Source organism: Glycine soja, chromosome 9 (assembly GCF_004193775.1).
Source record: "Glycine soja cultivar W05 chromosome 9, ASM419377v2, whole genome shotgun sequence".
NCBI classification, from domain to species: domain Eukaryota; kingdom Viridiplantae; phylum Streptophyta; class Magnoliopsida; order Fabales; family Fabaceae; genus Glycine; species Glycine soja.
This window is the reverse complement of record NC_041010.1, coordinates 10,276,113-10,348,201: the sequence shown is the minus strand read 5'-3', so window position 1 is coordinate 10,348,201 and position 72,089 is coordinate 10,276,113. Positions and strand designations below refer to the sequence as shown.

At 34.9% G+C, this 72,089-nt stretch overlaps 2 protein-coding genes and 1 long non-coding RNA gene across 5 annotated transcripts; all 3 read right to left on the bottom strand.

Annotated features, from left to right (window-relative positions):
- Positions 1-19,659: 19,659 nt before the first annotated feature.
- LOC114367804 (cation-chloride cotransporter 1-like) lies at positions 19,660-52,887 on the bottom strand. Its single transcript, XM_028325003.1, has 13 exons — positions 52,459-52,887; positions 52,034-52,180; positions 51,487-51,565; positions 50,016-50,107; positions 42,161-42,275; positions 41,313-41,413; positions 41,053-41,114; positions 40,161-40,388; positions 38,407-38,521; positions 25,243-25,437; positions 24,238-24,638; positions 22,498-22,659; positions 19,660-21,016 (listed from the first exon to the last, which is right to left on the bottom strand). Exons 1-13 carry the CDS (start codon positions 52,647-52,649, stop codon positions 19,920-19,922), a joined length of 2,985 nt encoding a protein of 994 aa, XP_028180804.1. The 5' UTR covers positions 52,650-52,887; the 3' UTR covers positions 19,660-19,919.
- An 8,924-nt stretch (positions 52,888-61,811) lies between these two features.
- Positions 61,812-63,643, bottom strand: LOC114425824. 2 transcript variants are annotated; one of them, XR_003669300.1, is made up of 5 exons: positions 63,462-63,643; positions 63,211-63,269; positions 62,947-63,005; positions 62,726-62,784; positions 61,812-62,522 (listed from the first exon to the last, which is right to left on the bottom strand). It is a non-coding gene; the product is annotated as an uncharacterized LOC114425824 (long non-coding RNA). The 2 variants fall into 2 exon arrangements; XR_003669299.1 differs by having other exon boundaries at positions 62,726-63,005.
- Positions 63,644-65,013: 1,370 nt separating this feature from the next.
- Positions 65,014-69,793, bottom strand: LOC114367803 (BTB/POZ domain-containing protein At1g30440-like). 2 transcript variants are annotated; one of them, XM_028325002.1, is made up of 5 exons: positions 68,933-69,793; positions 67,951-68,020; positions 67,367-67,463; positions 66,240-67,270; positions 65,014-65,878 (listed from the first exon to the last, which is right to left on the bottom strand). In XM_028325002.1, the coding sequence occupies exons 1-5, from the start codon at positions 68,989-68,991 to the stop codon at positions 65,300-65,302; spliced, it is 1,836 nt and encodes a 611-aa protein (XP_028180803.1). In that variant the 5' UTR covers positions 68,992-69,793; the 3' UTR covers positions 65,014-65,299. The 2 variants fall into 2 exon arrangements, with proteins under 2 accessions (XP_028180803.1, XP_028180802.1); XM_028325001.1 differs by having other exon boundaries at positions 66,240-67,463; positions 68,933-69,788.
- Between the last annotated feature and the right edge of the window lie 2,296 nt (positions 69,794-72,089).

Below are 72,089 nucleotides of genomic sequence, written 5' to 3'. Positions count from 1 at the left end.
CTTTTTTTAAAAAAAAATAGCTAATTTAAGGTACAAATTGACTTTTATAATTGACTTAGTTTCTACATTTTTTTAGGTTGACTTGATTTGTACTTGAAACCATATGGCAATAAACGACTCCTCGTTTCGTCCTCAAACCTCTTGATAATGTATAAATAGCAGGATGCTTCATTACACTAATCATTGTATAATATCCTACTCTTGATAGTGTGTAAAAATATAAATTCCTCCTTTTGTCCCTAAATTAAACCTCTTGATTTATACTCCTTTTGTTCAACAAACTTTGCATCAACACCGCCATGGCTCATTATACACATCATTTTATCCTACTCTTTCTAGCCACCATCAGTTTTTTTTCATTTACTTTTTCTAAAGATGCTCCCTCTATCAATGTGCTTAGCTTTGGGGCTAAACCCAACGGCAACTTCGACTCTACCACATCCTTTGTTAAGGCATGGTCTTCGGCATGCAAATCAAAAGAACCAGCCACGTTTTACGTACCAAAAGGATTTTTTTTGTTAAAACAAGTGATAATTGAGGGTCCTTGCTCGAGCAATATCAAATTTCGAATTGCTGGCACTATTGTTGCCCCTTCAGATTATAGTTCCCTTGGTAATAGATCATTAGCAATTCTACTTTATTTTATATATAAAAAAAAACAGAATTCTGGGGTGAAGATAAGCAAAGTATCATATGAACATATAAGAGGAACTTCAGCATGCCCACAAGCAATAAATTTCGATTGCAGCAAAAGCAACCCATGTGAGGGCATCAAACTGCAAGACATAGACCTCGTTTATGACAATGGATCATCAACATCAACTTGTAAGAATGCTGATGGGATTACCCGCGGAGAAGTCATCCCAAAGAGTTGTCTTTGAATATTACATTCGTTAAACGAAAAATAACAATTAATCATGATAGAAAAAGGTTTTTTTTTTTTGTTACAAATAGAAACTAAAAGGTTATAGTACTTAACGTTTATTTTGATTGTTGTAAACAACTTGATGAGTTGTATGTTTTATTGAGCTATTTTAGTCTTAAATATCATGTCCAACCATCTCTCTCTGTTTTTTTATTTATTTATCTATCATTACATTATGATCACCTAGAATTTTCATCTGCAATAAATTCAAACTTTATTTTATGAAATATTTTAATACATTAAAACTAATTTGACACAAGGCTAGCTCCTTTAATGAGAAAATATTAATATAGAAATGAGTATATGTGTGAGACAAACATAAAGATCAAATAAAGAAATTGATACAAATATTTTTAATGGTTAAGTAAGATTTTGATATGGACAATTTCAAATTTTGATGTCGTCTTCTTAAAAATTTTAACCATTTTCAGTCTCTTGTTTATTTATTATTGTTCAAAATTAGTTCCTTAGCAACTTGTTGCCGTTACATGAAAACTTGGAACTAACTCAAGCAAAAGATTTTATTTTAGTTCATTTAAAATTCTTCAATTAATTTTATTATGAAAATACTTGTAAACTTTTCACATTTGAAAGGTCCAATGGCTAAATCGCACAACTCCAAAATAAAACATCACATGATGCCTCCAAGGAAAGGATTGCATCTTCATGTCCAAGGATGTCCATTCATATGCCTCCAAAGAAAGGATCCACCTCTTAACCATTTGCTCCCACGAACACAAAGTTCGAAATCATTATAATCAGAACCACATGTGTCATATGCAAGGGCAAGCTTACCAAAACTAAGCATACAAACAATTTAAAAACCTCAACAATTAACAATATATAAACTCTCATCTTTAAATCATGGTATTTGACGGTAAATAAAACTAATAACATTCAACTAACATTAGCAGGTCATCTCATACTCAACCATCATGAAACAATTCAAGAATCACCATCATACATCAACTATCAAGCATTATCATCATGAGTTCATCAATCATCTTCACCATGTACACCAATCATAAACACCAAGACAGGCTTTACTCCATGGAGATTTACACTACATGAGCGATTAACCCAAGTACATCTCTTAATATAGTTACACATTGACCATACGGAGAGACTCAAATTAACCCTACAGAGGAAATATGATTTTATTCAAAATGGATGAGTGTAGGTAATGACTTACCTCAATAAGGCTTACAAAGACCTTAACCTATCTAGGAATTCACCCATTCATCCATTCTATAGGCCCATTTTCATTAGCCACCACCGATAACCTACATCACTAGCTTGAAAGCCTACCAAGCACCCTCAAGCTACGTGCCTACTCACATCAACAACTACACTTAGATTCCTTGAGAGTTTTAGGTTTGACACATCTGAACCCACCATCTCACTAGTTGATCTCAAGTATCCAAGTTTGACCATCAACAACAATTCATCCCAAACACACTAAAAATATCACTAATTCTCTTGGGAAGTAGTTCTCAACACTCTGACATGTCATTCAGAGTTAAAACATAGTGTGATACTCAAGAAGATATCCTACTAGGCGAGACCCTCGGATCGTTTTAGTGAGACAGAGTTCTGACATGAAACTCACCATCTCAAGTATACCATTTTTCAACAACAATAAAATCTTCCCAAAGAATATAGTTAACTCATTTTCACACATATGGATGGTTCTCAAAAAAAGATTATCATTCACAACAATCATATGTTATCACAAATTTATTCCTCAATCTCAACACCATAAGAAGTTATCATATCAGAGATTCATCATTCATACATTCATCACAATCATGAACCTACATATAGTTCAATAAACCTAGCAACATGTTCCAACACCTTGAATTCTTGCAAAATCTCACCCCATACAAATGTGAATCTCATTATCTCTACATAAAGTTAACTTTAATACAAAACAACATCATCTCAACCACATCTCATATCATCATAAATTCATTAAGATCTCAAAATATTTAATTTAGCAAGGAAAACAAACATAAATCACATCAACAACAAAACTAGTTATTGGACTCAAAACTAGTAATTGGGCTCAAAATGGTTAGTGGACACAACAGTACTCATTGGACACGACATTCATTGTTGGACGCAAAATGAGTGTTTTTTTAGTGTGGTTCATATTCATGAGGGTTTGTGAGGGGTTAATGACTCTCTCACTTCCTTCTAATCATAGCCTTTCACTTCCTAAACTCACTACCTCATCCCTATTAGTTAAGGCCCTCTCATCTAGGCCCAAACACTCTAAAAACCAAATGCTCACACATACAACATGGTTTAAGCATAAAGTAAATATAAACAACACAAACCATCATTTTATAATTAATTAATTACAAACACTTAAATTAAATTAAATTACTCTTGCAATCTTATTAGAACACACACTCCATCATTATGAAAATCACAGTTTTATAATATTCCCCAACAAGAAAATTTTGTCCTCAAAATTTGATTGTGAAGAGAATATCATAAGCATCGACCAAGCACACAACTACTTCATTTTTTGAGGTCTTGATCTTTTCTCTATGATCTCTTCTTTGATCAAGTCACCTCTTTCATCTAGTAATTCACCCAAATTCCCCAACCTCAATCTTTCCTAGATAGAATGTTTGTAACAAACTTTCCATCTTGCTAGCAATGTGTAACATTTTGCATAGAACCTGATCTTTACCAAAAAAAAAATTCTTTTCCAAAACATGAATCAAACAACTTCATGAAGATGAAAACTCATTTTGTCATAAAGCATGCAAAACCATTTGTTTTTAAAAAGAAATCATTCAAAACACGAAAGGGTTGAACTTAAATTTTCAACAAGTTTAAAAACATAAATCACATTTTTGATCCATTTTCCAAAGAGTTTTCAAATCACATGAAAACATAGATAAATCAGAACTTTAAACATGATCTATAACATCAATGCTCTTTTACAACAAGTTTTTCAAATAACACACCCATAAGATGTCTAACAAATATCTCAACACATTTTTTTCAAAATTATAGGAAGGTTTCGGGTCACTATTAGGATGTAACAGGCTTTTCTCCAGGTCCATAACTCTACTCACTCTAATCATCACTAGGTTACTCATACTTTAAGGTCTTACCTCAAAATACTATTCTCACTCTTCTAATCATAATCTTTACTAAGGTATCCATCCTCACATCAAATTATTATACCAACTCATACTAAGGTACAAGATCTTAGCTTAAGAAACTATCGAGCTCTAATCATCACTCAAAGCTCTTACTCCTTTTACCACTAGCTACTAAGGAAGGTCAACATGCTTTCTCTCAAGACTACTCCATTAATAGAATCATCCTATGATTGACTTCAAAATATAGTACTAGAGGTTATGGATCAAAGTCCTACAAGTTTCTAACTTGACTTAGTCGAAACAAGGGCTTGACATCATCTCATAACTTTGTGTGTATGTTCTCAAAAAAAAATATCTCATACTCCCTAATTAACATAACCACATCATACTAATATACTAATGGATGGATCCCCTAAGATAAGGGTTATCTGGAAAACAACAAAGAAGGATCATGCATAAAACTTTATCAAAGACAAAAACAAGAAGATACAACTATGGAATGAAAACATGTAAAGGTTTATTAAAAGGAAGCTCATGCAATAACAAGGATGATCAATTTAAAATGATACCATGAAATTTTTTCAGACCTTTCAACATCCATGCTATAACCAAAGAAGTAATGGCAAAACACATTTTGATCAAGGGTAAAGGTCTAACAAAGACAATAATACTACTTTCGAGAAACCAAGACCAAAGGGACAAACTTTTGTCTCTTAAGAACAACTTTGAAATCAAACTCGTATTTTAGAAAACAAAATCCCAAAGCTAAAGAAACATATGCAAAAGATTAAACCTTTCAAAACTGATTTCCACCAATTAGGAAATAGTGAAACTTCCTATCAGAAATAAAGAAATAACTAAAATACGTCCCACCTTTAGAATTTAGTTCTAAAAGATTTTATAGAAAAACACCATAAAACGATTTCAGAACATATAGGGTTATAAAACACAATCATGTATCAAAAGAGGCAATTTGATTTGCATAAAAGGGATAAGAAAACCAAGTAGAATACATTGTAATTGAAACACTAAAACCAACCGAGATTGAAAACAAAAGGCTACCTTTGAGAGAAAACGTAACAACATAAATAGACCATAAGTTTAAACACCAAAACCTTGACAACATAATTTGGGTAAATAAGCTTTAAAAAACCATCTTCATTCCAAAGAAGAAACCACTTTAAAAAAACGTCAAACAAGTTAAAACATGTTAACAAGAGGAGGCACAACAACATAAATAGAAAATGAGACTTATAAATCCAAAACCCTTATAAAACCACTTTGGGGGAAAAGGTAAAGCATCATCTTCATTTTCAAAAGAAAACCAATTTCAAAACACATTAAACATTTAAAACACGTAAGAAAACAAAGAGAAATAACAATGAAAACATCATAAATGCATCGCAGGTTATATAAAAAGGATAGATTTTTCTCCTCGAGAGAGGGATTCCACTCAAGAATGTGTTTTCTCACTTTTAACTAAGGTCATTACAAGTTATAGAGCTCAATACAGAAGTGAGTGACTCTCACAGATCGGGTTGAAGCTAGAACACAGATTTCTCACATGGAGATTTTGTTCAAGATATTGCAGAAATGAAGTTTTTCAACTTACTTCTTCATAGCCTACAAAAGTAATTTAAAAAACTTCAAAATAGACCGTTGGAGTGGGCTCCACACAGCTATCATACTTTTGGAACAAGTCGAATCACTTTCCAACTATAATGGCGTGACAATTGTCAAAACCATTTTGAGGAACCATTCTGAAGAACCTTTCTGATGGTCATTCTAAAGAACCATCAAAATAGTCATTTTGATGTTTTACTAGAAGGAACCAATGCTTTATGTATTCCTTTGATGAAGTTCAAATAGATGTTTTATTCTGATGTATTATGACTTCATCACTTTTAACACTTCTTCACAGCTTTAAGCATTCTGAAGAGACTTCCTCAAAAAGGCTTAGTGATATTCAATTGCAGGAATGTTAGTGTTAAGTCCAAGGTCAGACTAAGTAGCTTCCTTCAGTCTTTCAATATAATGCTTCCCATTAGTGCCTCTCATGGACATCTTCATCATTTAACAATCCTGCATCTTCTTATGCAAGCATGTCTTCCTTTCTGATGTGCCTTCAATGTTTATGAAAACAAATGAAATGTGAAAAATTGTGAGACTTCAATCTGCTTATATTGTTTAGGAGATGCATTTTGAGTTTTTCTAAACTACTATGATATAAGGAACTCAAAGTCTCTATGTTTATCATTCTGATGTTGACTCTAAATACCTTCATTTTGACCATGATTTTCTTCATGTATTCTTAGATGATTCTTCTTTGTAATGTCATGTTGTTCAGTATTTTCCCAAAAGCTAAGTAATCAAAGTGAAGCAGATTTCACCATTTTGATGGGCTTCAAGAATTCTTCTGATTTCTCAACTCTAATAGTAATTCTTTGAACCTTTTTAAGCATCATTTTGAGTACCTCAGAATGAAAAACATTTATATTTCTCAAAGTAATAACCATTGAAACACTTAAGTAGAATGTTAGCCAACACTTAATTTCATCATCCTTTCAATTTTCATTGCTAATGGTTTGTCAAAATTAAAACCAAGGATATGGATTCAACAATCTCCCTCTTTTTATGATGAGACCCTTTAGGAACAAATTCAAAAGGTGACAATACCTTTCTGAGTTTTTCATTTACTAGCTCCCCCTAGGAGTATGCACAGTCTTGTTTCATTTTATTTTAAAGGGAGGCTCCCCCTCAAATCTTGCATTTATAAGTTATTAATAAATTCGTAAGATTATGAAAAAATAGATGAGAAAACGCATAATAATCAACCAACCAGATCAGTTTTTATTCATACCAGGATTATTCAAAAAGATGTTTACATGAAAATATAGATAAAGCATAAAACATACTTATGATTCGAAAAATTGATCTTCCTACACAAAATATCTCTGCTAAACTCCTCAAACTTCTTCTCTATCCAGCAAAAAACGAAGAAGAGGAAGATGACATAGTTGTAGTTCTAAGACGTGGTGGAGGCTCATGTTGTACTAGAAGAACTTCAGGAATCAAGGCAAGCCTTAATTTTTAAGAGATTCATTCCTCAAGCCTAAGAAATCTTCCAAAGAAATTGTTCATAGTCCTCTAAATTTGATCCATGTTGGAGAAGATAAACTTTTAGTCAGATCGAAATTTCCTGACTTGTTTCTCCATAGAAGTGAGTTTATTTTCCAAAGACTTGTTGATATAGGTGAAGGAGTAGGGATATGAGAATGGGGAATATTTTCAAAAACCTTAACCCTATGTTTGGATGGAGGATTTGAAAATTTTTGAGAAATTCAAATACACAATATTTTAATTGCCTTGATTTAAATTCCTTTCATTTTGTAAATATTTGTTTTGGATGAAACAATTCAATTTCTTGTATTTAAATTTTCCTTTTTGGATAAAGTAACTCAATTTCAATAAAATCCAATTTTCATTTTACTTCTTATGCCAGTGGACCCTTTGTCGTTGGCGTAGATTCCTCCATCATCTTCCTTAACACCGCCAATGCCACTGATAATCCAACCGCCACCACATCTTCCTTTTTCCGCCACCGCAGACTAAGCTCATTCACATCTTCTCCAAATCGATTCAACATAGACATCCTTTCAACCTCACCTCTTCATTAAATACATCCAACAACCCATTACGAACCGCAGATTACCATGAAGAAATCTGCGTCACAAATCTTTCATCACATTGCAAAATTAGAACCTTCGTTTCTCTTTACTGTCCTAGAATCCGAACAACAAATATGCAAACATCATATTGCTTCTTCTTTTAAGATATGTGCTCAAAAATCTATTTCCTCTCCCTCCGATGAGGTCGAGGTCTATGTCGCTTTACAATGTCTCGTGCCGCTACGACTATGGTGCCTTGCATCATTACTGTGTGGCCAAGGTGGTCATGGCGGAAACGGGAGAAGTCAACAGAGAAGATGTGAGATGCATGGAGTGCAGATCTGTATAGAACGAGTCACAAAAATGGAGGATTCGTGACAAAGACAGAGCAACGACAATGGCGGACTCCGCGTTGCTCAAGGCTTGGCGCCATCGATCTCTAGATTTTTTCCATCTTTGTTCTTACTAGTTTGATTTAATGAAAAGCCTCGTATTTAAGCAAAATCTGAACCACAACGACATAAGTTTCATTGAATCTTTGTTGCAAAGTTTGGGACACGTGCCACCACTGCCGAAGCTGAAGGATTTTCTCGGCGACTCCTCCACCGTGATGTGCTACTCCAACCACCACCACCACCACTTAGGTGTGAGAGAACAAAGGGGCCTACGTGAGCGTATAGAATTTGAAATTTTTACCATTTAGGTGAAATTTCAATTCCTACCATTTTAGTCTATTAAAATTATTTTAAAAATTGATGTCATTTAAATTATTTGAAATTCAATATCCAAACAACTGAATTATGACAGTGATATTTCAAATTCATTAAAAAAAATGAATTGCCTTATTTAAATACCTCATCCAAACATAGAGTAAGAGGTTCTGAGTTTACAAGTTTAGTAAGGAGTGAAGGAAATGCAATAGAGGTAGATGACCACGTGCAACTTTGATAGAGGTGTCAAAAATTGGAAAGTTGAGATTTTGCATGTTTATTGTGTTAAACACGGAATCCTTCACGGATCCCACAAGGATCTTCTCTCCAGCTTTGGCCACTAGTGTTTTCTTAGTATCAGTAGCATCTTCTTCAGTCTTCCTAGGAGATTCTTGTTTCCTTTTTTTTTTTGCTTTATTTTTCCAAATTGGATTCAACAGTCCTTAGTTTGATCGAGACATTTGTAATGTCCTCAACATTGAGGTCATCTTGAGCAGGTTCAGTAGCCATAGGGCTCTAAATAACTACAACCTCTATGTCTTTATCTGCATTTTGATCATCAAAGTTTTTAGAATTAGCTTTCTAACCTTCTTTTTCTTCATTTTGAGTAGTCTAGTCCCCTACATCAACTATCAATACCTCATTTTGAGGCTTAGAATGAGCTTTTTCCTCCTTCTTTTCTTCCTCAAAAAGGTGTTATGAGGCATTATGGTCTTCTTCCATAAAAGATACTAGCTTTGGCTCATCCCCTTTATGAAGAAGGGATTCTTCTTTGAGTCTCATTCTGAGCATCCTTAAAATGGCCTTTAGTTGTCCTTCCTAAGGTTTGAGTTCCCTTAGAGCTTTCTTTTCTAGCAGTCTTCTCAATTTGCTTAGAAATTTCATTTTCTAAAGCAAATGCTTCAACAACAGCTTCTTGAATAATTCTCTCGGACAGAGGGCATCTATCAACCCTAGATTTCATTGTTTTCTTACTCCTGACAAGTTCAGTAAGAGGTGAAACCTTGTCTTTCTTCTCCTTCTACTGAGTCTTCTTGTTCTAAGCCTCCTCCTCATCAAAACATGTGTAGGCTTTCTCCATACCAAGCTATGAAGACAACTTTAGAGCAGCAACATTCTTGGCACCCTAAGATAAGACATCACCATTAACACGTTCACCATCCAGAGAAACTCCAAAATGCTTAAAAACCAAAGTAAGTAGCATTCCATAAGGAACATTGCAAGTGAATTTGATGGGTTCGATTGCCTTGATCATGTGATTAATGATCAAATGAGGCAAACTGAGGGAATCTTCTTCCATAGACAGTAAATGACTAGAAGATCATAGTCATTTACTTCTTGAAAAGTTCCAACTTTGGGCAGGACAAAGTGCATGTTGATGCATAAAATATGTTTGCACAAGAGCAAGTGTCCCTACGCAATAGTAACAGTGGACTAAAACTTTAAATATTGAATCCTAGAGATCAGACGTGTTCTCAAAGAATCAAAATTATTAAACTAAACAGTTGGAGTAAACTAAGAAGAGATTGAATTATTATTTTTATTTTAATTTCAAAAGAGAGCAAGTAAAATAAGATAAAGGAGAATTTATAGTGATATTTTCCCCAACCCTATTCCCAAGAAATTCCTACCCAAGTTATCAATGACACTTTTCTATTCCTAATATCAGGTTTCAATGAAAGGTAAATTAAAAAAAATATTTTTTATTCAAATTGATACAATTAAATGTGATTAATTATAACTTTCCTAATTAGCGTGAATTATTTTTTTCTTCTTATATTTGAAATCAGAGAAAGTATAAATATAATATGTTGAATTATAATATATTGCTATATACTATAATCATTATATATTTAATATATATATATATATATATATATTACTATATTTATTATATAAATATTATATATGTATATAATTATATAATAACATATAAAATTATATAGTATGTGTATACTATAATAAATACAATATTATATACTTTTGGTATAAAAAATATATATAATTTAGTTATATATATAATAGTTATTATAATATTTAATATATTACATGATATATTGAGTAACATAATCATAATTATGTCCTATTAGCGCGATAAACAACAAATTATAACAGGATAATTTTCTATCCTATTTTGTCTTATTTTAGCCACCAAATAGATCCTAAATGTGCTATGGAAGAATTCCATAACACCTTATGGATGATGTTGTTCTTCTAGAGCACCTATTCCATAAGCAAAGCATTATCTTTCTAAATGCCCATTTCGTAATATTAAAAATAATTACAAAAGAGATATTTCAGAACACATCACAAATAGTTGTAGTTCTTTTAAAACACCTATTCTATAATAATGGGAAAAAATAAATAGACTTTGAAATTTTCTTCTAATTTTAGAATGATGATTTACTTATTTTTGTTCGAGAGGCCATAGTTTTGATTTCAAGATAGAGCTTTTAATGCAAATTATAATTATGAGGTTGCATAAAAATGACAAAAAGGATATGAGAAGCAAATTCAACGTACCTTAATCAATGTTTTATTCAAGAATTATAATGCTTGTAAATCAAGCTACAACAAATGGCATCAAGGTTCAAATCCCTTTGTTGTACATTTAAGAACAAAATATCACTGAAGAAATGGGATTTAATGGAAATTGATGATCCCAAACATATTTGAACTTGATAACATTCTTATAGATAGGTTGACCAGCATTAAGAAGACATAAATCACTTGAGACCGTCAAAAGTGAAGGATTTATGCGTTCAATGGAGTTAAATCCTTTACAATTCAAGATCACATTCTTTTGAGGACATGGACATTTGTTGGTTATAATCACACTCCATTCTTGTTTTCCCTCCACAATAACTCCTGTTTTAGATTGTCTTACGGAGATATCACTTACAAAGCATTGGCTATAGCCTGACATCATGATGCATGGAAGAAGTTATGAATAACAATATATAAACATATTATTTATACATTGGAAGGAAACATTACCTTGAGAAATGAGGACAAGGAAGAAAACTATGCCAAAAACCTTGATGGTTGAATCTGCCATTTTAAACAACACAAATGCAAGCTTTGATTCTTAAATTTCGTTTTGGCAAAGTACAATATTGGTATGTTGCATTATTATTTATAGATGAGTTATGTAGATAAATTACGTTGCTATGCACTAAATGACATTTTATTTAATGCAATTTATAGATAAGTTATCGTAGATAAGTTACTATGCATTATTAATAAATGAGTTATTATAGACAAATTATGTTGCTTGCAATTATTCAATTAAAACATTCGACACTTTTCCTCTTATATTAGTAATACTATATGAAATAATTAAATACTTTTATGAGTGACGTGAAAAATAATTCTTCTCATTTCTCATTTCTCATTATATATATATATATATATATATATATATATATATATATATATATATATAATTATTTCATGTTTTCTCTATCTATCTCTCTATATACATAACTTGAATTTAAGTGTGAGGAAATTTCACTCACATGACTCTCTATATTCATGTTTCAGCTTACAATTTATAGAGTACAAGGCATAAGAGAGAGAAAGGGGGAAAAGACAGCCTAGCCTAGTCTATGTGACAGCCTAGTCTAGTCTATGTCTGCTAACTTCTAAAACAAGGAAAAAATATTTAGTAATGATGCATACAAATCTAATTTAGAAACCCCAAAAGATATTCAACACTCCCCCTCAAGCTGGAGCATATAGATCATATGCACCAAGCTTGGAACAAATAGACTGAATCCTAGGTCCTCGCAATGACTTAGTCAAAATATCTGTTGGCTGATCATTAGAGCTAATGAACTCAGTGATAATTTCTTTGGACAATAGCTTCTCCCGAATGAAATGACATTCAATTTCTATGTGTTTGGTTCTCTCATGAAAGACAGGATTTGAAGCAATATGGAGAGCGGCTTGGTTATCACAATATAACTTCATCTGCCCAACTTCACAGAATCTCAATTCTTGAAGTAGTTGTTTGATCCACATAAGTTCACATGTAGCCATGGCCATAGATCTATATTCAGCCTCTGTACTGGACCGGGCAACAACAGTTTGCTTCTTGCTCTTCCAAGAGATAGCATTCCCTCCAATGGAAACACAATATCTGGATGTGGATCTCCTATCCATAGGACAACCAGCCCAATCTGCATCACAATACCCAGATACTTGTGTATTACCTTTGTCTTCATAAAGTAATCCTTGTCCTGGAGCTTTCTTAATGTATCTAAGAATACGCATAACAACATTCCAATGATCAACACAAGGATTTTGCATAAATTGGCTCACCACTCCAACAGCAAAGGCAATATCAGGTCTTGTAATGGTAAGATAAATGAGTTTTCCCACAAGTCTTTTATATCTCTCGGGATCAGGACACATTTCACTCTGATCTGCCAGGAGCTTCAGATTTGGATCCATAGGGCTATCAACAGGTCTACAATTCTGCAAGCCTGTTTCCTCCAAAATGTCAAGGGCATACTTCCTCTGAGAGATCACAACACTATCTCCTGACTGAGCCACCTCAATACCAAGGAAGTACTTCAAATATCCCAGGTCTTTGGTCTGGAAATGACTGAATAAGTGCTCCTTTAGCTTAACAATCTTAGTAGCATCATTCCATGTAATCATTATATCATCAACGTATACTATCAAATAAACACATTTCCCAGGGGATGAATGACAATAAAAAAACAGAATGATTAGCCTCACTTCGTTTCAACCCAAAAAGTTGAACAATATGACTGAATTTACCAAACCAAGCCCGAGGGGATTGCTTCAACCCATAGAGAAATCGACGCAGCTTACAAACAAGACCATACTCCCCCTGAGCAACAAACCCAGGAGGTTGCTCCATATAAATCTCCTCCTCAAGATCACCATGGAGGAAAACATTCTTAATGTCAAGCTGATGAAGAGCCCAATGACGCATGGCTGCCATAGCAAGAAACAGACGAACAGTGGTGATTTTAGCCACAGGAGAAAAGGTGTCACAATAATCAAGGCCATAAATCTGAGTATAGCCTTTAGCTACCAATCGAGCCTTAAGCCGATCAACCTCACCATCAGGCCCAACTTTAACTGCATAGACCCATCTACAACCCACAGTCTTCTTGCCAGGTGGAAGAGGAACAAGTTCCCAAGTACCATTATTTTCAAGGGCCTGCATTTCATCAATCATAGCCTGTCGCCATCCAGGATGACTAAGTGCCTCATGAACATTAGAAGGAACATGATGTGAGGATAAAGAGAAAACAAAGGAAGAATATGAAGGAGACAAGCGATGGTAACTCAAAAAATTATAAATAGGATGAGGGTTGCGAGTGAATCGAGTACCTTTTCGGATGGCAATGGGCCAGGCTGACTCAGAGTGATGAGAGACAGGTGAGGAAGCAGGATCCATGGTTGGAGGACTAGTTGGAGAAGGATGAGAATCACGAGGGGAGGCTTCAGGTACTGTAGAATCAGTTGATCGTGTCCTGTGATGATATGTAAGCAGAGGTGGAGAGACAACTTCAATTGAATTTGGTAGAGAAGATGGAACTTCATTGACATTTTGGTCGGAGTTACCTAGAGGACAAGGAAATGGCAGTACTTCCTGGAGAGAAGAAGAATGATCTACAGAGGATGAGAAGAAAGGTGTGTCTTCAAAGAAGGTTACATCTGCAGACATATAATATCGTCTTGTGATTGGAGAGTAGCATTTGTAACCCTTTTGAAGACGCGAATAACCCAAAAAGACACATTTTACTGACTTAGCTGAAAGTTTGTCTAAACCAGGGGAAAGATCATGGACAAAACAAGTACAACCAAATACTCTAGGAGAGACATGAAACAATGGGTCATGAGAAAAGATAATTGAGTGAGGAATTCCGTTTTCAAGAGAAGAAGAAGGCATCCGATTAATTAAGAAGCACGCAGTAAGCACTGCGTCTCCCTAGTGATGTGTAGGAACATTCGAATTTAACATTAGGGAACGAGCAGTTTCAAGAAGGTGACAATTTTTCCTTTCAACTATGCCATTTTGTTGAGGTGTATGAGGACATGTGGACTGGTGTAGGATACCTTTTGAGGATAAAAAAGAGGAAAGATCATGAGAGAAATATTCTTTTGCATTATCACTTCTGAAAATCTTGATTGTTTTTCCAAATTGATTTTCAATCTCATTGCAAAACGACTTAAATATGGGCAAAAGTTCAGATCTATCTTTCATTAAATAAACCCAAGTACATCTGGAGAATTCATCAATGAAGGTTACAAAATATCGAAAACCAAAAGATGTAACACGACTTGGTCCCCAAATATCAGAATGAATGGTAGAAAAAGCTGAATCACATCTTTGTACAGTTTGAGGAAATGATGACCTAACATGTTTTCCTAGTTGACAAGACTCACAGTCTAAGACTTGAAGGTTTTTAAGACTAGGAACCATTATTTTCAGCTTGGATAAACTTGGGTGACCCAGACGATCATGCAAAAGTTTGGGTTTTGAGGATGCAAAACAGGATATCGGAGAGCTGGATTCTAAATAATACAGTCCTCGTGATTCACGTCCTTCTCCAATCAGTCGACCCGTCCCATGTTCCTAAATAACAAAGGAATTAGCGGTAAAGGTTACTGAACAATTTAATGAGTGAGTCAACTGACTTAATGAGATTAGATTATATGGACACTGAGGAACAAATAATACAGAATTTAATTTCAATGAAGGACATAATGATACTTGACCACTTCCTTGAGACGCAACTTTGGACCCATTGGCTACAGTAACAAGGTGAGGAATCTTTGGAAAGAAAATAGATGAAAAGGAGGACTTTTTACCAGAGATATGATCAGAGGCACCTGAGTCAAGTATCCAAGGGCTAGGACTTCCGATTGATTGAGAAACACATGCTGTTGAGAAACATGGTACTAATGAAGATGATGCTTGATTGCTGGATTTCTCGGACTTGAGCTTCAAATACTCTTGGTATTCCTCATCAGAAAACTTAGACTCAGATTTTTCTGACTTGGATACCTGTGCCACTTTGTCAGGGAAGCCATGCAAAGAGTAACAATTTTCTTGAGTGTGGCCCATCCTCTTACAATATGTGCATTGCGGACGTCCACTTCTTCCATTGCGGCCTCCTCTACTGTTACAGCCTCCCCCTCTCCCACGAGTTGCCACCATGGCTGATGTTTCCACAGCATCAGTGAGATTTTCATCCTTCAACGCATGAGGTACACGGAGAAGCCTAGTAATAAGAGAATTCATCGATGGGACTTGATCTCCAGCTACGACCTGATCACGTACATGATCAAAATCTGAGTGTAGACTCCTCAAGATAAGGACCATGTAGAACTTGTCCAGTTTCCTATTCACCTCTTCCAACGAATCAGCCACAAGAAACCTTCTCAGCTCTTCTACTGCTGCCTGAGCTTTACCCATATGTGCAATCATGTCATGGTTAGATTGCTTGAGAGCTGTAACTTTCACAATCGCATCAAATAGTCTTTGAAAATCGTTGGCGAAGATCTCTTGGGCCTTCTTCCAAAAAAGATGGCATGTTTTAAAAGATCTGAGAATTTCCAAAACATCTGACTCGACCGATTGCCATAGAACAACACATAGTTGATAATCTACCTTCTCCCATTCAGGTTTCTTGTCATTTGGAACAGCATTGACATTTTTCTCTAGGTGGTCATGGTACCCTTGACCAAGAAACCACAACTCAACTGAAGCAGACCACGACAAATAATTTTTCTAGTTGAGCTTGGCAATTGCAATGGTTGGGGTTCCAGAAAATGAAAAAACAGGACCAAAAGTAGCCATTTTGACCCCAAAAAAAAATTCCGGCGAGATTCCGGGGGCCGGAGTGCGGCGGTCGGCAGTGGCAGACGGTGGCCAGAGGTGGCGGCAGACGGTGATGGCCGGAACCCGCTCTGATACCAACTTGAATTTAAGTGTGAGGAAATTTCACTCACATGACTCTCTATATTCATGTTTTAGCTTACAATTTATAGAGTACAAGGCATAAGAGAGAGAAATGGGGAAAAGACAGCCTAGCCTAGTCTATGTGACAGCCTAGTCTAGTCTATGTTTGCTGACTTCTAAAACAAGGAAAAAATATTTAGTAATGATGCATACAAATCTAATTTAGAAACCCCAAAAGATATTCAACAACATATTTAGAAGCAAAGCTTCCAAGAGTATTATGATGATGTCAAAAATTATTAAAGATTCATTCAAACAAGATTAAAGAATCAAGAAGATTCAAGTGAAGATTCAAGAGAAGATTCAAGATATGCAAAAACCTCAAGAAAAGCATTAAGGTAAGTTAAAAAGAATTTTTCAAAGAAAAGATTGAACAACACAAAATTGTCCAAGAGAATTTTTCAAGAAATATCTTTTACCAGAGTTTTTACTCTTTGGTCATCGATTACCATAAGGTAGTAATCGATTACCAAAAGCCCAAAACAGTTTTATAACTGATTTACAAAGTAGTAATCGATTACCATGGGCATGTAATCGATTGTCATTGTCCTGTAACGTTCAAAAATATTTTTAAAATAGTGTAATCGATTACACAATATTTGTAATCCATTACAAGTGATTCTGAACGTTGGATTTCAAACCTCAACATGCAGAGTCACAACCTTTGATAAAATAAACTGTGTAATCGATTACCAGTGACTAATTTTGAAGAAATTTTCAAGAGTCATAACTTTTAAAGTGACTGGTTTTGAAGAAATTGTCAAGAGTCACAACTTTTTAAAATGATTGGTTTTGAAGAGATTGTCAATAGTCACAACTTTTAACATGGCTTCTTCAAGAGCCATCAAATGGCTATAAATATGTGATCATGGCACGAATTTCAAATAATCAATTTCTCAAAATATTTCTAAGAGTTTTTGTTCAACATTTGTTTTGTCAAGAAAAGTTTATTGGGCAAAAACTTGTGCAATTCTATTTTCTTCCTCTCCTCCATTCTTACAAAAAGTTTTTCAAGAGATCGACTCTTGGTTGTAAAAGTTTTCAAGAGACGGTCTACTTGATTGAATCACTGGACACAAAGGAGTAACGTCCTTTGGGGTTCATTGTAAGAAGTGAAATTTGCTTTTTGGTGTAATCACTGGACACAAAGGAGTAACGTCCTTTGGGGTTAATGGCAAGAGGTGGGATTGCCTCTTGGTGTAAACACTGAACACAAAGGAGGGAAGTCCTTTGTGGTTCATTGCTTGTAAAAGAATTTTACAAGGTTAGTGAAAACGCTAAAGTGAAATTTGTTTGAGGACTGAACATAGGCATGGGTTGTGGCCAAATCAGTATAAATTCGGTTTTGCATTCTCTCTTCCCTTAATCTCTTTTACTTTTTGTTGTGTTTATATTTCTTTAAAGTTACTTCTCCTTGTTTATTATTCGAGTAACTTATAATTAAAGAAATAATTGAATCTAGGGAATATCTAAGTAAGGGAAATTTTGAATTAAGAATAGTCAACGAAATCTTAATTCAACTCCCCCTTCTTAAAATTTCTGAGATCACTTGTCCAACAATATGTATATGTATATGTAGGTATGTAAAAGTAAAATAAAATTAAACAAAAGTAATTAAAGTAGTATTTAATTGATTTTATTAATACAATAATTTTTATGATATTTTTATAATATTTCAAATAAATTGAAGTATTCTTATATATTATTAATTATTATATTTATTAACTATATATTATATAATTAATTTTAATATTATTTCTATATATTATATTTATTAAAGTTAACATATTTATTGAATTTAATAGATAAATTGCTAACATATCATATATGTATATTGAATGTACAAATTTTTAAATGAATCTATTTATATTAAAAACCTATTATTAAATAAAATATAACTGTTGCAAATTTAATTTATTATATACAAATTAACACACACACACACACACACACATATATATATATATATATATATATATATATATATATATATATATTATAAACTTTTGTTTTTAATTATTTTCTTTAAATATCTAGTAAGTGAATGTTAGTTTAGTAAATTAAAAATATTGTACCATACATTTTAATTGAAATCTTATGATAAGTATTATTTAGCTATATTAAACTAAATAAACTAAATTGTATATTTTAATCAAGGAAAGATAATGTAATTTACTAGATATTTTAACATAGGAATGGGGACACTTAACAATATTAAGTTAAATGAACTAAACAACATAAGAGGGGGGAAGTCGGAAGACACGAGATGTATTCTGCAACTCAGCCGTTAACTTACTCCTTCACTCCGTTTTATCCTATTATTGTATTTTTTATTTTAATAATCTCAGATTAAATGTTAATCTATTATACAACAAACACGTCTAACCAAATATTGAGGCGCAGGATGATTTAATAAAGGATAAATACTTAAATTTGAAAGAGTAAATAGTTAATAAATTTATTCTTAAAAGATTAAAAGTTTAAATTTAATCTATAAATATGTAAAAATTAAAAAATACAACAAATTGGTCCTGAAAAAATTTAATGACATTAATTTTTAAATTTTATAACTTAATGTCAAATTAATTCTTAAAAAATTATTTATAATCAAATTAATTTTTTAGTATTATAACTGAATGATAAAATGATCTCACACATTTAATAATATAACTAATTTTTTGCACCTTTTATACATTAAAATACTAAATTTATATTTTTAATTCATCAGAATCAATTTGTCACAAAATCATAAGAACGAATTTAATTATTTATCCAATAAAACAAAACGTGAATTGTGAGCAAGTGAATCATTATTCGTTTGATGGAACAGAGGCAAGTGAATCACTATTTGCAGTTAATGTGAATTGTGAGCACTTTTCGTTTGATTTCATAGCTGCATCATTACTTGCTTACCCTCCATGTCATTTTTCTTTATAATAAATTATAGAATAAATATTTACATCTTTTCCGAAAGTATGAAAATAAAGCTCCTGTATGATAGTTATTCATGCACAAACACAATTGGACAAAGCTCCTGAATGAAAATAAATTCACAAAACAATACACAAACTATTAAAAAAAAACAAAACAAAACAAAATCCCCAGCGTAGGGTTTTCGAGACCGTTTTCTCGTTAATTATTCTTGTGCTACTTTATTCATAAAAGACTTTCGCCCATGCAGTATATAGATAACATTTCACCTTCATACAAAGACATAACCGTCGGGTAAATTGAGATGCCAAGTGTGGAATTATTTTCAAGCCGTTCCAAATGTTAAATAGGCATTATTTGTCATCTGATACGAAATTAATTACAACGAAATTATAAATTGAAAATAATTTCATATTTTCCTATAAAATCTGGTGGATACAAAAGACCCTCTTGCGCATGAAAATTGGTACAAAGAATGAACCACTAGCACTTAAGCTACAAAAATATAAACAGTGAGGGAGAAATGTGATTAGTGTCCTAGAATCCACTTAAAAACTATGTAAATAGAGTTACAACGTCTTTACGATATCCTCTTACAATCAAAATCCTTGGTATTTTCTCCAGCAACAGATCCATGTACTCCATATAGAAATATGCTGGGTGGCTCACTGGAGGTGGAGGAAGACTCACCAACACAACAGCAGCCATTCTCGAGTATCTCAAAATTGTCGAATTGAGCTTAAGCGTCGTGTAAAGAAACTTCTCAACCTGCTTCTCATTCACAACCACGGGCTTGCCATCTGCCATTAGAGGAGTACCTTCTCTCTCTGCTGTCGCCTTCATTTGGGTTAAGTAATTATCAATTCTTTGTTGAGCACTAGTAAATGCATCCATTGACTCATCTTGTGCCGGGGACCCGCTACCACCATCCATCTGTGCATCCCATTTCATTGTTATGACAAAGACTTCCGCTTGCATCCGAAGATCGTAAAGGAATTTTTTCACATCAGCTTTCAGCCCCTCAGCATCTGCATCGTCTTCTGCGATACAAAAGACCTGAATCTTGCAATTCTCAAAGCTCTCCTTGGTAAGAAGGAGCTGAGAAAGAAGCAGCATGAGACCACCATCTCTTACAATCCAATACAAATCAATTGTGCCATACTGCCTCTGGTACTCATTTGGCCACTCATCAAGACCCTTAACTATAACCACAGCCTTGTTTGCAACAATGCAATCATTAATTATCCCAACAAAGGTAGCAGGGATTTCTATCAAGTTTTCCCTCCGCCAAATTTCTGGGTAACGCATCACCACAATGTTCGGCTTGAGATTGCCAAGGCCCATTGTCTGAATTATGCCACGGAAGCCTTCAGACATGTTAGGGGCAACAACTATCTCAGCCACACCTTCACAATTTTTGTAATCTATGTAGGTGCTAAGTTGTTTGCAAGCAGTCTTGGCATCTTCAGCACATTCATGGTAATCCCCATCTAGTATAGAGACAAATATGGACATTCCTCGACCTTTCTTCTTCATACAGTTAGCAAAATCTGCAAGTTTGGGATGACAGGGAACATTTTCTGGCAGTTTGCCCCAGGGTCGGCAAAATACAAGTGGAATTGGATACCAATTCTTCGGGTGCACTTGGCTTGCTGAAAAAATGAATGGAAATAACTTACAAGAGCAACCTAAATTTGCAATAATGGAGAAAAAAAAATGGGAAGCATAATGCTATAAAGCTCCGAGTATGAAAACATTTTTATTGATACTTTTAAAACAGTAGACCAGTGAACAATTTTATCATATGAATTATCAGATTCTCACTCTGAATGGTAATGATATAACAATAACTGTAGATGATAAATTAGATTACTTGGCATACGTGAAATATTAAAAAAAGCAACAGCAATTGTTTGAACTTAGAAGTGTAATGAATAAAAGGTTAATTTGAAAAACATTTTAGGATTCATAAAGATACCAGAAATATGATCAAAATGAATATTTGTCATAAAGAGTTGAACTTAGAAGTGCCTATGATTGAAATTTATAATCAAGCAAATTGTAATGAATAAAGTGTTAATTCGGAAAACATTTTAGGATTCATAAAAGATACCAGAAATACGATCAAAATGAATATTTGTCCCAAATATGTCAAGGATTTCTGTTAAATATTATCTTTGAAATTTCCATTTTAAATATTTGTTTTCGATTAAAATTACTTCTAAATGATCACATTTCTTTTCTCTTCTCCTGGGGTTGATGCATTCAATGAGAAACTTCAATTGGACAACTGGGTTACAAATTGGTATGATCACATTTCTTTTCTCTTCTCTTGGGGTTGATGCATTCAATGAGAAACTTTAATTGGACAACTGGTTCACTAATCAGTTTGAGCTTCCAACTATGATGAGCCTCAAATGCAAATGAAGTTGGCTTCTAGAATTTATTCACATCTTGTATTGAAAATCTCAACAAAAGAATCAAGAGAAATTTAAACCCATGATTTCTTTTCCCCCATAATCCCATGAGGAATGCAGGTTGCATCTATAATTCAGAGATCAGAAGTTCAAAAAGTTTTAAATTCTCAAAAGTACAGATAATTCTAAATACTAAATCCAGTCTTTTCATGGGGAGTAGGATTGTTTTCCATAAAAATGAAAAAAATTGCACATATACCTAATATTACATGCAAATTTTCAAGCCTAAACATCAATATTAAGAGCATTTCTATACAAGATAATTCATTATATAAAATTAAACACAAACTTAGAACTAAAAAAGGTGTTCTACAATGTGGAAACTTGGTCAAAAATATTTTAGTTCACTTTGAAATCATCCAATAAAACAGAAATTTAGTGATCAGGTTGAATTGCCAACCGAGTGCAAGGACATGAAATTGTCTCAATCAACTGTAACGATTTTTCTAAGCTAGCAGGAATGATACATCATCAGAACAAATAGCTATGTTTGTAGGTGGTGGGGACCTCTGACAAGACATAGAAGTGGATCAACCAAATCTATCTTGAGTTCTTGACCATTCAATCATATATAGTTGCCAAAATCAGCAATATTACTCTATTTTGTATTGTATTTACTTGAGAAGAGTAGATGATTAAATTTGAATGATACTTACCTCCTAGGGACCGAAGGCTACGAAGTGCTAGTTGGAAATAAGCACTTTTGAAACCATCTCCCCAGTCCCCAGCCTTTCCTTGAATGCTCACGTACTTATATATGAGGCTTGCAAGGAGCAAAGACACCACAGTGAATGACCAAGAGATTAGGAACATGATCACTGCATAGGTAAAAGGTAAGGATCACCACAAAATCAAGTTTCAATATAACACTCACACAGCAGCAGTACCACAGTAGTAAGTATCAAATGAACAATAGCAAACTATGTATAGATTCTCAAAACTTCCTTCCTCACAGACACGCCACAATGCTAAATTGTAGTATTTGTGAGAAAAAATGATGTATTTTAAAAGATTTTCCGTATATTGCTCTCTTCACTTTGGCAACTACAAGTCTACAACTGCATATTATAACTGCAATTTGTGATGAAGCTGAAAAGGAAGTTTATATGAACCGACAAGACTTTGTTGGTCTGGGAATCAAGTTCAATCTGTTGAATAAACATTCTACTTACAGCTTGAAACAATCTCAACACATTTTAATCAGAAAGTTCAAAACTGCGATTTTGACAAACTCAATTAAGCTCTTTCAAACACATCCATAGCATTACCAGACAAAAAAAAAAAAAACACCCATAGTGTCATACATGATGGTATTTCACTGTTGGAGTCTAGAGTGCACCTTAGTTGTCAATACCGTCATTACAGGGGATAACGGGATAGTGAATGGTGGAATGACCGCTATTCTAACTAACATACATGCATGCATGCATACATACATACATACACACACATACATAAAGCTCAAAATTCATGACTCGTCATAATTAATAATAAAAACTAATTGTACCTTAAACAAAACATTAAATAGAAAGTCAAGGAAACAAAGGGCTTAAAAGCAGGTGCCATGGTTTTGCAAGGCACCATGCAGAGTAAAAACACCCAAAAAGGAAAAAAAATATTGCTGCTGTCAGCAAGCAATAAAAAGGGAGAAGAAAAAAAAGAGCAAGAGAGAATAAAAAAACAAATAATAATAATAAGAGAAGGGAAAAATTGAAAAAAAAAAAAAAGGAAAGGAAAACAAGAGAGAAGAAACGAAATAGGAACAAGGAAAGAATGACTCAAAAAGGAAACCTCAACAAGGGCCACCAGTCACCGGAAAGTGAATGTCACCAGAGAAGAAGGTTGTGTGTCGGAGTTAGGGCACAAAAGCAGATTCGTCTGTTAGTGTTCTCTGCCGCCACAAGCTTTTGTTCGAAAAGCTTCTGTTTTCAGAAGCTAAAAACCCAAACAAAAATAAAGCGTAAAAATTACAGAATAACACTCACTAACGCTGAAATAGTGAGGGCATTTTTGGGTTTTCATTCCAAATAAAAAATCGGAATAGAGAAACCACAACGGGGACCACAATCGCGCCACATCACTGCAATTGCGGCTGCGACCACTGCTCCTTTAAAACACTCCACAACAAAGTTTCAGTGATTCACGTCACACTAAGGGGCCGCTCCGTGCTGCACCACCACGAACAACATAGGAGTGCACTATCTCTCACATCTATAGCTACATTTCTATTTATTATGTTTACATAAAAAGAATTTCAATCATCCAAGGTGTAGCCTTTCCACAACAGATAGAAGAACAAGCCAAATCTAAATCACAAAGATGTCACAAGACTGAATATAATAAGAAACAATTGATAAGTAAATCAATGGGAAGAAAAACATAGGGAGACAGCATACCTATGCAAAGTAATGCTCCCACAAGGGACAGACTCCAATGGTGAAATTTCCACCGAGGACGCCAACTAGGGGCATCTAGAAGATCGAGAAGGAAGCAGGATAAGTTGACACCAGTGTAACATAGAAGGAAAAACATAGTTACAGTTGGAGTGATAAGATCCAGATTCCCAATAACGACACACCCAATGCATAAGAAAGCAGTAAAAAAGGTAGCAACATGTGGTTCACTGGCATCTCCAACTTTAAAGTAGTTCAAAATAGGTAAAATATCATCATTGGCTATTGCTGCAAGCAGACGTGGGGCACCAGTCAGGCTCTGAAGAGCAGCACCCATAGTTGAAAGAATAATTCCAATTTTAATTAATGAAGGAAAAGGCCAGGCAATTGTAGCTGTAAGTAGCCTGCATAAAAGCTAGAAATCAGACTTAAAACCAGTGAACAGAAATTCTATCAGTATCCAAAATTATAAAGATGCCCTCCTCCCAAAGAAAAAAGAAACAGTGAATGTTCGAATTCAAACCAGGATCAGATACATATTAGCATGGAGAACATGGACTTCTTGACACAAAATACTTCAAACCATAAAGAAAAAGGTAACATAATAAAAAAGGGTTTATTTGGTGCACATTCAGAGAGAGTGGGTCTTTTGAGCTGGATCCTTGTATCTTGTTTTCAGTATCCTTTTCTGTTGTTAGGAGGATTCCTGATCTTCCTATTCAGTTTTTCTCAGGTTCTTCAATAAATTAACTTGAAAAAAGAGAACTTGAATGATATTACTATTTTCTGATAATTTACAGCAGTGAGTACAACGTATATATGGACAAGAAAATGAATGCTAACCTAGGTATTTATAGGCTACATATCTGTACACAAGAATGGTAAGAGGGAAATTGAGGATGTTAATCCTAATTACAATAACTAAGAAAATAAACTGTACATAATTATGCACTACAAATTCTTTTTTATATCAAGAAAAGCTTTATGAACTTTTTAACCAAAAATTACCTGTCAGTTAAAAGCTTCTCTCTGGTGGCAACAGCGCCAAATAACATCAAAGAAACAAGATACAGAAAAGTAGTTGTAAGAGTTGCAGCTAAAGTTCCAACAGGAATTGATCGCTGAGTATCTCTCAGAGAGGATGATCGATTAGAGCCTGCCATTATTCCCGTTACAGCAGGGAAAAAGAGGCCTACCAATGAACTGGGGGGAAAAAGGAAAATTACAGTTAAAAAATATGAAACATCATAAACTAGCAAATTTTTCAACAAAATGGTCCCTTGGGGACATGCTTTAATCGAGAATGGTTTTAAATTATACAGACACCAAGGCTAAAATATTTTAAGGAGGTGAAATTCTTTCCCAAACTCTTTCACCCAAGGTTCTCAAACTTGAATGTTTAGTTGAACTCACAAAGACCAAGAAAATGCAAACGATAAACTCTTGAGAGTTTCCATGTTTCAAAATGTTGTTTAAAAACATCATTGTACCAAGACAGAATTAAATAGAACGTCCATAATTAATATTCAACATTAAAACTCCATAATAAAGCAAATAAAAGCAATAACGTACAAGCATAACTCCACATTTGATCCATTCACCATATAATATTAGCCCAACACATACATTGTTTGTAGCTTAACAAAACAGAACAAAAATAAATATGAAAACATATAATTAGCTTTACCAATCCTATACATGCAGCAAAACATCAACCAAAACTGGATATTTTGAAGGCAAAACCATGTAAAATCCAGGCTTGTAAACTGACAAGTAGAATAGAGAGATTACCAATTTTATTAGAGATTCATTGAAGTTGCATGAGTTTGTCAAAAATTGAAGTTACTAGCCATTTAACTCATATTTGTGTTCTACAATCGTATTCATGATTCATATACTTGTATGAGTTTCAGAGATAAGTTGTCAAACCATGCTTTCATATGCATCAGTAAGCATAAAAGAGACCATGAGAGAGAGAGAGGGTGAGATCGAGGGAGAGCGAATGGACCACCGTGAGAAGAGGGAGGGGTAGACAAAGAGAACGTGAGGCAGTGAGAAAGGATCCCAGAACAAGCTACACCGACACCAGAATCGGAAATTGGCGGGACAAAGCTGATATCACAACGTTTTACTTCACAAGATTCACGGAGCACACAACAGAGCAGGAGCTATGGTCCCACTTCAAGAAATGGGGGGACGTTAGGGAGATTTTCATCCCCAAACATAGAAACAAAGGTGGCAGACGTTACGGTTTTGTAAGGTTTAAAGGGGTATCTGACGAACGTAAGCTAGAGAGTCAGCTAGACAACATCGTGGTAGGAGGACTGAAGATGCATGTCAATGCCCCAAAGTATGGGAGAAGAAGAATCACATCCGAGGAGCACACAGCCAAAACCAGGACTCAAATGGATGGCCAAAATACTCAAATGGCAGCTGCGCGATATACGGCAACGCACTACAGGAACTTGCCTATGTCATATGCGAAGGCGGTTTCCAATACCAAAATGGCCGACGGACACAAGAGGCGCCTACAACCCCCACAATCCAGTTTCGACGAGTCCCAATCCTCACTCCACCTCAAAGTGCCAACAACGGAGCGTAAATGGTACACAGGCGCTTGGGTGGGCCGTTTAAAAAAATTGGGGGCTTTAGAAAGAATTGAGGAGGACTTACCATGGGAACTAGGGATCGACGTTGCGCCGAAATACATCGGTGATGACATGATCCTCCTCCTCGAGCTCTCGGACTCTAAAGCAGAGGAGATTATTACAGAGGAATTCCAAAATGGTACATCTCCGTTCCACACGTTAGAAAAGTTGAACCCGTCGATGAGGCCAGGACAGGGTTGATATGGGCACAATGCTGGGGTATACCTTTAGAAGTGTGGGACATTGAGAATATCCGAAAAATCGTGGCCACAGTCGAAGACCTCATCGAAGTAGATGACGACGTGGACGAGCGGAGAAGGCTAGACAGAGCCAGAATCCTTATCAAAACTCCAAGGAGACCTATGATCCACCACTCAGTCGCAGTTCATATCGGTGGGGAGATACACAAAGTGTACATCGTCGAGGAAGGGTGCACTGATATCAGGATGAGGACCTTGCCAGGCCGCAGTGCTACGGACTCATCGAAAGAGATTGAGTCCGAGGATAGTGACATCAGAACAATGTTTGAAGTGCCGGAGACAGCCCCTGATTTCCAGACCGGGAGAGTCAGCCTCGGCGGGAAGCAAAACGCTGTTGACGATAGCCACCAGACGTCGCTTTTACCCGACGATCATAGGGCCATGGAAAACCCGCTAGGTATTACACCATATGCACAGACTCACCTACCCAGTACTGACAAGTGTGTGCAAACAAACGCCGAAAGAGGAAAGCAGCAGAACTCGAAGAAGAGAGATACAGAGCCCTGTATCGGTGAGGATGGTACATGCGAAGCAACAAAGAAGAAAGAGTAGGGGAGCAGAGAGAAGGTGTCAGCCACAGAGGAGCGCACAGGATACACAAGAAAGGAAATAGTTATGTCAAAAGAAGGACAGAGGGATTTTGACCAACAAACCACCAACGGGTCAATTAAGCTTTCAAAATTGGCATGCATATCCAAAGCCAGGGATATTGGGCCAGACCCAGAGTTGGCATTACTATCCACACCACCCCGTTCATGCCACATAACTCCTTTGACAGCCCAACCCATCCCGAAATTCCCAGCGTGCTCCCTCTGACTCCAACTGCGACTTGTGACAAACCTTTTACTAAAGCTGGGTCAAGGACTGATGTGGGCCCCTCAAAAAACAACTCAGCCATTAACCCAGAACTTGACAAGCCTAGTACATCATACCAAACAGCCGTGAATGGAAATGGGCTACATGTATTTGATACACCCAAGGGGTGCACACAAAAAACAGCCCAACAAAGTGACAAGCAACAAACTTTCAATGATATCATCCCTCTTAATTATCTGGAACCCATATCGGGCACAGCTACACCAACAGCAGCTTCTGAACAGAACACGATCACTAGCCCAAAACTGAACAAGACTAGCTCATCATATCAAACAACTCAGATTGAAAGTGAGTGGAAGGTCTATGTGAGATCGAGGGGGTGCAGACAAAAGAAAGATCACCTAAATGGAAAACAAGACAGTATGGGAGACATCAATCCACATACACATACACACCTGGAATCCACATCGGGCACGGCTACACCAACAGCAATTACTCATGGATCCAACAGAGGCCAGTATGAAGAGGCTGCAGCACAATGGGAACTAGCAAAAATTATGGGGGTGACTAGCGATTCAGATCAGAGTATAATCATCAACAAACTCATCGATATGGAGGACAAGGACAGCAAGGAGACTAAGGATTTGGGAGACAGCAACACCTCATCATGAATATTGTATCCTACAATGTTAGAGGGCTATGGAGAGGAGTCAAATGGGCTGCAATTAGAAGGTTGATCAGAAAACACAAAGCGGATATGTTACTTACGCATTCAAGAAACAAAAAAGGAGTCTGTTTGTGATAGGGCCTGCTTTGTGCCCCATCCTAGGGTGGACCAAACAGTGGGCTGATTTCAAATAGGTCACAATTGTAATCTTATTACTGTACCTTTTTAGTACCTCTGGTACTCATTTAATATAATTATATATTTATTTTGGCTGATAAAAAAAAAAGAAACAAAAAAGGAGCAAATTGATAATGTTTTGTGCCAGTTACTGTGGGGTGATAGAGTTTGGATGGGACTTCCAGCCAGCAATAAATACAGCTGGCGGATTACTCTGCATTTGGAATGAACAAACTTTCAAAGTGGACCAAAGGGTAAGGGGGGGAGGCTTTATTCTGCTGCAACGAACCTGCATCCAGGAAAACCAGAAAGCATATATAGCAAACATATATTCCCCTTGTGATAGTCATAATAAGCGGGAATTATGGGACTCTCTTAAGCAACTGAGATATCAGGACCCTCAAGGATAGTGCTGCTTCCTGGGCGATTTTAACAGCATTAGGCACCATTCTGAAAGAGTAGGTGTGTCCCAAAGGGGTGTGGAAGCCAGCAGCATCAATGATTTTAATGAATGGATAGCAGACCTAGACTTTGTAGAAACACCTAATGTAGGGAGGAGTTTCACGTGGTTCAAACCAAACGGGGCTGCTAAAAGCAAACTAGACAGGATCCTTGTATCCCATCAATGGCTACATAAATGGCCAGACAGCACTAGCTTCACCTTGGACAGGAATTTCTCAGATCATTGCCCAATTTTGCTAAGGGCTAAAATCACTGATTGAGTGTCAAAACCATTTAGGGTGTTTGATTGTTGGTTGAAAGAAAAATCATTTGAACAGAATGTTAAACAGTGCTGGTCAAACACACAACCAACAGGCTGGGGAGGCTTTGCACTCAAGGTAAAAATTAAAAAACTGAAGGAGGCAATGAAGGTGTGGAACAGGGAGCAGTTTGGAGATTCATTGAATAGAGTACAAAGAATCGAAGACAATTTAAACAAATTGGAAGACGCAAGCAGTAGTAGACAGCTATCCTCATGAAATGATGACTCGTAAAAAGCTACAAGAGGAGCTATGGTCGACGGCACATTCTCACGAATCCTTGATGAGACAAAAGGCAAGGATAAGGTGGATTAAGGAAAGGGACTGCAATACACGCTACTTCCACTTGTTGATGAACGCTAGACGCACAAAGAATGCAATCAGAGGATTACTCATAGATGGATCATGGGTAGATGACCCCATAAAAGTGAAAGAGGAGATTTGCAGTTTCTTTAATAACAAATTCATTGAACCTGATCAGTGCAGACCAGTCCTCAATGGAATCAGTTTTAGGGCCATTGGACAGCAGCAAAATGATATGTTGGTGGGAGCTTTTTTGGAGGAAGAAATCAGGGCGGCAGTATGGGACTGCGGAAGCGAAAAAAGCCCGGGACCGGATGGCCTAAATTGTAAATTTGTAAAACAGTTCTAGGAGATTCTAAAGCCCGACATCATCTGTTTTCTCACTGAATTCCATGCAAACAGGGTCTTCCCGAGGGGCAGCAATGCATCCTTTATTACCCTGATTCCAAAGCGAAAAAATCCACAAAATCTCAATGAATATAGACCTATTTCTCTAATAGGTTGTGTTTATAAGATTGTGTCTAAGCTTCTAGCAAATAGACGGAAGAAGGTGTTGCCAGCAATAATCGATGACAGGCAGTCAACTTTCATAAGTGGAAGACAACTGCTGCACAGCGTATTGATTGCTAATGAGGCAGTGGAAGAAGCGCGGAGATGCCATAAGTCATGCTTGGTATTCAAAGTGGATTACGAAAGAGCCTACGATTCTGTATCGTGGATGTTCCTATCATATATGATGAACAGATTAGGATTTTGCCCCAAATGGATTAGCTGGATAGAGGGCTGTCTTAAATCAGCCTCAATTTCCGTGCTGGTTAATGGCAGCCCTACACATGAATTCATTCCTCAGAGGTCTGCGGCAAGGTGACCCACTAGCGCCTCTACTCTTCAATATTGTTACGAAAGGTTTAACTGGCTTAATGACAGAAGCATTGGCTAAGGGCCTCTTCAGCAGCTTTTGTGTGGGAAAGGACAGAACACCGATTAATATTCTGCAATATGCAGATGACACCATTTTCTTTGGTGAAGCCACAATGCAGAATGTGAAGACAATTAAGTCGATACTGAGAAGCTTCGATCTTGTATCCGGCTTGAAGATAAACTTCGTAAAGAGCAGTTTCGGGGTAATTGGGAAGTCTAATCAATGGCGGAAGGAGGCGGCTGAATACCTTAATTGCAGAATTTTGTCCTTGCCATTTAAGTATCTGGGCATCCCCATTCGGGATAATCCAAGGTGTAGTGTGTTTTGGGATCCTATAATCAGAAAATGTGAGGGAAAGTTAGCCACATGGAAACACAGACACATGTCCTTCGGGGGGAGAGTGACTCTCATTAATTCTATCCTAACAGCAATTCCCATTTATTTTTTCTCTTTTTTCAGGGTCCCGTCAAAAGTAATTGCAAAACTGGAAGTCATTCAGCGAAAATTCCTATAGGGAGGAGGTCCGGATCAAAGGAAGATAGCTGGGGTCAATTGGAAGACAGTGTGTTTACCAAAAGAGAAAGGCGGCCTCAGAATCAAAGATCTCAAGACTTTTAATTCAGCTTTGCTAGGGAAATGGCGTTGGGAGCTCTTCCACAAGCAGGAGGATCAATGGGTCAAGCTACTCAACTCAAAGTATGGTGGGTGGAGGACACTTGAGGAAGGAACAAAGAGCAGATTTGATTCTACTTGGTGGAAGGACCTGCTCTCATCACAACAGCAACAGCCCAACAGTGTAATTAAAATGGAAACAGTTTGGAAGGTGGGCAGGGGAGATAAATTTAGATTTTGGGAGGACCACTAGCTGGAATCTGGAGCACTGCTAATGGAGAAATACCCAAGGTTGTATCAGATCTCGTGCCAGCAAAATCAAACCATTATGCAGCTGAGGAGTAACCCGAGTAGCGGATGGGAATGGAGTTTTAATTGGAGGAGACCCCTTTTTGACAGTGAAGTGGCAATGGCGGATTCCTTTATTGGGGAGATATCACAGCAGCAACTACACCTTCAAAAGGAGGACATTTGGATATGGAAACACGACTCAAGTGGACATTATTCAACAAAAACAGGGTATGACCTAATAAGGAGAGGAGTAGAGGGGGCAGATCAGAATTCAGATTTTGTGGAGCTATGGAAACTCAAAATTCCAGCTAAGTCTGTGGTGTTTGCCTGGAGGCTAATTAGGGATAGACTACCAACAAAGTCAAACCTAAGAAGGAGACAAGTGATGGTAATAGATACCCTGTGCCCTTTCTGTAGAATTGAAGAGGAGGAGGCTACTCACCTATTCTTCAACTGCACCAACATCCTCCCTCTATGGTGGGAGTCATTGTCTTGGGTTAACCTCACTACAGCTCTACCTCAAAACCCAAGGGATCACTTCTTGAAACATGGAATCGGGAAAAATCAGGGAAAGAAGGCTACAAGATGGAAATGCTGGTGGATTGCTCTCACAAGAACAATATGGCAGCATAGAAACAGAATAGTTTTTCAAAATGGAAGTTTTGATGGAAGCAAATTGATGGATGATGCTGTCCTCTTAATTTGGACGTGGGTCAAATCCATGGAGAAGGATTTTGTAGTACATTTTAACCAATGGTCCACTAATTTAAAGGAAGGGTTTAGTAACTAGTAGGGGCTACCACATGATGAATCTATGTAATTCTGTTAGGTGTATCTTCTCTGGTTCTGTAATTAATGGAACTAGTTGGATCCCTACAGCCTATTGTACTTATAGTACCACTGGTACTTCCTCATAGTAATAACATTTCTATTTTTGCTGAGCAAAAAAAAAAAAAGAAATATGCATCAGTAAAAGTCAGGTGGCAACATATACTAATTTTTTTTTTTGCTCAGCAAAGATAATATTGTATTAATATAACTTAGTACCAGAGGTACTAAATTACAGCCTTAAGAGCACCATACAAAAGGTTCCACGATCAGACATGTATATTCTGAGAGAGAACCTTTCTATGGGTGCATATGAAAATTACATTTAGTAACCCACAATGATCTATCCTCTACTGAAATAAAATCCCTGTCTAATGCTACTGGACCATTGGTTAAAGTGAATAGAGAAATCTTTCTCAAAGTTCATAAGCCAAGTCCAGAGAATGAATGTTGCATCTTCAAACAATTTATTAGCATTGAAAGTTGCATTAGAGAACACTATGCTATTCCTTAGCTTCCAAATAGACCACGTTAGTGCCATCCACCAGCATTGCCACCTCTTGATCCGAACACCATCAACTTGAATATCTATATGTTGCTGAAAATGTTGTTTGGGGGTGAGGGGGATAGCACCTTTTAAGTTCAGCCAAGACATAGCTTCCCACCAAATAGGTTGGATTTTGCTACAATGTAGGAATAGATGAGCTGCATCCTCCTCTTTGTTTCTGCAAAAAGGGCATAATATGTCTGTGAGCTGCACTTGTCTCCACTGTAAATTTAGCCTTGTAGGTAATCTATCCCTAATTAGCCTCCATGCAAAGACAGTTATTCTGCTTGGGACCTTTATGCTCCATAATTTTGTGAAACAGTCATCCTGTATTCCAGTTTCTAATCCTTCCCCAAGCATATTATAGGCAGTATGAGCTGAATATTGGCCAGTTGGGTCTCCAAGCCACTCCCACCCATCAGATCCTTGTTGCTGGATAACCTTATGTTGGACCTCAATTAGAAAACTGACTGCCCTATCAATTTCACTGTCAAACAGAGGTCTTCTCCATGTGAAATTCCATTCCCAGCCATTGTCCTTGTGGCTTCCCATCTATAAGTTACAAATTGACAAATTCCTATTAGTTACTGTCTACTGGAACTAACAAAAACCCATCTTAAGTCTTAAGTCTTTTCCAATATTCTACTTTCCACTGAAAGAATCAACCCTTGTGAAATTCAAGTCACAGACTTGCAGTAAATGGTCCCAGAAAACATGATACTAAAAGTCAATAATGATGACTGAGTAACAAGATATGTCTGAAACTATGAATTTGTTATCTATTATAAGAAACAAACAACGAAACTCGAGTACCTATATACTATTTTCTGGTCGGTGCCAGTTGCGGCTATTTTTTGGCTGACGTAGGTCGAAAAATATCATCGATCGATATCAGCCAAAAAAAATCTTAACCAACCTTGACCAAAAAAATAACCTTAGCCGAAATCGGCCAGAAACATCCTTGACCGACATTGAACAAAAAATGCCCTAGTCGACAACGGTCTAAAAATGCCCAGGCCGATGTCATCAAAAATTGTCCCGGTTGAGGTCGGTCGAAAATAGCCTAACCAAGATCGACCAAAAATAGTCATCCTAACTGATGTCAGCTGAAAATAGCTCTGACCAATGTCGACCAAAAAGTACAGCGCCCGACATCGGCCAAAAATTGCCTCGATTAAGTTCAGGCAAAAATGGTTTTTGATTTTAAAACTGGATTTAAGATGGATCCAAACAATCCAAATTGTTTTTTTTACAAAATATGGATCTGGATTTAAAATCCAATCCATTTAAATGGATCTGGATTGGACTTATGAAAATCAAATCCATGCCCACCCCTACAAGATAGTAAATTTCAAGAAAAATGGGCACATAATTAATACGAATTACAAAATATTGCTTTCTAAGTATTGGAAAAGAACATAAGGAGGGAAAAAATAGCAATCTAAAGCTTGTTAAAGCAAAACCAGCAACGTTGGGTAAAAAATGGTTCCATATAACGGGTTTCCTACAACATAAGGAATTAGGACTTATCGTCCAATATTAAGTGTAAAAAAACTGTCATCTGCAGCTCTCAAGTTTTAAAATCTTTGCTCTAGACACACTCCACAATCCTTCAACCAAAAATCAACATAGAATAAACTCCAAATTTAACATCTCCACTATTGGGTCAACATTCATATATGCATGTGAATATAAATTATATTTATGATAAGGTCAATTGAAATATCTGAAAGAGGCCATAAGGAAGTGGAGTAAAGACTCTGGGTTTGTCAATGATAAGGGGATTCACAAAATCCAGAAGAAGCTAAATGAAGTGGAGGATATAGCATCTAATAGAAGTCTGTCCGAGGTTGAGATTAAGGCTAAGAGAGAGTTGCAGCAAGAGTTGTGGGAGGCTTCAACTGCTTTTGAATCTCTTTTAAGACAGAAATCTAGAGCTAAATGGTTAAAAGAAGGGGACAGCAACTCTTCTTACTTCCACAAAGTGATAAATTTCAGGAGACATTGTAATGGCCTTCATGGAATTCTCATTCAGGGTGAATGGGTTCAGAACCCCAGTGAAGTTAAGAATGAAGCTGTGAAGTTTTTCCTCAGCAGATTCACTGAACAGCATATTCGCAGACCCACCCTTGATGGAGTTCATTTCTCTTCAATTAATCAAAGGCAGAGGGAGGAATTGATTGCCCCTTTCTTGGATCATGAGATCAAAGAAGCAGTGTGGAGTTGTGGTGGGGACAAATGCCCTGGACCCGATGGTTTCAACTTCAATTTCATTAAAGAATTTTGGGGAGTGCTGAAAACTGACTTTAGAAGATTTATAGATGAATTTCATGTGCATGGCTGCTTCCCTAGAGGCAGTAATGCTTCCTTCTTGGCCCTAATTCCCAAAGTTAAACACCCTCAGACCTTTGATGATTACAGACCAATCTCCTTGATTGGGTGTATGTACAAGGTGATAGCTAAGTTATTAGCAAATAGATTGAGGAATGTTATATCTGACCTTATTGATGAGAGACAAACAGCCTTCATCAAAGACAGACACATCCTTCATGGAATTGTAATTCTCAATGAGGTGATTGAGGAAGCTTGTAGAAGTAAGAAGCCAGCTATGGTTTTCAAGGTGGACTTTGAAAAGGCCTACGACTCAGTCTCATGGGGTTTCTTGGACTACATGCTGCAAAGAATGGGATTTTGTCCCAAATGGAGACACTGGATTTCAACCTGCCTCAGTTCAGCAACCATCTCCATCCTCGTTAATGGCAGCCCTACAAAGGAGTTTGCTCCTACTAGAGGCTTGAGGCAAGGGGATCCTTTAGCCCCCTTACTTTTCAATATAGTTGGAGAAGGCATCACAGGATTGATGAGGGAAGCAATTCAGAAAAACTTATACAGAAGTTACATGGTTGGGAAGACAAAGGAACCCACTAATATTTTACAATATGCAGATGACACAGTCTTTGTGGGTGAAGCTGTTTGGGAGAATGTCTTAGTTTTGAAAGCTATGCTCAGAGGTTTTGAATTGGCTTCAGGTCTGAAGATTAACTATGCTAAAAGTCAGTTTGGGATTATAGGAGGTAGGGTCAATTGGATAAGTCAGGCTGCTCAAACCCTGAATTGTAGACAATTGGAAATCCCCTTCTGTTATTTAGGTATTCCTGTTGGAGCTAAACCCTCAAGCAGGGTTGTGTGGGAGCCTTTGATCACTAAATGTGAATCCACATTATCTAAATGGGCGCAGAAAAATTTATCCATGGCAGGAAGGGTGACCCTAATCAATTCGGTCCTTAATGCTCTACCAATATATCTTCTATCCTTCTTCAAGATCCCCCAAAAGGTAGTTCATAGATTGGTAGCACTGCAGAGAAATTTTTTGTGGGGGGGAGATAAGGACTACAAGAAAATCCCTTGGGTAAAATGGGAGGTTGTTTGCCTACCTAGGGAGGAAGGAGGTTTAGGGATTAAAGATATTCCTAAATTCAATGAAGCTTTGCTGGGCAAATGGATTTGGGCATTAGCTACTGATCAGCAGCAGTTATGGGTTAGAATCATAAATTCCAAATATGGAGGTTGGAATCAGTTCCAGATGGGCAGAGATAAGAGGGGAAGCTCATATTGGTGGAGGGATCTGAGGAAGATTTATCACCAGCCTGAGCACAGCATTTTTCATCAAAACATGGCATGGAGTGTTGGTGGGGGTGATAGAATACACTTCTGGACAGACAGCTGGTTAGGGGAAGAATTCAATCTGCAGCAGAAGTATAATTCACTCTATATGATTAGCAGACAGCAGCATAGTATCATTTAAAAAATGGGGACCTTCTATGAAGATAGCTGGAGATGGGATTTTAAATGGAGGAGGAATTTATTTGACCATGAAAATGATTTGGCAGTCAACTTTATGGAGGAGATTAATTCTATTCCTATCCAGAGATACTTGCAGGACACTATGAGATGGAAAGCTGAATCTAGTGGTGTGTACTCCACCAAGTCGGCTTATAGATTAATGCTGAACAACAATGCCTCAGGTTCGGATGTCAGCATCTTCAAATTAATTTGGAAGTTGAAAGTTCCTCCAAGAGCAGCAGTCTTCACTTGGAGACTTCTTAAGGACAGGTTACCCACTAAGGGTAATTTGCTAAGAAGAAATGTGCTTCTCCAAGATGAAGGGTGCCCTCTCTGTGGTCAAGAGCAGGAGGAAGTGGGTCACCTCTTTTTTAATTGTAAAAGGATTATGCCCCTGTGGTGGGAATCCATGGGATGGGTCAGGGCTGTAGGACCTCTTCCAGCTTCCCCAGCAAGCCATTTAGCTCAATTTTGTGAAGGATTTGGTGTTAATATAAATCAAAGCAGATGGTGTGGGTGGTGGGTGGCTCTAACTAGTACCATATGGCACCATAGGAATATCTTGATCTTTCAAGGAAAACCTTTTGATTACTCTAAAGTCATGGAGGAGGCTATGTTTACAGCTTGGTCTTGGATAAAAGCTAGAGAGAAAGGTTTCAACAGTAGTTTCAACCATTGGTCCTCTAATATATCGGAGTCCTTTGGTTAACCTATGTGGTGATGTTCTCTTGATGGGTTAGTTTGGGTTATTTTGGGAGGCAGCACCAGAGGTGCTTTGTATTTTCTTTGTTCAGTACCACTTGTACTGTTTTATCTAAATCAATAATATAATATATATTTCGCCTTCCAAAAAAAAAAAAGGTCAACCTCTAGAAGAGAGATTTTCAAGCCCCCTTATACAATACAACAATAACAATAATATCTTTTAACTGTCTAACATCCTTTCTATCAACTCAGCATAATATCCAATAAGTTGAGGTAAGCCTTGGTGCAAGATGCCCAGAGGTTATAGGTTCAAATCCTAGAAACAGCCTCTCTGCTTAGCCTCTCTTTTGGGAGGGGGGAGGCTGTATATATCTACCTTCCCCAAACCCACCTGGTGGGAGCCTTGTTCACTAGGTTTCCCTAGCTATGGAATCCAACAACTACTTAAAAGATGAAATAAACCACTCTAAAAATCTCCAGTGCCAAAATTGAAATGTTTGGATAAAAGGTTTTGAAATCATTTACAACATCAAGAAATAGAATTTGCACGAAAAAAAATTTTAAAAAAATTGAGCCACACTATAGCCACACTAGGTATTCAGCATAACACCTTCAGATTTAGTCTAATCAAACTCATACTGTTATCATGTTGCTTAGATTCACCATGTAACACTTGGTCAGTTGTCAAAAGTTATTAAAAACAGTTTGCCCACAAATTATTTACAGACTAAAAGGCAAAGCCCACAAGGGAATAAGGATATAAACACATGAGAAAACGCCATAAAGTCTTACTTGAAATTCCAGGTTACCGAGCCATCAGTTTCTGGAATTCCAGCATTGTTAGTCCTTTGATAATCTGAACTCCAATTTTCTTTAAATGTATCCGAACTCAACCCAGTAATTCCCTCTGGATTAAATAAGGCAAAGAGGGGGAAAATGAAATGAACTAAATCAGTAAACGTAAATATGAAAAACAAAAAAAAAAACATGGAAGAATGAAAGAAAATAAATCCTCAATAGTCAACAACAAGGAGTAATAGCAACAAATCCCTACGAAATAGCAAGTTACCAATCCTAAAGAGTAATGTTTCCCTAATCATTGGCCAGATTTGATTCTATTTCCTGCTTCTGCTGGAGTGTTTCTTATCACTCATGTCAAATTGTTAGTTATACTCTTTGCCTCTTTACTAAATTTGTTTGTCTCCAAAAAACAAAAAAGGGATCCTATTTAATACTGCTTTCCAAACAAAACACAATTTTAGGCAGATTTGGACTTCCAAATACATTTTTCTAGGATTGACTGAGGGTTGTGTTAGGTCAAGTTTGGGGAAAAAAAATTAGTCCAAACCAACTGAATTCAGGTCGCTTTTTTTGTGAATTTTTTATGCTTAACCTGATTAGGTCTGGGTTGTCCGGGGAGGATCACTGGGTCACATAAGAAAATTTAAACAATCATTTAAAAATTACACACATACACACACACACACACACACACACACACACATAATCAGAAACAAAAATAATCAAACACTATCAGGTCACCACTCTTTATCTGACCACCCAAACCTAATCAATTTTTAGAGGTTGGATTGGTTTGGGTTCTTCAGGTTCACAAAGTCGACCTATAGATATGCAAATCCCTACATTTGACATGAAAAAGCTGATGATTTCAGAGTAAATTAGAAACTGAAATAAGGACTGCAAAGATAACACAAAGAATAAAGTGTCCCATTAGCATTGACAGAAAATGAGCAGGATCAAACAAGAATGAGAGAGACTGAAACTCAGTAGCTTCTCTATCAATCAAATTTCATCTCAAACGGAAGCTCAAAGAGAGTGTTTGGTAACACTTAAATTTGGAGAAATACTTTTTTTGATAAAAAGCTCTTTCAAAAATCTGGCCAAAAAGAATAATTTGTCCAAAATAAAATAAAGTAAACACACTGTAAAAAGAGAACCTTGATTAGAGTATGTTGGAATTATAAATAACTTAGTATTATCTTAATTACTTCCACACTTTTATAATTAGCCTGCATTCATGGTATCTTAGGAAATTGAGATAGTTTAATTTTTTTTGTATATAATTTAACAGAGTGTATTCAGCACTAGTATGTTCACTCAAAACTAATCTTCCCTTTTAGATTTAGATTAGAAATAAAATGTCCATTACACTGAAATTAAAAGTGTTTTAAGTCCAAACTCTGGAATATTTAGTTACGCTTACACCTACGGCATAATCAGTGTTCTTGATATTCCTTTCATTTCATCCTTTTGATAACAGGTTATGTGTAAAAGAGACACAATAGTCTTACCCTAGCAAGAAATTAAATGAAGCAAAAAGCCCAAAAGTTATGTTTCGTATTCCTGAAAACCAACCCAAGTGTTACCAGATTGAGAAAGTTTCTTGACAAAAAGGTCTACAACTCTACATGTAAGCTAATGCTGGATAAAGCTAAAACATGGATCTTCTATCAACAGAAAAGTGGTTGCAGAAGGACAAGCCAGCAGTGGAAAATTGGGAAAAGGGGACAGAGCAAAATACAAACCTGAAGGATGATCCTTCCCTGCCAAAAATATTCCCAAAAATATGCAGACGACTGAGAATAAAACAGGTATGAGAAAAGCAGGTGCAACCCGATTTATCATCTTCACTCCTCCAAATACAATAAAGCATAACAGAATAGTCAAAACAATCCCATATATCTGCAGGTCATGTGAACTTGGACTCTGTATTGGTCGTGCAATTGCAGTACCATTAACTTGAGTGATAGTCTCTGCACTTGCAATACAAAAAAATATAATAATAATAATAATAATAATAATAATAATAATAAATCATTAAACGATCAATTGCTCACTTCAAACATAATGCTTTAATTTAAGTCAAGATATAAAGGACTATAGAACCCTTTAGTATAATAAACCTCAAAATCAAAGAAATGAAAAAGAAATTATTGCACAGGGTGTTTTCGTTAATCTTAAAAGAGAATAGTGACTCTTGCTATTCCCTTTTTCATGGTGATCAATGCAAAGGGTCCTGAGTTATAGTCACTGAGGAAAAATGTGATGGAAAAAACAATCACAGTTTGATGGCCTTTACGCACATTTATCTTTATCATTTAGAAAGCGTCTTTTTAACATGTCAAAATAAAAAACCATTAAAGTAAATACACACACACACAAACAAAATTTCTCTTTGTATCCCACATATATATCAGCACAATGACACAAATCCATAATTTCAGTAGATTACACCAAAGTTTGAGGCAAAATTTGTTGCTGACTAAATTACTTATATGATAATGAAAGTTGGAGAGGATATATGCAAAACTAATACCACAAAATACCAATCTTCTGCAACTACTAAATAACATGCATTTAAAAATAAACAGCATGCATAAAATACAATTAGTTCCAAAAAAAAATGAGACTCGTTACCTCTAAAAATCCCAGCAGAAGGAACTGCTTTCAAAAATGTTTCTACAGCTCCCAATATATAACTAGAACCATAAGCAACAGACAAAGAACTTCAGAATTAATTGCACGGTACATATCAAGCTATCATGACTACAATTTGGTAAGATTTGATACATCATCCTCCTAGCCTGATTTCCTTTCAACAGTTTAAAATTTAAAAAAAAAAAAAAATATATATATATATATATATATATATATATATATTCATATTATACACTTACAGTGCTCCGGCAACAGCATTTCCCAGGAAAAAGCATAGACCAATGCTAACTCCAACTTCAGGACCAAGGGCACGGCCTATGAGATAGTAAGGTCCCCCACCCTACAGAACATACACAAGAAAATACTAAACTATATCATTTATTAATAGAGCCTACTTAATGCATGTTAGGATTTGCTTCTTTTTTTTAATAAACTGCTTTTGTTTGTACAAGAGATCACTCGAGAAGATATTTTATTGAGCTATTTCAAACACAAAATTAAAACTAAAAAAAGGATAAAGAAATAAATAAAAATCTCACAGAACATACTAAAAATAAAATTGTGCTTGACCTAAATTCTCCTTTTAAGGAGAAAGAGTTTGGCCAAACACTGCCTGGGATCTAAATGACCTTTTTGAATTGGTTTTCAACAAAACACAATAGTGCATTTAATCATCCAGATATCTGACACCAACTAAGAGAAAAGACTTGTTGTCATTATTATTGTTATCATAAGACCACAAGGAGTCTTCACATCCTTCCCTAGTTTGACTAATCCCACATTCAATGGTTTTTAGAGAGAAAATTCGAGTTGGCCCAATTATATCCTATGCACCTAATAGCCACTAAATATTAAATACTCGGGCATTACCTTGTCACAAATCAATTGTACTAGTCTCATAACTTAAGCAAGACATGACAACAAACTCCTTTTTTTCAAATTAACTAACAAATACAGTTTAAATTTGTGAAATAATCCAAAAGAAAGATACGTATAAGGTATACTTAATTTTAACAATCAGATTTTGAAAAGAAGACTGTAGTCATACCAAATAAGCAATAGCTCAACTTACTCATACAATGCATACCTTCATGGCTCCATTGGTTGCAATAGCACTCAATGATATTGAAGTAAGGAATGTACAAGTGCCACATAAAGAAACAAGCAGCAATGTCTCTCCTATGCCAGCCATACCAACAATCCTACAACAGTGATAATTATTGAAAAGAAAACATCCAAACTTTACCTAATTTAACGACAAAATGCAAAATATCAAAGGAGAGCAAACAAATATTACAATAATTAAAATACAGGATCACATAGAAAATAATGAATAATGATCAACTTATTGTAAGTTATACTCACTGTAATTTGAAAAGGTTAATCAGTATCGTTAAGTTAGTGATTAAAATCAGAACATAATTCTCATCATTTGGTTTTCTCTTTTTTAATTTCAGCACAGAAAATTGAAGCCCTATTGAAAAGAATAAAAAAAACGTAAACATAATAAGGTATGAGGTATCCACGAGAGCTGGGGGGAATAGGAATGTAGTAGGCCAGTAGGGCATCCCAACCCCTTTGTAAGTTGGACATGCCACCGCCCATGATAAAACCATGGGCCACGAACTACGGAACAGATAAGATCATAACACTGTCAATATAGGGGAAAGGAACTCCACTTAAAGATGCATGCAATCGGTCCAACTAAATGCCCAAAGAATAACAAAGATCACACACTGCACAGTTTCAAGCCTCATTGTTTCATCAAAAACCTTTTATAGTGAACCCAGTGGCCTGGGGAGAGGGGAAAACACAGCTGAAAGTTATAGAAATCTCAGAGAGAGAGAGAGAAAATATCATTAACAGAATTGAGGTGAAGTGAAATATTATTCAACCCAATGAGAAAAAGGTTACACCTCAGTTTATATAGGCAGTTACACAGATGTAACTGTCAACTGACTCTAGTCAGTTAACTACAGCAGTACAATAGACTGAAGTTAATTCTATACATAGAAGAAGGAAAATCAGCCTATCGAGTAAATATACTCCTATACCCCCCCCCCCAAGCTCATTAGAGGTTGGAAGTGAATTTTTCAGTCAAAGCCTTTATCAAAATATCAGCCTTCTGATCAATGGCAGGAACATGAACCACTTGAAGTTGCTTCTCCAAAACTTTTTCTCTAACAAAGAATAGATCCAATTCCATATGCTTGGTTTCAGAGTGCATAACAGGATTGTGAGCAAGAGCAACGGTGCTCAGATTGTCACAAAAGATGACTGGAGAGTGATGAGGAATGTGCAGTTCAGACAGCAGTGACCTAATCATGTGACTTCTGCAGTGGCTAAGGCTAGACTGTGATATTCAGCCTCTGTACTGGACCTTGCAACAACAGACTGTTTCTTTGACCACCAAGAAACTAAATTTGAGCCAAAAAAGATGGCTGCACCAGAAGTTGACCTTCTGTCGTCAGGATCAGATGCCCAGTCAGCATCACAATAAGAATGAACTGTAAAGGGAGGTCCAGTAGAGGGAGGGAGAAACTTCAAACCAAAGTTGACGGTACCAGCTAGATACCTGAGAATTCGTTTTACTGCTGCCCAATGCTGTTCTGATGGATCTGACATGTACTATTTGTTAACAGAGAAACTGATTTCAGGTCAAGTGATGGTGGCATACTGCAAGGCTCCCACAATAGACTTGTATTGAGTGGGATCAAGGAAAGGCACATACCCTAACTTAGTTAATGTTGGGAAAAATCCAAGTTCCACATCGGCTAAAGATAAAGCCAAGAGTATATAAATGAGGGACAACCCTCACCCCTAAAGCTAGCTTTTGGGGTTGAGTTAGGCCTAAACCCACATTCTAAGAATCTAAGATGGTATCGGAGCATATCCAATATTACTCAAAAGGATCACCCACCATTGTTATCCACGCACCAAGCCCAAGAAGTGCTGGGCATGAGGGAATGTATTGGAAAAAATCCAAGTCCCACATCGGCTAAAGATAAAGCCAAGTAAGAGTATATAAGTGAGGGGCAACCCTTACCCCTAGAGCTAGCTTTTGGGGTTGAGTTAGGCCTAAACCCACATTCTAGGAATCTAAGATGGTATCAAAACATATCCAATATTATTCAAAAGGGTCACCCACCATTGTTATCCATGCACCAAGCCCAAGAAGTGTTGGGCATGAGGGGATGTATTGGGAAAAACCCAAATCCCACATCGGCTAAAGATAAAGCCAAGTAATAGTATATAAGTGAGGGGCAACTCTCACCCCTTGAGCGCTTTTGGGGTTAATTTAGGCCTAAACCCACATTCTAAGAATCTAAGAGTCAACTTGCAGCCTCCAACCATTGGAGAAGAAATATGATTGGCCTCATTCATTTTTGTTTTACCCAATAAATCTCTAATGTACTTAGACCGAGTCAGAATAAGAGCACCATTGGGCTGAGGTCAGACTTCAATTCCCAGAAAATAGTTAAGATTCCCCAGGTCTTTGAGTGAGAACTCAGTGTTGAGTTTGGTGACTAAGGACTTGATGAACATAGGATTGTTCCCGGTGACAATAATGTCATCTACATACTCAAGCATGTAGATAACAGTATTTCTGGAATCAGTGTAAACAAAAATGGAGGAATCACACTTGTGGGACCTGAACTGAAACCGAAGAGTGACCTTTAGTTTATCAAACCAAGCTCTAGGAGCTTGTTTGAGAGCATAAATTGCCTTATGCAACTTACACACAATCTGTTTGTTGGAATCTTCAAATCCAGGGGGCTGACTCATGTAGATATCCTCTTCAAGAACACCATTGAGAAAAGCATTATTGACATCTAACTGCTGAAGACTCCACTTGAGAATGACAGCAAGAGAAAGAAGAATTTTGACAGTAACTGGTTTGATTACAGGAGAAAATGTCTCATTTTAATCAAAACCAAGTTGCTGGTGAAAGCCTTTAGCCACTAGTCTGGCTTTGCATTTATTGACAGTGCCATCAGGATTTTCTTTGACTCGAAAAACCCATTTGCAACCTACACGGGACCTATTGGAAGGAAGAGCAGTGAAAGACCAAGTACCATTTTTCATCAAGGCCTCATACTCATTTTTCATAGCTGCCAGCCATGTTGGATAAGAAAGAGCAGACTTTGTAGATCTGGGCTCAGCATGAGCTAAAAGAAGAGTAGGCTGCAACCTGGGTTTAACTACACCAGCCTTGGCTTGAGTGCACATAGGATGATTGCTATCAGGTCTGACAAGAACTGCTGGAGTGGGAGCAGCTACAGTGGGTGCTGGTGCTGGTGCTGGCTGAGAGTCAGTATCTGAAACAGAATTTGTTCCCACTGAAGTTGAAATAGCTGGTGAGGAATCATTATCCACTTGTTCTGCAGGAGTAGGGTTGTCAAGGGTGGGAGGAGTGACTCCTGTTGGAGGTATAGACAGAACTGTTAAGGTCTGATGAGAGGAAGAAACAGCAGCAGTAGTTGAGGATACTGAGTCTGGTTCTCCAAACAGCCTAGGAAAAGGAATGGTCAACTCATCAAAATATCACATCCTTTGAAATATACATCCTTCCATCTTCAGCCATGCACTTGTAACCCTTGTGAGAGAGAGAATAACCTAGAAAAAGGCACTCCTGAGACCTCGGCTGAAGTTTATTCTGATTGTACAGGCGAAGAAGAGGATAACAGGCACATCCAAACACTTTCAAGAACTTATAATCTGGGAGTCTGTTGAACAATCGCTGATAAGGCACCTCTTGATTAATAGAGGATGATGGAAGACGATTGATAAGATACACAGCAGAAGTAACAGCATGGTCCCTGTACTCAAGAGACATAGTGGCCTGAGATAACATAGTTAGGGCAGTTTCAAGTATGTGTCAGTGCTTTCTTTCCTCAACTCCATTCTGATGATGAGTGTGGGGACAGATCAATCTATGTTGCACACCAAGTTCTGCAAGAAATTTAGTAAAGGGTTTGTACTCCCCCCACCCCCCCAAGTCAGACTGAACAGCTTTAATAGGTAAATTTAATTGAGTTTTAACCGAAGTGTGAAACTGTTTGAACAGATCAAGAGTCTCAGATTTATTTCTCAACAAATAAAGCCAAGAAAATCGAGTGTGAGCATCAACAAAGGTTACATAATAGCTGTAACCAGTGTTGGACAAGACAGGTGAAGGATCCCACAAATCTGTATAAATGAGGTCAAAAGGATTAGAATACACACTAAGGGAAGGGGAATAGGGGAGATGATGAGACCTGCCCAACGCAACAGTGAGAACAAAAATCAGAAGCTGTTTTATTCATAATGGGAATATTACACAATTTGGATAAAAGTTTCATAGTGTCACCACTAGGGTGACCTAATCTAGAATGCCAAGTGGCAAAAGAAAGATCACTATTAGAGAGAGTATTTACACGAGATACACTAGGATTGATTCTATTCACACTAGGTGAAACAGAATGCGGAGAAGAAGCAGTTGGCACAGGTTCTGAGCCAGCAGCAGAAATAGAATTGACAGTAAAAGAGGGCTTGAGTTGCTGTCTAGCTGACTGAAACAAATCAGGGAATTGATAGAGACCATCACAGCCTACCATCCCTTTAAGGAGCACCTCTATAGAGACCTGAGATTTGACCAAACAGAATTCAGAATGAAACTCAAAAAATACAGAATTACCCCAACAGAATTGACTGGCACTGATTAAATTTTTGGCAATGGAAGGAACAAACAGGAGGTTATGAAGAACAAGGGGAATTTTGGAATTAAAAGGAGTTGAGAAGAAGGATAAACCTGAAGAGTTGATATTCAAACCTTGACCATTACCAATTGTAATTTGATCTGGTCCTTCAAAGGGAATGGTTTGATGAATATTCTGAGAAACATTTGCGACATGGTGAGAGACCCCTGAATCAGGATACCAACTCATAGAAGGGGCTGAAGGAACACTTGTCAGATTGGCTTGAGGAAAGTTAGTGTTCTGGGGGTACTGATTGTACTGAGACTGATGAGACTGTTGTATCTGATGGGAATTAGTGTTCTGATTGGAGTTAGCAGAGGTCTGAGATTGATTCTGATCAGGATACTGAATGGGATAATCCATAGGCTGAGTAGGAACATAATCATCATTGTGCCTATGATGACAGTAAGAAGCCCCATGACCATATTTATGACAGATTTGGCACTGGATATGAGCAAATCAACCTCTGTTGTGGCCACCATTGCAACCACCACGATTAAAATTCCAGCCGCCGTTGCCACTGCCACCACGGCCAGCGCCAGCGTTAATGTACCTATTTCCACCATTGTAATTATTATAGTTCATGCCAAAATGCGACGATGAGCTAGAACCTTGAGCAACATAGGCTTGAGGATGAGAATCCTGGTGCACCGAATTTGGCTAAAATTAGGTTCTGCTCCTTCAGAGAGATTAATGGAAGCTACAGATGAGGCAAGTGATTTCTTGCAAGCGATTCGAGTCTCATGAGCCAATAGGAGAGTTGCGACTTCATCAATAGACAGCACTCAAACTTGCCACTCACAAAAGTGACAGCAACTCAAACTCATCTGGTAAACCATCAAGAACAATGTCAACATGATCAGATTTAGACACACGTTCTCCAATCGACGAGAGAGAATCAATAATTGTTTGAATTCGAAAGAAATGGTCAGAAATAGAACTATTGTTCAGAAAAATGTTATGTAAATCATTGCGGAGTTGCCGCTTTTTCGCACGAACAATAGAGTGAAAGTGTGTGTTAAGCTTGTCCCAAAGATGTCAGGCAGTTTTGCAACCGACAAGCTGCGGAAGCACCACAGCAGAAACAGTGGATTGAAGCCTCAACAGAAGGAGCTGATCTTGTTGCTCACAAACCAAAATCTCAGACGAAACAACACCAGCATCACGATCAGAAATGGTGAGATATCGAGGCGGAATTTGCGGTTCAGTGAGAAGATGAAAAGGACAATGTCCTTTGAGAACAGGTTCAACCTGTTGACACCAAAGGAAATAATTGGAATTGGTAAGCTTTTGTGAAATAGAGTGCGAAAACTCCTTTGCAGTGATAACCGCCGAAGAACCTAGCAGAGAGCCACCGTTCCCTGGCGGAGGAGGAGGAGCAGAAGCGGAAGCCATGAAGATAAAAAACAGAGCTCTATTTTATTTTATTTTTTGGAAGGCAAAAAAAAAAAAAAAAAAAAAAAAACAGAGCTCTATGATAACATATAGAAATCTCAGAGAGAGAGAGAGAGAATATCACTAACAGAATTGAGGTGAAGTGAAATATGATTCAACCCAATGAGAAAAAGGTTACGTCTCAGTTTATATAGGCAGTTACAAAAATGTAACCGTCAACTAACTCTAACTGTCAACTGACTCTAGTCAGTTAACTACAGCACTACAATAGAGTGAAGTTAATTCTATACATAGAGGAAGGAAAATCAGTCTATCAAGTAAATATATACTCCTATAAAAATAAAAATTAATTTGAGCATAGAGGCCAAGAAGGGCTTAATTAATGAGGCCATGTATACAATACATTTTAATTAGGATGAATAGATGATGCATATGTGTGTCATATTTCACATAAGAATCATATCACAGGTTCTATGTTACATAATTAGTAGAATTACTTCAAGCACTTGATAAGAGTATAACAAATGTTAAATGTGTTCTGTGAATCATATACAGTTATACACAAGATGCAGGTTCCAGATTTTCTAGGCAGGTAGAATATTTGAAGATTAGAAGTTTTGGAAGCTTAGAGCCTCTATTTGGTTTGAAAAAACATTGTCTATTCTCATTTCTTGCTTTCACTAATTACAAAATAACCCCCCATGTTTTCATTTTCTTTCCAATTTTCAAAAAAATTGTACAAGAAATGGTGATTGGTGAAAAAGGCATTATGTTTTCACTTTTCTGCCCCCCCCCCCCCCCTCCCCCCACTGGCCACTCACACGTCGTGCCTCAGCCACCCCCACCCACCCGTCGCGCCTCTGGCCTCCATCCTCAGTCCGCGAGCCACCCACCTACGCAATTACACCTCCTTCACGATAGATTGTGTTTACCAGATTTTGATAGATTGTTTTTAAAAATAATTCTGAATACAATTTGGGCTTGTGGACCCGTACGTTATCCACGGGCTTTGGCGGACCGAATACAGTCTTATAAAAAGTCTATTTATTTCATGGGCCGGACTTATCTGGCCCGTCTAAAATGTGGGTTTTGCGGACTGGACCTTAAACGGGTTGGGCCAATCTGTATACCCAACCCTACTTTTCACCATTTTATGTACAATCTTTAATGTGGCATTTTTATTATTGGGAAAAACCAAATCTCACATCGGCTAGAGATAGTACCACGATATAATATAAAAGTGAGGGGCAACCCTCGTCTTTTGAGCTAGCTTTTGGGTTTGAGTTAGGCCATAACCCACATTCTAAGATTTATAATTATTAATGAAAACAAAAAATAACTTCTCACTATTTTGATAAATAAGTTATTCAATCTTAACAAATACACTTTACTTTAGAATAAACAATAAATAAATAAATCTATTGAAAAGGTATTCATGGAAATGTTTCAAAACAAAGTGTAAGAGCCAAGTTGGGGGTTTTAAAGTTCACATTTCTCACTATTTTGATCATATCTCACAAGAGGATCAAATTTCAACCTTTGTCACAACTCACAAGTGAACTCAAAACTTCAAACTAAATGAATGACCATTCCCTCAAAACATGAAAGAAATAAGGAAGTTGTGGCTTTCGAACTTTTAAATTTGAATCTGAATTGTTAAATTGTATATAAATACCAACTTATAATATCATAATGCTTGAGACATTTGTTTGAATTTCAATTATCACTCTCCAATGTTCAGATATTTGGTTTCAAAAGCTTCAAACGAGTTAAAATATAAAGCAAGATTTAAACCAATTTACAAGTTACCAAGAGAAACGAATGTAGTAGATGATGCCCAAAATGCTTTGTAAACATGGAATAAACACACCCATCAGCGTACCCAGTTTAGGAGCAGCAGGCTGCAGAATTAAATAAACATGTTATGTCAAGACAAAAAAAAAAAAGAGTCCAAAATTAAAATCAAAGTGAAATAGGAAATGTAACTTATTCAGTGACAAAAAATAGATCCAAAATTCTATTGAACTGTCAGTAAGTATGGTGATTGGTGAATTACAATTTACAACTCCACACTGCAGACAGTAGTCACAGCTATAAGTCTCATCAACAACTTACCTTAACCAAGTAGAAAAAATAGCCCCAATGTAGCATAGAAGTATTTATTTGTGCATGCATGTAAGGGACATATCAAGTGAGAACAGAAGCATATTGCGAAAGTAAGAGCCATAAATCATGACCACTGAATCACACAGGTTGGTAGGATTAGATTATTATGTTTTGTGACTTCATAAGTTGCAATGGGAGTATGTTAACTTTAGTTAATTTCTCTCCAGATCACCATTGCAAGACCCAATGGTGAAGATTTGTTCCACTCAATCAACTAACACCCATTGCATCTATTACTCATTATAAATACTAGTTGTGTGTATAAAGTCTATATAGCATGAGGAAAGAGAAACTGTTCATTACTAATTATTATAAAAGATCCACAATAGTTTTGTCACCACTACCAGAACAATCAAAATTATTTTTTCTTAATCTTTTTGCTTATAAATACAGACAGAAAATGTTCTAAAGTTTTTCTTTCAAATCCACAATGACTTATGCCCCTTCTGTCAAAGCAATTCTGAATCTGCTTCCCATCTGTTTTTCACTTGTCAAAAATTTCTGCCTTTGTGGTGGGAATTTAACACCTGGGTTAAGGAGGATAGAGCTCTTCACTGCAGGCCCATGGATCATTTCCTTCAGCACCCTTCCATAGCAGGTTCGAAGGCTTCGAATACAAGAAGGAAAATTTGGTGGATAGCAGCTACAAGGTCCATATGGAAGCACCGAAATGATGTGATCTTTCATAATCAGCCTTTCCACATTTCTAAGTTGGTGGATAACACTAACTTCCTCACTTGGTCCTGGCTGAGGGGGTGGGAAAAGGACTTCAATGCCCCTTTTCATCAATGGTCCTCAGCCATGCCTACGGCCTTTATTTAGTTTGTGGTCTGCTGGGTTAAGGGTTATGGGGGTTTCTTGTAGGGCATTTGTGTTCTGTATTTTTGGATTCATGTTCCTGGAGACATTATCTCCTTCTTATCATGTAGTACCCCTGGTACTATTATTTGATTAATATATATATTATCTTTGCAGTTCAAAAAAAAAAAGTTCAAACCAAAAAACACAACATATTCATCAATGACTACATGTGAATATGTCATCGCTGTTAACAGAGTATATATAGCATACAAATGAAAGGAAGAAAACTTATTTACTCAAGAAATTAGCATACCTTTGGCAAGCCAGCTGTGATGGAAATATCCTCACCATCTCTAGGACTAGATGGTTGTGCAACATGCTCACCAGTCATACTGGAAGGCAGGATATAGTCAATAAACATTGTTTAACATCATAAAAACAGAATAAAAAATTCCACACAAAAAATTTAACAATCACATTGATCAAAGTCACCCGTCCAGTGTAGCAAACAATTAGATTTAGTGCCCATTTTTTTGTGATTTTTTTAAGAGAAAAAAAAAATCATTTTTACTCAAAAAATACTCAAATCACTTCACAATAATTAGATGATAACATATAAAAAAAGCAAAAACTGAAACCAAGTTATTGCAGTGTTTTTCTCCCAGGCAAAATTAGTAGCCAAGGCTTCTGAATTTAAAAAAACAAAAAACAAAAAAAAATCCCAAAATTGCTACTTTCAAAGCTTATCCAATCCACCCTCAAATTCAAACGGATAACAGTAGTACTGTATGCAAACTTTAAAAGCAACATCTAATGATTGAAGAGGAGTGACGGTAGCAGCAAGGAAAGCCCATATATACCTTTTGAGACCAAGAATGTTGACAAGAGAATCAAAACCAAACAATTCCAGTTTAGATTCCTGCTGCAGGGATCCATTAGGTTGGTTTTCATGAGAAGGGTTCTCTTCTTTAGCATCCGAACTACCATTCACACTTGTATTTACTTTTCTGCCAACACAACCACAAGTAAAAGAAACAAAAAACTCAGAACAAAAACAACAACAACATCAACTCATCACAATGAACTAGCTTTCTTATTTCTGTCACAAAAACACACAAAATCAGCTCATCACAAGTGACTAACTTTGATTCCTTCACAACATCGCACAATCGCATTCACACACACAAACACAAACAAATTTTTACTCATTTCGCATTTCTTCTGATAGGGGCACGAGTTTCCTGTTACGAAACGAAATCGGCGAAATCGCGAAGAGGGCGAATACCTGATATTAGGATGCTGATCTGGAAATGCGGAAGAGGAAGAAGAAGGTCCCTGATCCATGGAGGACATTTCGAGCACCGCGCGATCGTTGGCCAAGACAGGGTGGTACTTGCGACCAATCGGAGAGCGAAAACCACCGTCGTCGGCGCCACCACCGCCTTCAATGTCGCCGTCGCCATTTTCTCGATCCATTCTCTTCTCAGATCCAAATCGCAAATCTGTATCCAGGATAGGGAGAAACGGCGAATATGCAACGGAAAACTCAGATCCAGCGGTTTATATTACTGTGTGTTTGATTTGATTACGTAGTCGATAACTAAAATGAGAATGGTAAAAGAGTAAAGACCCTAAGAGAGATGGTCAATGGGAAATGGGAGTAGAAGAATTGTGGGAATATAAGGAAGAAGAAGTTTATGAATGTTTGGAGGGAGGAAATGAAATTAATAATTTTGGAGAATAAAAAGTGTTCATATATATAATAATACATAAATGGGATATTACTTCCAATAATACTTTTTTATTTTTCTTTTTACAAGATGTCTAAGACGTTTATGTCTATGTATTTGTTTTTATTTTTTTGTTATTTATTTTTTAAAGTATTTTGTCGGGTGTGAATATACCTCTAAAGCAAAAGTATGTATAAACAATAAAAGGTATGCGCAACAACTCATATTTTAAAAATAAAATACATTTTTTGTATATTTTGAATTAAGTAGAAAAAAAATACATCTTAGTTTGTCAAAGAAGACAAATGTCTCAAAGAGACTTTTAATGGTGACAAAATAAAATGAATCTTAATGGGTTATAAAAAAAAAGAGTTAGAATTAGAATAATTAATGAAAAAACAAAAATTAGTCATTGTACATACTCTTATATTATTAGTTTAGTTAATTTTTATTTTTACTATTGTGATACTGAATTAATAGGTCAGTAGTCAAATCGATAAATTACTTATTCAATCGGTTTAACATAATATATATTTAAAAATTAAAAATATATAAAGTTAACAAAATTTTATTGATTAATTTATACTCCAAATTTAAAAATTATATTATCATGATAAAGTATCTAATATTCTAAATAATAAATAAAGTTAACATTAATAAATAAATTATATTGACATGATAAAATACCTAAATGTATATAACTTTACTTCTAAATTCCAAACATTAACGTTAATAGCATATATTTATATTATACTTGTATTATATTTAACAAGTTATAGTTGTAGATTAAGTTTAATAAATAAAAAAATGTAACTTATGCTAAGCTTAATAATGCTTAGTGGCTTAGTGGTATCCAATAAATATAGATATGGTAGTGATGGTCATTGCTGAATCCTTATTTCATTTGAGAGTTGGAGTATGAGGTGACATAAAAGCTACAATACGTACAATATGCACGTGAAAGTAACTATGTACACTCTGCGTGTAACGTTTTACATTGAAAATTGAGAGAGTGGAAGGTCTTATCACATAAAATAGTGTATTTTTAAAATTTAAAATTAACACCAAATTTAAAATCGGCCGGTCCGAGTGATGCTGGTTCTGACCGATTTAAAGTTAGATTAAGCTGTTTTTACTGGTTCATCCTTCATATGCACAAACAATCTAAATACTTAACCGGACTGGTCATGTATTCGATTCCACCTGCCGGTCTGGTCCGATTCTAATAAAACTGCTTTTTTGCATTTGCATCCCACTAGTGCAATCAAATCATAGTTCAACTATGTATTGCCAAAAAGAATGTGTTTTGGATTTTTTTTAATGGTAATTAGTAGAGTGCCCGTGTGATGTACGGGTCGGTATTTTATTCTAAGTGAAATAAATACTATTTATCAAGGTGTTGTTTGTATCATTTGACTGTAAGTGACATAAATAATATTTATCAGGGTGTTGTTTGTATAATTTTACTGTAAGTGACATAAATAATATTTGTTAGGATGTTGTTTGTATATAACATAAAGATAATTTGTATCTTGAGTTGATTGTGTTGAAAATATTTTAAAATTGATTTAAATTATATAAAAGAAACATAGGAAATAAATTAAAAAATATTGTGGTTTTGTAGGAAAAATTTTATTTTAGATGTATTTTATTGTGAAGAGGGACTAAATTTGCATAATTAATGGACATATGAAAGTAATATTTTCATTATAAAAGATAATTGACACTTTAAAAAAAATGAGTTTTTTTGTAAAATAATTTTGTAATGTTTGTTTTAAAAAATGTTTAGTGGGCATATGAAAGTAATATTTTTATTATAAAAGATAATTTACATTTATAAAAAAATAATGTTTTAGTCTTTGTTTTATAAAATGTTTCAGTTTATAAAAATAATTTGTTGTTATATTAAATAATTTTGTAATCTCTATAAATAATATTATTTAAAAATAACCTTTTCTTATCCTAAATAAATTTTAATCTAATTCAGCAAAAAAAAATTATAATCATGTATTAAAAATAATGTTTTAGAACAATTTTAGTTAATATTCATGTTGAAAATAAAATAAAAATAACATGTGCATGCAATAGTGATTGTATTGTGAGAATTCAAAAAACAAAATAAAAATGTTTTTATGAACCAATACTTATGTAAGAAAAAACGTATTCACAAAGGTCAGCAAAACAAAAAAAAACCACAAAATTAAAAATTGAATGACAATACCCAAATGCAAAAGCCAATAGAACAGATGCAAGGCCAATTTTTGATGGGTGTAGTAAAAAAGAAGAAAACGAAAGGAACAAAAGGAGTGGGTGAAAATGAAAATGTCAATACAAAAAAATAAATGTTGTTTCAATTAAATGAGAGGAGAGGGGAAAAACATAAAAGACAAAAAGATAGATAAATCAAAGTACATAAACTAAAGCTAATAGTCTCAATTCTTTCTCCAGCGGATGACAATTTCCCACATTTTATCAATGGTCCTGTAATAGAAGGAGACTTCATCACCGTGGAAGAAATCATTATCGGCACATGGATTTGTTGTTGCATGCCAAGAATTTAATCATCACAGATTCAAAAATTGATAAATCTTTTCTGAATTCTTTCATCCCTTCCACAAAGTAGACTTTTGCCCGATGCTACCTTAGCCTGATTTGGTATATTGTTCCATCATATCTAAAGTTGACAAACTTAGGGTATTCTGGTGCCCATTGTCGGTGGTAAAAAGAGGGCATTTCTATAATGTCCTGCAAATAATCATAGCAAAAAAGCAAATATGAAACTATATGAAGAATAAAAACAATTAGTATGTAACATTACCATATCATTGTGTAATACTGCAGTGAACTATAGGATTAATGAAATTGTGTTAATTGGATATTGAATCTGCAGTGAGAGGAAATGCAAAAAATGAAAATCAAGTATGGTACTGAAATAGGAAAGTGTAAAATATTTGGAGAATGACAACATAATAAAATGAATGAATAGGACTATCAATGTTTTGTGGTTTGCTCTAAAATTACAATGTGTGACTATTGTTGAAGATGAGAGATCAATGTAGGCCCAAATTCCAAAGTTTAGCAGCATAAATTGCTATCCATAAACAATTGAGGTAAAGAATAAGCATAAAAAAAGGGATTGTAACGTGCAAAGTCATGAAGAAACAGAGGAAATAACAATCCTACCAGCAGAATATTATATTTAATTGTTATCTATCAGTGGTATATTCCAAATAAACAGAGCAAATAACAATGAAAATTGTGTATTTGTTGTCTGTTGGTAAAAAATGAAGAAAATATTGTTTACAACAATTGACAATATTAATGAGTCAAAATATATTCGTGTATGCATTCAAAACATAGAGGAAGAAAGAAGACTTTGTTTCATAGCTAGATCAAGATCAGAATAGTAGGAGAGAAAGAAAACCTAGGTATGACAAAGGTCACGCATTTTTTCAGTATTTCAATCGAAAGCAATATACATAAAAACCAAATAAAAAATAAAACAATTACATGCAAAGGAAACCAAAAGCTGAGCGAGTAGGAAGCAAAACAAAAACCCATCAACAAAAACCCAAACCGAAAAAGGAAAACAGAGAATGAGTAATATTCAAAGTAATTTGAAAAAGTAAGTGAGTAATTGGTTTTACATTCACCTTGCTTATTGCTGATGATGAATCAAAACTGGTACTTGTCTTGGTTGTGTCAGTCAATAACTCTAAAGCCATTCTCCGAGCCGTTTTAGTATTTTTTTGTTAAAGGAATGAACATTGAATATTTGCCGAAGAAGTGGTCTGTGGAGAATAAATGTTGCAGTGACACAGTGGTTAGTGAAAATGTGTAAGTGGCAGAATACAGAGGGGTTTGAGAATTGTCGAGCATTCAATGCAGTATGGCAAGATTGGAGGTGGAGAGTCATGTGAATCATTGTGAATGTATCTGTGGTGGCGTACACAGCCAAAGTGTTTTTTTTTGTTTACTGAATGTCCACAACCAATATTGATATTTATAAAAATGCAGGGAAACAAATATATGAGCAAAAAATAATCAGCATGTATATAATATGACAGGTATGCACAAATAAAAATATGAGAAGAAGGTATATAAAAGAATATTTGTGAAAACTCAGAAAACAAAATAAAGGGAGAACACCTGAAAAAAATTAAAGATTTTGTCTTGGGAAAAATCATAAAACCCAAAACTTTTTTATGAAGATGAAAAAATTTAACCATAAACCAAAAAATCAAAGAAAATAAACTTGTACTGGTGGAGTTCCTAGATAAAAACCACACTTGTAGTTTGTTATTCCACCAGTTGTGAATGCAATAGAGGCTTACAAAAAACATTACATATAGGTAAAAAAGTATGATTTTAAGATAGCTATGGAATTTGAGATAAAAATTACATGTACCTAATCTAATCATCATTTATTATTTATTACTTCTCTATTTGTTTACCCCGTTGAATATTTGAATCTTTTGTTATCAACCCCTTTAAAAATTTGATATGACAACATTTACAATTATTGTATTTTTGCTTTATTTTTATTAAGTTAACGTTATAGAAGAATTGTTTAATAAAAAGGATATTAATATAATCATAATAAGAGTAATAAAAAAGGAAAATGATAACTAATAAGATATTAATATAATCAAAATAAGAGTAATAAAAAAGGAAAATGGTAATTAATAAGTATAGAAAAGAAAAGAGAAGAAGATTTGTGAATAGTAACAGGGGAAGAGAGAAAGAGAGAGAAGAAGGTAGTGACAGAGACAAAAGAAAAAAAAGATAAGAAAAGAAAGAGTGAAAGTGTAATTTCATGAGAGAGAGAAAGAGAAGAGAAGCGTAAAAGGAGGGATTTTTTGATAATAAATAATTTTAAAAAAAAAAAATTTGCAACAACTGACACTAAGAAAGAGAGAAGTGGTATGCTAAAACACAAAGCTTCAGAATTGAGAAGGAAAAAGGATAAAAATATCAACCATATTTTTAGCCGGTTAAAATAAATAACATAGTTTAATGTTTTTTAAAAATCTGATGGAATACATCACTTAATTATTAACTTTTCTTATATATGTATGAATTTATATTTATATAAAATATTAAATTAGGAGAATTTACTTTTTTCATATTTAAAAAATGAAATATATATATATATATATATATATATATATATATAAATTTTAAAATCACTTGTCTTACGTAAAAGGCATAATTTAAATTTTAATTTTATAATGTTGAATGAAATAAAATTAATAGAATGAGAATTCAGTAAAAAAATTTAATGTTATTAATAATATTTAATGCCCGTTTTAATTATGGCCCGTATAAAATTGAAGTTATATTTCACATATTTTCTGAATTTTTAATTTATCATAAAATGGAAAGGGAGGTAAAAAAATAATGAAATGGATTTTTTTTTTAAAAAGAATAAAGGAGGAGAAACAAAAGCGGAGAAGAAAAAAGGAGAAGTTGAGGAAGAGAAGGAAGGGGAAACTGAATATTGATAGAGAAGAAAAGAGAAGTTAAGGAAGGGGAAGACGGGAGGAAGAGAATCTGAACGGATGCAAGAGAAATGGGACAGAGAGAAGAAAGTTCTGGAATTAAGGAGAATTAAATGGTACGGTGAAATCTGACAATTAGAAAGTGACATGTGACTTGGTGGTTGTGAAAATAAATTAATTAATTTAAAAAAGGGAGGAATTGCAACAGCTGGCGCAAAGAAGAGAGAAGGGGCCTTCTAAACACAAATCTTCAGACAAGGATAAAGCCTTGCACGTGGACTGAAGTGAGCAAAGAAGGTAGAGAGTTTATAATTTTTGTATTATTAGGGATTTTTTGATAATAAATAAAAATTTTTAAAAAAATTTGCAACAGCTGACACTAAGGAGGAGATAAGTGTTATGCTAAAATACAAAGCTTCAGAATTGAGGAGGGAAAAGGATAAAAATATCAACCATATTTTTGGTCAGTTAAAATAAAGAACATAGTTTAATATTTTTTAAAAATCTGATGGAACACATCACTTAATTATTAACTTTTCTTATATATGTATGAATTTATATTTATATAAAATATTAAATTAGGAGAAGTTACTTTTTCGTATTTTAAAAATGAAATATATATATATATATATATATATAATTTTTTTAAAATCATATGTCTTACGTAAAAGGCATAATTTAAATTTTAATTTTATAATGTTGAATGAAATAAAATTAATAGAATGAGAATTTAGTAAAAAAATCTTTAATGTTATTAATAATATTTAATGTCTGTTTTAATTATGGCCCGTATAAAATTGAAGTTATATTTCACATATTTTCTGTATTTTTAATTTATCATAAAATGGAAAGGGATATAAAAAAATAATGAAATGGATTTGTTTGTAAAAGAATAAAGGAGGAGAAACAAAAGCGGAGAAGAAAAAAGGAAGAGAAAGGGGGGGGGGGGGGGGGAGAATCTGAACGAATGCAAGAGAAATGGAACAGAGAGAAGAAAGTTCTGGAATTAAGGAGAAATTAGAATATTTCAGTTGTCTTTTAAGCAATTAAGTAATATGTTTGTAGAATAATCTAACTACATATACATAGGTTCATAGACATAGTGTTTGAAATATAAATTTATGGTTTTTTTAATTTTTTTAAAATTCACACTTTTTGTTTAATCTCTAATTTTTCTTATATTTTATTTCCTTTTTTTCACTTTGTAACCAACCAATTCATTTTTCAATAGTACCTTAAATGAATATATTAAATTAAGAATTCAATATAATAATAAAAAGAAGAAATAAAACATTTAAAAATTTAAAAATGTGAGAAAAATTATAAAGGAAAATAAAATTAAATGTATTTAGGATAAAAAGCCAAATGTGCATATTAAACAAAGTAAGGAGATTGAAATGACATTTAAGTCAAATAACTAACTACAAAAAATTTGAATGCAAATTCAAAATATGAGAATAGTAACAAAAAGAGGCACGTCCGCATAAGACCATATTTGAACAAAATATTTAAAAATGATTGTTAAGTATCTGTTAATGGTGTTTATAATTTTTTCTAACTTTGTGTTTGATTTGCAGTTGTATAAAATATATATACTTTAAAATATGAATTTGATTGATTCAAAAATATATTGTGATTCAATTTTGATTTTTTTAAAAAATTTAATTGATTCCAGATAATTTATAATTAATTGAAATATTTTTTAAAAGGGAACATGACATGTGATAACCACATGTTTTAATTTTGATTGATTCCAAATAATAAATAATAAATACAATTTTTTTTGTATTCATAGTAACATATCATTATATTGAATTTGATTATATAATAAATCAAATGTAATAATGAATGCAATGAAACTCATTATTTTTAAGATGCTGAATAATTGTATGTTAGATGATTTGATTCAATAACAATTAAAATAATTATAAAAAATTCAATCAAAATAATATGTTTACTATTATTATTAGGACCAACATTGAATAAATTAAATAAATATTAATTGATTACATGTTAATAATTGAATAAATAAATTAATAATATCAGTTAAAGTATTATATATTAACCTTAATGATATCATAATTCAAATTAAAAATTTGAAAATTTAAAATTTTGCATGATGAGTTTCAGTTTTATAGAGACATTAAACATAAAATATAGAGAAAAAATCTTTAAAATTGCAAGCAATGCATTTCAGAAAACCATCAATTTGCAAGCTCCTTTTACTTCCAAAATCCCGAAATTGCTATAAATTAAAATAGAGAAAGACCAAAATGTGATAAACAAAATACTCTTTATTATATGTGTCTCTCCTTCATAAATCGAGTTTATAATACTGGAATCAATTTTCGTAACTTCGTTATTATCAAAACAAAAAGATCATATCATACTTTTAATGGAAAAAAAATTTCATACGAAAGTGAAATGAATAAAATTACTAATATTAAATAACTCAGTTTAACTAATATAAACAAAAGTGTTTTCAATTTACGTTTTTCACCAAATTGTAAACAATAAAATACATTATCCGGAATATTTAAAATTAATTGTTAAGAACCTTCTAATTAAGAATATATGTTTAGTAATTTGAAAAACATGATTATTTTCAAATACAAACAGAATAATTAAAATTGATTTGTTAAGCACCTATTAATGGAAAGATATGTTAAATTTGCCTAATATTTTGTGTAAATTTTGAATTCACAAAACATCCTTTTAAATATAATTGATTGTTAAGTTCCTACTAATTAAGAATAACTGAATGCCAAAATAAGTTTTAAAGATTAATAGTGTAATATTTAAGATTGATTGTTAAGTAAAATGTATGCTAAGTACAAAGGTTACATTCAAAGCTAATATTTACTTATATTAAAAATATATCTTCCCTGAACAGTGGTCATTAAGTATTAACTATTTTTGTTCAAATATAAGAGATGAATATAACCATTTACCAAAAAAAAATGAAAAGGTCCATTAAGGGGCGAATAAATACCATTTTCTGGGTAACCAAGTAATACCACAATACAATTTTTGGGAAGAGAATAAATAGTCTTTTTTGTTCGAGTGTTTGACGCCATTACTGTTTATCACCCGTGTGAACAGAATTTATTAATTCAATTGTTCACAATGTGTAGAAGTTATTTTTTATTATAAAATGATCATTTTTTTTTTATTTTTGTAAGATTTGAATAAGGAAGAGTCAAAAGGATTTTACATACCAGGACCCATTTTTCTTTACGCTTACGGTTTTTGAAACATCTAGGAGTCCATCATAATCGATCATTTACCAAACAAAAGTGATTGCAAAACAACTCCAAACTTCACCAGGAGAAATATTAATCTTCACCCTTGTGACACTTTTAAAATTAGAATCAAGTTTCCCCTTCAAGCCAAACAAAAAAGAAAAGCAATCCACAATATTATCCAATAACATAAAGAATCAGCTTCTTCTCATCACAGCCTTACAAAAAATACAAATAGCTACCAATACATTTCACCTTAACTTTATTCATTCATTCATATTCATATTAGTAAAAAGTAAAAAATTTATCATCCCTTACAATAAAAAGCAGAAGGGGATACAACTATCACACAACTAAACTACTTTACTTAAACAACCTCTTTTGAATCCTAACTATAGAAAATCAAAATCAAAACCTAATATAAAAAAAAAGAACCAAATCAAAATTCCACAGGTTTTCTAGGAACACAGCTGCAATCAGCAATTCTCCTGCAAGCTTGGCATAGTACTTAAAACAACCAACAACATCATCCTACATGATAAATGATAAAATCAGAGATAAAAATAAGGAAGAAAAGCTAATGGTAACATCACTTGTTGTTTTGGCAAAATTAAATGTAACCACTCACCAAATCTGCTGGGATAAAGAGAAGCACATTAAGGTGTCCACACATAGTAAAAGGTCAGGAAGCATAAAGGGAAAAATGTATATAAAAGGGAAGACATATAGTAAAAGAAAGAAGGTATCGTTGTACTCATGTAGAAAACAAAATAAAGGCAGAACACCCCAAAAAATTTAAGCTTTTATGTTAACGAACCTGTACTCATGAAGTTTTTGAGATAAAAATCTCAACTTTAATGTGTTCTTCTACCTTCTCTGCATACAACATGCCAAAAAATATATCGAATCATTACACAATCAAAAAAGGACGAAAACACAAAAAGCTAAGCATAGGAAGCAATGAGCACGTTGGAGAAGGCTGAGGAACACAAAAAAATGTAAACTTTTATATCGTGAGAAGTCAGAAAACAAAATAAAGGCAGAACACAAAAAAAATTTAAGCTTTTGTGTTTACAAACCTGTACTCTTGGATTTTTTGAGATAAAAATTGCAGTTTTAATGTGTTCTTCCACCTTCTCTGCATAAATAAACACACGTCTTCTACCATTGTAGTTCAAGAGGGAAAAAGAGAAGAAGAAGAAGAAGTGAGAAGTGAGAGAAAGGGGTCAGCGCACAAATGAAAAAAAAACAAAATAAAGGCAGAACACCCAAAAAAATTTAAGCTTTTGTGTTTACGAACCTGTAGTCATGGAGTTTTTGAGATAAGAATGGCAGCTTTAATGTGTTCTTTCACCTTGTCTGCATACAACATGCCAAAAAATATATCGAACCATTACACAACCAAAAAAGGACGAAAACACAAAAAGCTGAGCATAGGAAGCAATGAGCACATTGGAGAAGGCTGAGGAACACAAAAAAAATGTAAACTTTTATATCGTGAGAAGTCAGAAAACAAAATAAAGGCATAACACCAAAAAAAATTTAAGTTTTTGTGTTTATGAACCTGTACTCTTGGATTTTTTGAGATAAAAATCGCAGCTCTAATGTGTTCTTCCACCTTCTCTGCATAAATAAACACACGTCTTCTATCATTGTAGTTCAAGAGGGAAAAAGAGAAGAATAGAAGAAGAAGAAGAAGAAGAAGAAGAAGAAGAAGTGAGAAGTGAGAGAAAGGGGTCAATGCACAAATGAAAAAAAAAAAAACAAAATAAAGGCAGAACACCCAAAAAAATTTAAGCTTTTGTGTTTACGAACCTGTACTCTTGGATTTTTTGAGATAAAAATCGCAGCTTTAATGTGTTCTTCCACCTTCTATGCATAAATAAACACATGACTTTTACCATTGTAGTTCAAGAGGGAAAAAGAGAAGAACAGAAGAAGAAGAAGAAGAAGTGAAAAGTGAGATAAAGGGGTCAGCGCACAAATGGAAAAAAAAATCATACGCGTTTGACGGTAAAAAGGAGCAATAAGGAAGTAGAAAGGAAGTACCTTGTAGAGGAAACACACGTCCTCTACCATTGTAGTTCAAGTGAGAGTAAGAAAAAAATAGAGGAAGAAGAAGAAATGAGGAGTGAGAGAAAGGGATCAGAAGAGAAAGGGAATGGGAAAGGGTGAACGGAGTGAGAATGGAAATAGAATGGGAAAGGGAAGGACACGTGGACTGAAGTGAGCAATCAACAAAGAAGCATAAAAGAGGGTTTTTTATTGGACAGGTGGCAACACACAGACTAAAGAGCAAAGAAGCATAAAAGAGGGTTTATTATTGGACAGGTGGCAACACACGACAATGAGCAAAGAAGAAGGATAAAACACGGCAATGAGCAAAGAAGAAGCATAAAAGAAGGCCTATAACTGGACAGGTGTCAATAGGACAGAGAATAGGCTGGGGACAGGTGTCAACAGGATAGAGAAAAGGTAGTCAGAGCTTTGTTTGTATAAATAGATAGATAAGGACCAATAGCAATATTCTTAGGTGATGGACAACCTTCCCCCATCATATTAAGATAAAATATATATTTATATATTATATATATATATATATATATAAATAAAAGTAAAAAATAATTTTCATCTTATAACTTTAAGAATTAAGTTAAATTCAAATTCATATTTTAAGAATTATTATTATTATAATTATTGTTAATTATTAAATTATTTAAAGCATTGGTGCAACAAAATTGTTGTTCTAATGTGCACGATAAAAAATGATGTTTTTAGAATTTTTTAATGGTGACAAGGATCAATAACAACTTCCTAAATTATAAATGATAAATAATTCTCACCCATAATATCGAGATTATATATATATATATATATGAAAAATAACTTTTATCCTATAACTTTTAGAATTAAATTAGATTCAAACTCATATTCAGAAACATTATTATTATTAATTTTTAAAATATTTAAACTACTAGTGGTTAATAATGTCAATATATTTTTACCTTATTTTTATTTTTAAATTTTGCTTAAATTTTAAAAATATCTTTACATGAAAAAGTTTATTAGTTTAGGGAAAAATGAGAATCCTCAAATCAACAAATACATATATCTTATGGCCAAGGGTTAAGTTCACCACAAATAATATTCGGGGAAGTTGAGTTCTCTTTTTGAGTAAATTCAAGGTATCTTCTAATTAAGAGTAAACCTAATTCTTTGAAGTACTAAAATTTTATTTAAAAGACTAATATATCCTAATAGATATTTTTTTTCATATTCCATAAACTTGAAAATCAAATCTCTAATATATGCTAAAAAAACATGATTATCTACCATCCGAACCACACTACACTACAGAGACTTTTCATAATTTTAAGGAATAAATCCTTAGACATACCTCTATTAAAATTCAAACAAATGAATATTTTGGACAAGTAGGAGACATAATGTGCATGGAAATTTTTATATGCAGATGTAGTGGGACAAAGGAAAGGGAAAAAAAAGAAGCTAAATCTACGGTTTTACACAATACAGAGACTCTTGTTCCATCTGAGTTATACTTTGCTTGAGTAACGGGCAAAGAAATTGATTAGTCAATATGTGACACAGTAACACGAGAGAAAAGACCTTGTGAGTGAATTAACATTTAGACACTACGAATGAACAATTGAAGAGACTGATGCTTTGTCACTAATAGAAGAACCTTTCTTGTGCTTTACATGTCTTTCCTTCAACTTCTCAACATTATTATTTGCGTTGTTCTGGTTGCTAACTGACCCTTCTTGAGCACTACACATCTGAGACTTTAACTTAAACCCAAGTTTCTTAGACACGGTTCCCCAAGCGCTTGATCCCTTCGTGCGACCCAGTTTCTCAATCTCCTGCCTCATGTTTGAGCACTCCTTCTCAAGCTCAGACACCCGCATCCTCATGTTATCCATTCCCACTTTCAAAACCTGGTTTTCCTTCATGGCCGACGCCCAGCCACCCTCTGTAGATCCAACAAAACCACTTCTCAACTGCCTTGATCCATCGAGATTGTCCGAAACTAGAAAGCAACCGGCGATTGAAGTCCGAAGCTGGAGCTGCTCGAAAAATAGAACTTGGACAATTATTCTGATGGGTAGCCTTTCATTCTGCGCAGCATGAGTGCATGCTTCTAATGAGAGCTTCTGGCAATCCATCAGCCTACATAGTTGCTCTCTCTCTGACTCCACCAACCATGGGTGAGACTGTAGTTTTGTGACAGCAACAGCAAATCAGTCAAAACTAGTTAGAAGTGTGACAAGTCATGCTAACTTGTGCTATATAATGTGTATAGAAACCATCTAGAAATATGACACATATCTGGTTTATAAACATGAGCAAAGGATGGGGATTAAAAATGAGCAATAAATACCATTTATAAAAAATAATTTAAACACCAAGAAGCATAGCAGAATAAAAAATATTATTTGACAAACATATATAGTATTCATTCAGGCGAAGAAATGGCCCACATGTGGCATGATGCATAACATTATAACACGCCATTGATAGCATATTAAACACTAATTATTGAATGACATAAACCAATTTGCTCAAGATTCATACCTTCAAATAAATATCTATGGCACGATATAAACCATCATCCAAAGGCCTGGCATACTCTGGAACAGCAGCGGCAAGGGCTTGAAACTTGGGAAGTTTTAAATTAATATCTGGGGCAACCTCTGCCAAATAACCATCAATAAGCTTTGCTACCATGGTGATTGGTGTTAGTGAAGGAGACCCAATCAATTGACCATCATCAATTGAGCATGGAGAGGCACAGCCAGTAACCTGATCCATGGCAAGGAAATGGTCAAGAATTCTTTGCACACAGTCAACATTGTAAAGAGTCTCCATTGAATATGAGAAATTTGGCATCAAGAGACCTTCCAGAGTAGCTTGATCAAGCTGCATGCCAATCCGTTTCTCCAAGTTTGATATGCAAGAGGGGCTCACTCGTAGAATCATCGCTGTTCGTAATAAACCAAACAAGAACTTTGTTTGGACCAGACCCTTCTGCATTGGGAGCAATCCATCAACCTCTTCCAGTAGAATCTTCTGGTCGTATTCAGATAGTGGAGACCCCATAGCTACCTGTGACGGACGGCTACTGGACTCGCCAGAAACCTGACGTCGATTTAACCCAGGCAGATATGTTTTAGCATAGAAAGCAAGAGAACCAGCAATAATCTCCTGCCTAATGCCTCGAGATTCCATGACAGCTATCAATGTCTTATAAAGAGGTAAACTCAAATTCGTTACATCCTCATACCACCAATCTGAACTCGAATGTTTGGGTCTTGCCCCAGTACTTATTCCATTCCACAAAACACTTCCGCCAGGGCTCTGCAAAGGACCACCACGCTCCAGAACTGGCCACCCAAATAAATTTGGATCAGTAGACGCCTTTGCTGCCAGTGATTCAATGCATCTTTTCACAATGTGGAGCTCTTCAGCATGGGCCAAAACATCATCACAGGTTTGAAGTGCCCTCAGAGAGTCTTTCCAACTGTGGAGGACCACTTGATTGAAAAAGGTTTCAGCCTGTGAAATAAGATTACCTTCACCATATTCCTCATTCATTTCAAGACGCTCTGCAGCACACCAGAGGTACACAACATTTGATGCAGTAAGTTCAAGTTTCACACCATAACAGAATTTTGCCACAAGTTCAAATGTTTTAGCCCCACCAGGAATGTCACTGAGGGATATTACACATTCTTCCTCTGACTCAGAAGCCTCGGCAATCATTTTTTCCAGAACTCCACTTCTAGAGAGCAAAGGGAACTGCATTAAGCATTAATTTGAATTAGCTTATCTAGTATTTCACTAAATCTTATCTTCAAAATAGTGAGAGCAAGCCTTTTAGAATGGAAAGTTATTCTGTGTTAAAATGTAAAATCAAATATGTGCTAAATTGATATATGCAGTAGAATATAGTAATTTGCCATTGCTTTCCATAAACAGAACAAAATAATGCCCTTCACCATATTGCATTCACATAATGCCCAAAGACAAAAACAAAAATTATCAAGTTTTTATTAACACAGAAACATGCCCAATATCAATTATTTTCAATAACCAGTAAATTGGAAAAATTCTTCTTAACATGATATTGCTAATGTATTAGTGTAAATTCTGCTATGTCTATCTTCATGTAAACTTTGGCAAGTTTTTAGCTAGAACTTTAAGCGAACTAATGTTTGAATACTGCATCAACTAGATGTCATGGAAATTGGAAAAAACTAAAAGAATAGATATAGATATTTTATACCTTGTGAAGATGAAAGGACATCTCTCCAGCTTCAACAACTATATCGCTAGGAAGCCCAGTTGTGCAGAACCTATAGTTATACCAGCAATGTAAAGGTTACAGATTATACAAAAGTGACAAAATTACAAAAAAGTTCCATCAAACACAGTATTTAGATCAGTTTGTACTCAGAACAGTCTCGTTTAAAAATGGCTTACATTTGAAAAGTCAAGACAGGAAAGAAAAATGTCAGCCTTCGCTGTCTTGTAAAATCATATATTCAACGAATGCCAATCTCACTTCAGAATAGTAACAAAAGAAACATATATGACAACTAAAAATCTAGTAATAAGAAGTGCATTGCAAGGTACATTACTGAGGCATATTCATGCAAGAAACATAATCAAATGGGCAAAAAAATGAAGAAAAATCTTAGATCAGTTCTTCACAGACCATGAACAAAATAAATCAAATTATACACTCATACAAGAAGAATAAAAATCTTCATTACAAGTTTATTTCTATCATTATGGCACCAAATGTGTACAATCCTCGTACACGGTAAAAATAAATTACAGACTTTTGCCATGCATATATGTTTGACAAATTATATCAAATTACTAATAAAAAGGTAGGAACTCATGAAGTACTTTTCATTGCCACTATACAAATAAGTCTAAAGTACCACCAAGCATGAATTTGACATGAAAAGACCTAACACGCAAGACTTACAAGACCTTCACAAAAGAAATATTCTCCTTATATCCAATATTCAGTTACACACTTCAACAAGAGTTCAATATTCTGAGCCACCATAAACACTCAAAGAAACAAGCAAGCATTCAGTAAATGTACAGTACAGCTTAAAAGTGATAACATGTTCTTCCTAATCCTAGACTTAACAACACACAGAAAAAACATCACATTTGAGGAGAGAAGAGAGAGAAAACAAAAACAACAAAACTGCAATGTACAGAGCAAACAAAAGGATAAGGCTAGATACCAGGCCTGCCCTTGACGATGGAAAGCATCAGCTTTGGAACCCAATTTCACGCAAGTCATTCCCTCAAATCCCCAAAAGAGAACACCAATTCCTTCACAAAACCGAGTCAAGAACAGATCTAAGTTCAATTGAATTTGAAACCCAATCAAACCCTTCGCAAACACTGTACCACACAGACCCACTAGGCCTCAAATTCACCCTCCTCGAAATTGATTCACAATGCAGCTTCTTTCCATCCCTTTCTTCCAAATACACAGCCTTTATCAAAATTCCCAGCAAAACAACAAACCAAAAGATCTGAATCCACCACACCTCAAAAACCCTAGAACCACTCCACCCACTTCTCAAAAAATAAAAATTGGAACTCCAAAAACCCAAAATTCCTAATCACTGCTGAGTTCAGGTCAACCACCACCCAGTAGTTCTCTACCCCTAACAAACAAACAAAAGGAAAAAGCCTAAACCAAGCTAAAGAAGACACAACAAGGGGCAAAACAAAAAACCACTGATACCCATCAAAGAAAAAGTAGTACAAAGAGTAACAGTGTGGTTAAATAGCCGGTATTGACTATTCCTATAACTACTACTTACTCCCTCTAAATGCAAGCATGTGTGTGTGGAAAAGTTTTGGTTTTGGGACATGGGGCAATGTGTAAAACATTAATGGCATTCCCAGCACTCATGTGGGGTCATTGCCTTCAAATACACTCATTACTCTTTTCTCGAGTATCGAATGGAATCTCCAATAATAATAATAATCAATAATAATAATAATAATAATAATTTTGACCACTAAAGTAAACTCGATTTGACTTGGGAGAACAAGAACAAGAACAGTTGAAGAAGGTGCAAGTAAAAATCGGTTTGGTATTTTGTATTTATTAGGGGAAATTCCTTTGTTTAATGCGAGTGTCGGTTTCTTAGGAGCGGAAGGAGGGAGGGTCACCAGCTAGGCCATGTGCGTTACCAGCGCAGCTGCCGTTCAACTTCAAAAATCATAAATTCGTAATCTTTTTTTCATTTTACGGGTTAAATTTGTAATCTTTTTTTTTTAAATTTTTTTGGGTCGAATCATAAATTAGTTAATAAAAAAATTTGGGCTTTGGCGTAACGGAATTTCTAGAATGCCATGTGGGTTTATCCGTGGTTTTAAAATGACTTGAGTAACCAATAAAAAAAACAATAAAAGAAATTAAGTGTTTGTTTAAGCTATGGTGGGAAAGCTAGTCAAATTTCCCACTGAGAAAAAGTAATTTCCCGTTTGATCTTTTTAGTTTTAGACCTAAGGTTGATATTTTTTTCTTTCATATTTTCTTTTTCTTTTTTTGTTTTCGTTCTCTTTCCATGTTTTTCTTTGCACAAATCCAATCAAACTGTCTACATTTTAATATTAAAATAAAAAGGGATATAAATAAAATAAAATAAAAATTAAAAAAATAGGTACTATCTATATGATTTAATGATTGATGAATGATAATATAATATTTTGATTTAGTATAGAATTATAAATTAAGTAAACAAAATATAAAAAATGCTGTTTAGGTAGCTGCAAAGTGTGTCATCATTTGGGCAAATATTTTTGTTCATTAGACAATTCATAATTAGTTTTTAAAATGATTTAGAATGGATCAAATTTTACATTTTAAAAAAATAATTTTATATATTTTTTTAATTTTTTTGTCAAACGTGGTGCATCCTGCGGACTATGCAAGCGCTTGAAAAAAATGAGTTTGTTAAGAATGCAAACTTTGTGGGTTATGGACTTACCCGCATGCCCAACTCTGTAAATGACGTGATATAGCCGTAAACAATCATGATGTTGTTGCATATGGCCATGATACCACTGCGCATGAACATGAGCATGGTTTCATACAAAAATTATTTTCCTTCATCCAAATTGTACAAAAAAATTGGCTCGAGTCTCTTTAGGAGGTCCAAGATTTGGACAAAAAATGAAGGCATTGTAATCTACATTATTCTGAAACACTAAATCAAAAGTTACAAGTTCTGAATAAGAGTTACAAATAATTTGGAAGCACAAAACTTATAAATGACATCAATTCTTCATCAAAACAAATTCACCAAAAGTTAAGAAGATTGATGCGCAAGCATTGCAATAATCAGAAGTAGCACCAGAAGACATCCTATATAACAATCTTCAAAAGACATCCCATGACAAGTTCAAGAAAATGTCATAAGGCAACTAATAAGACACAACAAGAAGCATCAATGGCCACAATTCAAATACGAATTACGCAAGTTGTCAATCATGAAGAAGAGAAAAGAAATTCAATTGTGAAAGAGAAGTTATAGAAGATATGAATGAAAAGAAAAACATGTAAATAACTATTTGAATTGCACCACTTATACAGTTTTGAATGTTTCAAAAAATCTCTCCAACAACCATAAACAACTAGCTCAAAGGCTTATTTAAAGACATCAGTTTGAAGGAGCTCATTGCAAAGGAGTGTCACAAAGAGAGGGAGGAACCAAGTGGATAACTTTGCCACAATATGTCATACGCAAAATGCATACTTTGTGTTTGGTCATTTTGTTGAAATAGCTTCTTTAAGTGCAAGATCTTGATCAATAAGAATTGTTCCGAGATATTTTTCTTTTAACAAAATACATTAAACTTTAAAAAGAAGATAAATCATAAAAAAAATTACTTAAATTTCAAAGTTAGAACTAGAGTAATGATAAGAACTTTAAATAATAAGAATTGACCCTATTTGAAGGAACAAACTTTCTCATCTAGCAATGGAACACAACAACAAAAAAATGAACATCCATGATTAACAATCTCAACCAAAAGTCCAAGAGGCATATCATAGAGGTTTATTCTATATTAATTAGGTATCAAAGACAACTATATATTCAAAGTATTCATATGCTCAAATTTAATTGCTAAAAATCCAAATATTATGCTTCAATTCCCTACTTTCATCTATTGTGAAATCATGTTAGAAGACATCATCTTTGTTTTTTAAACTATTATATAATTTTCTATACCAAAAAAAAAAACCTTTGCATAATTTAAGAATCTCTCAAGCATTATTCTCTTTACCAATATCACTTTGAGATTGAATAAAAATGACATCTTTTTCTAAAAAGGGAAGATGACTTGCATACATATTTTTCTCTAGTTCAAACCCTT

Excerpts from the sequence above, each read along its gene's own strand:
- LOC114367804 (XM_028325003.1), bottom strand. The coding sequence starts at position 52,649 with ATGGATCGAGAAAATGGCGACGGCGACATTGAAGGCGGTGGTGGCGCC. Across the intron at positions 41,414-42,160 it reads CAACCAATGGAGCCATGAAG|GGTGGGGGACCTTACTATCT; the intron begins GTATGCATTGTA and ends TATGTTCTGTAG. Across the intron at positions 21,017-22,497 it reads TAGCCTTCGGTCCCTAGGAG|CAAGCCAAGTGCACCCGAAG; the intron begins GTAAGTATCATT and ends TCATTTTTTCAG.
- LOC114367803 (XM_028325001.1), bottom strand. The coding sequence starts at position 68,991 with ATGACTTGCGTGAAATTGGGTTCCAAAGCTGATGCTTTCCATCGTCAA. Across the intron at positions 68,021-68,932 it reads CATCGTCAAGGGCAGGCCTG|GTTCTGCACAACTGGGCTTC; the intron begins GTATCTAGCCTT and ends GTATAACTATAG. Across the intron at positions 67,464-67,950 it reads TGTCCTTTCATCTTCACAAG|TTCCCTTTGCTCTCTAGAAG; the intron begins GTATAAAATATC and ends TGCTTAATGCAG.